General features: G+C 36.3%; 3 protein-coding genes across 4 annotated transcripts; all 3 read left to right on the top strand.

Annotated features, from left to right (window-relative positions):
• The first annotated feature begins 1,289 nt into the window (after positions 1 to 1,289).
• Positions 1,290 to 9,324, top strand: LOC140148507 (proton myo-inositol cotransporter-like). Its single transcript, XM_072170494.1, has 8 exons — positions 1,290 to 1,378; positions 1,719 to 1,836; positions 3,377 to 3,540; positions 3,959 to 4,067; positions 6,534 to 6,799; positions 7,386 to 7,538; positions 7,882 to 8,106; positions 8,872 to 9,324. The coding sequence occupies exons 2-7, from the start codon at positions 1,733 to 1,735 to the stop codon at positions 8,064 to 8,066; spliced, it is 981 nt and encodes a 326-aa protein (XP_072026595.1). The 5' UTR covers positions 1,290 to 1,378; positions 1,719 to 1,732; the 3' UTR covers positions 8,067 to 8,106; positions 8,872 to 9,324.
• Positions 9,325 to 18,352: 9,028 nt separating this feature from the next.
• Positions 18,353 to 32,540, top strand: LOC140148506 (protein FAM185A-like). The gene is made up of 7 exons (XM_072170492.1): positions 18,353 to 19,022; positions 23,425 to 23,534; positions 25,777 to 25,869; positions 26,626 to 26,806; positions 29,864 to 29,959; positions 30,232 to 30,366; positions 32,280 to 32,540. Exons 1-7 carry the CDS (start codon positions 18,437 to 18,439, stop codon positions 32,384 to 32,386), a joined length of 1,308 nt encoding a protein of 435 aa, XP_072026593.1. The 5' UTR covers positions 18,353 to 18,436; the 3' UTR covers positions 32,387 to 32,540.
• A 5,155-nt stretch (positions 32,541 to 37,695) lies between these two features.
• On the top strand, positions 37,696 to 69,312 carry LOC140148505 (sugar phosphate exchanger 3-like). Of its 2 annotated transcripts, none has more exons than XM_072170491.1 (15): positions 37,696 to 37,869; positions 42,644 to 42,764; positions 49,483 to 49,604; positions 51,669 to 51,720; positions 55,570 to 55,715; positions 56,565 to 56,661; positions 57,311 to 57,395; positions 58,114 to 58,176; positions 60,849 to 60,955; positions 63,509 to 63,650; positions 64,347 to 64,448; positions 65,235 to 65,282; positions 66,538 to 66,689; positions 68,017 to 68,082; positions 68,713 to 69,312. In XM_072170491.1, exons 1-15 carry the CDS (start codon positions 37,742 to 37,744, stop codon positions 68,833 to 68,835), a joined length of 1,554 nt encoding a protein of 517 aa, XP_072026592.1. In that variant the 5' UTR covers positions 37,696 to 37,741; the 3' UTR covers positions 68,836 to 69,312. The 2 variants fall into 2 exon arrangements, with proteins under 2 accessions (XP_072026592.1, XP_072026591.1); XM_072170490.1 differs by having other exon boundaries at positions 60,846 to 60,955.
• The last annotated feature ends 2,777 nt before the right edge of the window (positions 69,313 to 72,089 follow it).

Below are 72,089 nucleotides of genomic sequence, written 5' to 3'. Positions count from 1 at the left end.
CGAATTTATAATATGCCTACCAGTTCCATCTATAACCGATTTGCTAGAGAATATTTGTTACCATGTTTAATAAATTCGTATTAATCGTATAATAAAATGTGGCCAAATGTATATTTGTGTACATAGTGTGTGGATCCACTCTTCTGCGGACTTGGCTATACTAAGCATGTCGGGAAGGATATGGCGGTATGCTGACCTGGGTCAATATGTTCTGGGCAGATGAGGTCCGACCAATTGCCTACGACCTTGTGTGCGATCACGTGTAACAGGCAATTCCCGATAATAATAGAGGTTCCCTGCCATCATGGGTTCGAACCCCTTTATTGTATTTTATTGTTAAACCTGAATAGCGTGATTACTTTTGAATGAGCGGCAGCACACATATTTTGTTTGAGGATAGCTGGATCTATCTCCTTTCCTCACATCTTCTCTGTAGTACAAAGCTGTCTTTTATCTAGTGTTTAGACAATGTTTACTCAACCATTGCTATCAATGGATGTTGCCATTTTGACGACTTCTAACTTTTGAAATGCCCAAAATGAATCAATAAAACCGTGTATAAGATATTTGCGGGGATATTTGGGCGCGATTACAAAAAATTAGAAAATAAATGGGCACTTCTGGGTTGGGTATCTATAGAGGCCCTGCATGAAATTATTGATTGGCTCCAAACAAAGAATTTGAACCGGTGTCCTTCACCGTAGTTATGGCGGAGTACAGTCCATTCAATCAAATGTTGTCATCAACCTATTTGATCGTAGTGCAGGGTTATGTGTGTGAGACGAACTGTCACGATAGATTGCAATCATGCTTTTGTTGAATGCATTTGAGTAGTCTGCCATATTTACGGGATGATACGTCACATGCAATGCCTCTATAGATTCTATAGAATTTAAGTATGATATATTTTCGATGGTAATATATTTTCACTTTCAAAGTTTGTAGTTTTCATAATTGCAATTTCTGAATATTATATAAAAGGTGGGAATAAGTCTATAAATGAAAGAGTATCGGATCATTTTGAATGTTAATAAATACGAAACGCCGGCGGTAGACACCAGCAATATCAGGGATTGCCGCGATTCTTGCAGTAGCTTTTATGAATAGAATACAATAGTGGATACAATAGCGGATACAATAGCGGAACAATAGAGCTCTCTTACGGGCAAATAAACCTCGTCGCGTTTTGCTAAATTTCACTTCTTCTTTTACATGAACTAACCGTTATTTCATTAAGTAACCGTTATTTTTAAAACTTGGCAAAACCTCGACGCGAGGTTTTTAATACTTGAGAGAGTTCATGGGTATCAGAGATCTGGAAAAGAATACGATTATATAAAGAGGGCAGAGATTGAAAGAAAAGAGCATCAATCTGAAGGTAGGCATATTTTCATAAGCCTTGAAAATATAATAGGATGATATCTTGTTCAAACTGGGACATGTCTTCTATACTTCTATAACAGATGGCCACAATTTGGTATTCTAACATTTACTGTAATTCTTTGCCACTCCCATTACTTTGCAATCATCTTGCAATAACTCTAGCAAACTATTAAACTTGCGTCATCATCAGCAGACTTTCTTGTTAACAAACAGTAACGTGTTTTAAGGGTGTATCATTTTTCTTTTTGTTGTTCACCAAACACACAATTCGTACTAAATGGAAAATATTTCTTGATACTAACAGGACTACTTTGTTTTTGTTTTATTCATCATAGGTGTTCCTGTGGTCATGATGGTACAAAAAATATTTAAAACCGCTGCTGTCAGGAGGGCACTGCTTCTTGGAAGTGGTCTGCATTTATTACAACAATTTATAGGGGTGAACGCAGTGCAGTAAGACTTTGTTTCTATCATTTAACGGCCATTCATAGTAGAATAACTATACTGGAGTCTCCTGGAGACAAACGAACTACAACGATTTAAAACTTTTACCTTTGTTTATCTATGGTTGGAATCATTATCGTAACCAGTGGGTCCGGAACCAGGGGTGGGGACCGCCCCCTCAATAACTTTGGTGGGCCAAGTACCCTAGCCCTCCCCCAATAATTCATAATTTTAGGGTAAAATTTATAATTTTAGGTTAAAATGCATAATTTCAAGGTAAAATTCATAATTTTAGGGTAAAATTTATAATTTTAGGTTAATAATTTGAAGGTAAAATTCATAATTTGAAGGTGTAATTCATAAATTAAGGAACAATTCATGTAAAATCCATGCATTTCAAAAGCGGGAGGACACCACCTCCCGCACCCACCCTCTCAGCGTTCCGCGCCTCGGAAAAGGCCTCATATTGATACCCCCAATATTAAAAATCTTCCGAAGCCTCCGATGACGTCCTTTTTAAGTCGTCCGATTTTAGGCGGGTAACCCTTTGTGGCATGCAGCATAAGTCGTATGTTTGGCAGCCTGTTTTAAGTTCAGTCAGTGTAGCTCTCAAACAGAATTTAGCTTGCACTTTTATTTGGTTAAATGGTTTCATTTGAATAGTTTAAATGCAATTACAAGCAAACTTGGGTCCTAGCTGCACCAGTAATTGAGTTTGTAGCTTGCTTCAGCTGTGTGTTTAATCTTCTCATAGTGCACTTACGTCCACGGCGAATTCACCGTGACCTTTCCAGCCATAAACCCGCTTATTGAAGATTAAACCGATATATGCAGTACTAAACCATTATATAGTAATCTATTGTCCAATGCAAATTTATTACCGCCTGATAATATTGATCCAATGAGCGACCGAATTGTCCGCTACGGATGACTAATCCAATCGATAATGACTCTATTGACATGTACGAGGGGAGCTCTACTGACCGAGTTTTGGGATATTTTTCACTGGTTTGCAGCTGTTTGCTGTCATTTACTCATCAATGCGGACCACCGTTATTATAAGGACTATGCCAATTATTTAAAGATTGACATGTAGAGAATAAGCCATAATTGATTGACAGAAAGTACTAAATTTGTACCTATGACGGTTTTATGACACCAATCTTCAAAATACGATCAAAAATGGCTGCCCGGTGAAGTAAAATGTGCATTGGAATAACACGGCGAGTTTGGATAGATGGTAGGATTTCTTTTTAATAAAAATGTATGTTCCCCCGTTATTAAAGCTTGTACCGGTTTGAAGATTCAGATATTTGGAAAAGAATAAGTAATTGAAACATAGAGAAAGTACTAAAATCATAGCTTTTATACTTTTTGATATATGATACTAACTAGTTCAACCCGTATAGCTACAACACAGCGCTACCAGTAGGGTTCAATTGCCTATTGTGAGTGCCCCTGTGTTGTGTGCATACATGTAGTTAACAATAACTGCATGATGTCATATAATCGGACGACTTATTCGGGACGGTTGTCCCTATTTTTACAGATACTACAATAGTTCCGTTATTCAGATGTCTGGGGTAAGATCAGACGTAATCACGTTGTGGCTATCTAGTGCCGTCTTATCGTGTTCTGCTGTTGGTCACATCATTAGCTTTTGCTTAGTTGATAAAATTGGAAGAAGAAAACTGATTCTAATTAGTTTGATGGGTAAGTGCAATAGAGACTGTTATAACTACATCCACAAAATCCATTTGAGACTGTGGCCATTTTGAAATGTTCGACTTTCAACAACTAAAAAAGCATATGACCAACTTTGTGACAAAAATGGTTGAAAATGCTCAATTGTCAAAAAAATCAGAAAAAAAGTCCTGATTTTCGCCCAAATTTCAACTATTTTTGGTGCAAATTTCTCAAAGTTGGTCAAAATTCAAAAAATAAAAAACGAGTCCTCGATGTTTTTATCTAGTTTTTAAAAATTAATTTCAAAAAAATTTTACTCAAGAATTTTTTTGTTACGGGGGTCCAAAAATGAGCATTTTTGTCCAAATTTGACATAGGCCTAATTATTATTATCAGCAATCAGTCTTTTAAAGTATCTTACATGGTTTTTATTTTTTCAATTTAGGAATATTGATTGGTTTGGTATTTATTATCACGTCACTGTTTTTAATATCAAAAAGATCTCCTTCTGTGTCATTTGAAGAACCCTACGCTGGAATGTGTAGTGTACACGGGTAAGTTCAGTACCTAAAACAATTGAAAAATTGTGATTTATAACGCCAAACTTAAGGTGGCTATACATAAAATCAATTCAAAATCTCTCTTATGGCGAGGTTCATCAGGATCGTTCAAATGTCAATCAAATAAAAAAAGTCCTGGTAACAGATCCAAGAGAATATAAGCTAATATAGTACTCATTCGATATATTTTAGTGCCTATCAGGAACTTTGTTCATTTGCAATGACGATGTCGGCAGTTCTTGGTGACTGTAATGACGTCGCCACTTTTGACGGTTGCCGCCCGGGGTTGCCGTTTTGATATTATATTCAAAGGCCGGCTGACATCTGGAAACACAACTGTCGTGAACAAGATTCCTGATAGGAAATGAAATATATCGAGGAGTACTATTTTTCTTTTGGATCTGTTATATTAAAATCACTCTATTGGTGTACGCGTAGACGTATTTCAATTTTGGCGTCAGACTCGTAATCTCTCAATATCTTACCAGATGTGTTTGTGTTTGTTTGAGCCCCTTCCCCTCTCCAGGTTGAAGTAGAGTAGTGTTTGCTAGGTTTTGCTTAGCATATTTTATTTGTTACTTCGGAATATATTCCATTGAATAATAATAACAATCGTGAGCGTCTGGTAAACATTTGCCAAGAGTACAATCTTAGACCTGCTTAAATGAGATTTCCCCAACCCAGGAACCGTCTCATGACTTAGGCCCATTCAGCTGGATCAATCCACCAGTTAGATCACTTCCTAATAAACAGCAGGGAGATCAATTCTCTCTGCACCTGTCGAGTATACAGCTTGGTATAAGTGGATTCTGATAATCGTAGGTATCAGTCTGCCAATAAGCAAAGGAAAATCTTGCAAGAGACCGAAATTCAACTGGAAGATGTTGCAAGACCCTGATACAAAGGAGGAGTTTCAGCTTGAGCTATCGAACAAATTCCAAGTCTTGAGCATGGGAGACATTTCATCACGGTTTCACCCATCAGTCCTTTAAAACGGTGGTTCGTGAAGTTGCCAAGAAAGTGATTGGAAAGCTAAGCAAGAGCCATGCGGACTGCCAAGTTGGGTGTCAGATACATCAATTAGACTTATACTTGAAAGGGATGAGGCCAAAAAGTAGTACTCCATATCTGAGTCTCGGTAATCTGGAGAAAGATGTCGGAACTTGATGACCTAAAGCTGGCCGATAAGATGGGGAATTACACCACCACCTGGAACAGCATTCACTCGCTTTCTGCGAAGAAGTCAAAGAAAGATGTGAAAGTCAAAAAGAGGGATTGATTAGCCCCATCCAGTGACCATGATCTGCTCCAGAAATGGAGGGAACATTTTTAAAAGCTCACTCCTTAAAAACGACAGCGGCACAGGCGTTTCTGAACTTACTGCACCAGCTGTTGAAGATCTTCCTATTATCACTGAGCTCCCAACTTGTAGAGAAGTACTTGAAGCAATATCAGCCATGAACACCAACAAGGCAGTAGTATTGTACTGTTCTGTAACTGCTGAAGCATTTCAGGGAGGCGGAGATAGCATGGTTGATATGATTCACAAGTTCTGTATGGAAGTATTCTCAACACTAACACCGCCACGTCAATGGTTACAAAATGTATAATAATAATTTATTCATCTACCAAAATGGCGATCTCTGTCTCTCATGACAAACTACCGTGGTATGTCTATTTTGCTGCAAAAGTGTATCAAGATTCTTCTGAACAGCATTCGACCCCGGCATTCGACCTCAAATTGATCATTTACTGAGAGGCAACCAGGTTGGTTTTAGATCAGGACGCAGCTGTGCTCAGCAAATACACATCTTGAGGAGAATCATGGAAGGCTTTAAGGAGTACCGACTTCCCTTGTTTTCAGTCCGGCGGCATAACGGAATACCAAATGTTGTGTTCAATGCCATGCAGGTACTCTACAATGAATCTACTAGTGCCGTTATGGTTAATGGACGTATCTCCGAGCCTTTCCAAGTAAGAACTGGGGTGCGTCAGGGTGATGTGTTGGCGCCATTCGTGTTCATCGTCCTGGTAGACCAACTTCTAAAGAAATCCACATCCTCAGTCAAGCAGGTATCCTGCTAAGATACTGAATGACCAAGATTTCGGTCATGATATTGACCTGTCGGAACCCGAGCTAGTCACAGCTTACTAGGACTGCAGCTGCAGCAGCAGATCTAGACCTAGTCATCAGTGCACCTAATACAGAATATATGACTGCAAACTGTAATGCTCAGCCAGCACTCAAAGTCAATGGTAGCACCATCAACAATGTCACAGACTTCAAGTATTTGTGTTCCAAGATAAGCTCAAGTGCATGTTGGAGACCGACAAAGAAGAAAAGCACTAGCCTGGACAACCTTCTGAAAACTCCTTTTGATATACCACATCACCATGATCACAAATGCATTATACATTGTATTGTTTATAATTTTCTTCATTTTGTCTTTGTCTTTCCAGTTCGTGCAATAAATGTATTCTAGACGAATGGTGCGGTTTTTGCTACTCGGAAGCTAATGACATGTTTGTTGTCAACAACACTGGGTCCTGTTTACCTGTTGACAAAGTTGATGCTAAATATGCTCTTACAGGAAGGTGTAGCAAATCTTCTAGTCATTCTCAAAATAATTCAACTCCATATACGTGGGCTGTCAACTTTTGTCCGTCCAATTACAGCTATGTGGCACTTGTTGGAATGATGATATATCTTCTTAGTTTTGGACTAGGTAATGTGCCTTAACTCCTTTTTATTACGGCATGTTCTCCATAATTGCATGACTATGAATGAATACCGGCGAAGACAAAAATATACGTTTACAAAATATTAATGTTGCATAAATTATGTTGCGTGTTGATTGAAAAAAAAATTGGTGCTTATAATTTACTACGTTTACGACTTTAACCCATGAAAGATGAAGTTGAGCGCGTTTAATTTTTACTTAGGCTGAACCTGTTTTAAAGGGGGCTATTGGAATGTCATCTTTCCCTGGGTAAGATCAGACAGCAAGCCAGGCCACGGCTAGACGGTAACATGAGTAGGTTTATTTCACCTTGAAGGCATGGATAGTCTTGCAAATATGGGATAACTTTCCCCTAGTCCATCCAATGTGCCTGAATTAGTAGGACTACAACAGCTTACTAATACAACTGGTATCTACTGGTCAGTTTATACTCTTATTTCCACATCTGTTATTTTTATGTGGGCCTTTAAGTTTAGTTTCAATTTGACTTTAAGATGATTTGTGGCACACCCGTACTGTAAATTACATCATGATGAATATATTGCTTTCTTTCCGCGTTTCTTTCTGAAAGGAATGGGTCCAGTGGTGTGGTTAGTCAACGCAGAAATATATCCTCCGTGGGCTTCGAGCTTTTGCAATGGAGCGGCCACCACCGCAAATTGGACTGCTAACTTGATTGTCTCAATGACATTTTTGAGTTTGACAAAGGCTATAACTCGTCATGGTTCGTATTTCGTTAATTAATTAATTAATTAATTAATTAATTAATTAATTAATTTAGTAATTAATCTTTTGTTTATTTTGATACTGTTGTAAACGTTGTGCTTGTGTAAAGTTTACTATAGAAACATTTGAACGAATGTCAGAAAGATAAAATTAAAATAAAATTGAATGCTTGTTTTATTTTACAATGCGATGATTGATCAGAAACAAATTGAAATTTAGAATAACATTAATACAATATTATAATCACGTATTAAACTTAATAATCATGTAGGCCTTTATTTTCAAGAAAATAATTAAATTAGTTTGTTCCAATAATCATTTTAACGTTTCCTATATGATAGGCACGTTTCTTCTGTATTTTAGTATGGCCATATTTGGGTTTGCTCTCGTGCTCATATTTCTACCAGAAACGAAAGACAAACCTTTAGAGGAAGTGACACACCTTTTTAACCAACCCATGTGGAACTACTCAAGGCGTAGATGCTCCAGGAAACCTGACGTATCTTATTCTACCTTCAATGACTGAACCCAAATAATGCACGGGCACATAAATCATGTTTATCAAGGTAGTACATCGGTATAATTTAATGGTACTTCATCGTGTTCATAAAACAAAATTAGTATTATTTCATAAAAAAATATTTTGTAACTTCAGTTTATAGGCCAATCAAATTGTGAAATCATCCACCACTAATTGCAACAGAATCCATTTCACATGCGTCCATCTCCCACAAACTCACACAAAAACATGGTGTTCATATCGTGTAACGACTATTCCATTTAAGGGTAGACGAGGTGTTGTTGGTCGAAGCAACCATAAAAATCGATTTTCAGTCTCTAGATCAATAAATTATTGGCAAATAACACATTGATGTTTTGCAAAAGTTCATTCTACAAACTATATAATTTGAAAACTTGCTTAATTTATTGTTGTTAATGAGTTATGTACATTTTACAAAAGTGTTGTTGTTTCAGCCCTCTTTACAACATAACTCAAGAACCACAGGACCTACAAAATTATTTATGTGATATTTGAATTCTTCTACACGCTCGCAAGGAAATGAGCAATGTAATTTTTGCCAAAGCTCATTACCATTCGCAAGATGTTGTGAACTACCAAATCGCAACACTTTAAAATAGTGTATTACCTTAAAATAAAAAACACCTTCACAATAAGAAAATGCCCTAGCATACAACCGCTACCGGCAGGCTGGAACCATGGACTCTAGAAAATAATCGGGCCATTGATAATCTCATCCATATATCATAAGCATTCTACAATATTAAATCAGAGGCAATTCATATAATTATCTATTTCTTTATTCTTGCAGATGAGGGATAACTGAATGGAGAATTTTGAGCAGTTTGAACTGATTGAATGACCTGACTATCGAAACTTGATAGACTGTTGCCCAAGGGTGTTATTTAGATTGGTTCACTTTTTGTTTGTTTCTTTGTTTGTTTACTTACATTGTACTTTTACAAAATTTTGTACCTTTCGAAGTGCCAATCTTTCATGTATCATATATCTGTTGATAAAATAATTTGCAGTTTGAACTTAATTTTATAGTATTTACAATTTGATCACAGCATACCGATGTTGATTTTGGACACCACTGCAAGATAACGTGGTGTAACAGCTCGTAACGTACCATATCCAAGTAGACCCATTTATGATTGTTACGAATCGTAAATGACTCAAGGCCAAAAACACCTTTTACGTAAACTCACTTCAGAATGCACAAAAACACACTGTTTGATTAAAGTTAACAATATATGAATATGAAAGGTAAAGATGATATAACAATGATTTTTGCAAATGAACATAAATACATTAAATCATTTGGATGGAGTCAATAAAATACACTGTTTAGGACCTACTTATCTTGTAGCCTTCTTCTTGTTGTTGATTACAAAGCTCTGTTGCAGCTGATATTCTAGACGACATGATGTAATATCCTGATTCACTTGTCCTGCGAAGATCACTTTTTAGCGAAGTCCACTATTGGCTTGAATTTGTATATCCTTTGCGTATAAAATCCTTGCACAGCTGACAATTTCAACAATTTTGCTGCTTTCACCAATCACTCAATTTCTCCTTATTTCTGCACTGATCCACTTTATTGACAGATGTGTTGTTTCATAAACCAGACATGACAGAAGAAGAATATTCCCCTTTTGGGAAGACAGTAGGCTACTTTGTTGCACTCGAAATCTCCTTCTTATATATGTTGCTGGAATTATAGCAAATTATTGGCTAAGCAAATTGACTGGCTCACAGGTACCTTGTTTTAAGACACATACCATAACACATTAGAAAGCCTACATTCACTTTCTAACTCAGCTCTGCCAAGAGAAACTATCCCTTCTCTCTTATATACCAAAGTGGTAAAACTTGAAATTCCCAGCTATGATTTTCCCTACAATACAATGGTGACATTGAACAACATGAGGATTTCCAAGATCCAATAATAGATATGATACAAGTCATCAGTGGAATTACGACTTTTGAATTACGATTAATTATGACTGTACCTGTTTACACTTATGATACGAATTAAGTCGATTACGACTTTAGTGAATTCGATTACGACTTTCGCCCAATGTAAACGGGGTATTACACTGTAAAAACAGTGTTTAGCAGTTAAACACTTTTCTAGACACAATTTTGCCACAACTTTCTAAACATGTTTAAAAGCTAAACATCATGTGTCAAATTTCTCAACATTGGTCAGTGATGGTGTTTAATTTCTAAACATCTGACATCCATATTCTAAACATAATGTTTCTAAACACATTCTTGCCACCACTTTCTAAACACTATTTTTACAGTGTAGATGCGTTAAATATATAATCCTTGTCATGTGTGGCAGGATTAGATTAAGGCATACAAACGAGGGTATACTGATGAGATATTAGGAATTATTTCCTAGTCTCTTATTAAAGGCCCGGTCACACTATGACGGACGATAACCAACGAAAGGTGACGAACGTGAAAAACACAAAATGTTGACGGCAAAGCGACGGCAAAAAGAGGAAAAACAAGATTCGCCGACGAGTGGGAACGAGCTTCAGCGACAACACGACGGCAAGGGACGAAAGGCTGCGACAGGAAACGGAGACTAGCGACCAAAACCGGACGTTGTCTGGGCGGCGAGTGACGATGTATCGACGGAGCCCGACAACAAGCAACGAGGTCAGACGGCTGGCAGCGGATTTGCTTGTGGCAAGGAACGGCAGCTGACAGCGGCCGACATCAAAGCATGTGTGTGTGCGGGTCGTATAGTCCACTTTAGCGTTTCCACTCTTCACAACCAGAGGATGTTTAAAGACATTCCCATGACCCAATGGGGTTTCTGACCTTGGTATGTCTGGTTTTTGTACACATGTGGCAAGTTGACCATACTTTGCATTGGGATTGTGTGCAAATATCTGATGTTTTCATCCTATTATTTAACATTGAAAACATCGAGACTTAGGAATAAAATTAATGCAGTGGGACAATATGAATGTTTCCTGTAAGAAAATCAAATATCAGTCCTAAGTCTCAACTATTAGCTCGTTGGCTGCAGTTTTAAAATGACCATTTTGTGTGTGTGTCAATGGGGACTTTGCCTCTAAAATTAGGTTATATTGGTCAAATTTCCCAATCATAGTGCATTGTAGGAATGCCTTTAAGCCTCCTCTGCTTCACAACGTTCTGGTTATCCACTCAAAAATATCAATATCAATAATAATCAAAAATATTAACCTCAATATCAATAATAACCAAAAATATTAGCATCAATATCAACAATAATCAAAAATATTAAAATCAATATCAATAATAATCCAAACTATTAATATCTATATAATAATCAAAAAAATTAACATCAATATCAATAATAATCAAAAATATTACACATATCAATAATAACAAGAAAAAATAATAAAAATATCAATAATAATCAAAAATAGTAAAATCAATATCAATAATAATCTAAACTATTAATATATATATATCAATAATAATCAAAAATATTAACATCAATATCAATTATCATAATCAAAGATATTTTAAAATAATCAAAAATATTACACATATCAATAATAATCAAAAAAATTAATATAAATATCAATAATAATCAAAATATTAAAATCAATATCATTAAAAATCCAAACTGTTATATCAATATCAATAATAATCAAAAATATTAACATCAATATATCAATAATAATCAACAATATTATCATCAATATCAATAATAATAAAATATCAATATCAATAATAATCAAAAATATTAACATCAATATCAATAACAATAAAAAATATTTTAATATTTTTTATTGTTATTGATATTGATGTTAAAATATTAAAATATTTTTTATTATTATTGTTATTTCTTTATATATGAAATTCAAAATTGCATCGTGCCGGACAGTCTATTGAAATCGAACTGACGTCAAAAATGTAAAAAATGGCACAAAAGTTTTAAATCGTGGACCATCGTTTAAAAATCGTAACCCATCGCATTTCAATGCCGCAGGTACTCACAAACGACCCGTCACTTGCCGTTCACCCCTATTCGTCATAGTGTGACCGGGCCTTAAACCACATGGTTGGTGGGTACAAGAGCTATTCAAAACACCGGGTATGTAAGGGGTAACCTATGCATATGAGATGTGGGTTCAAGTGAAATCATAGTTCACTCCGTGAGCAAAAAAATTATAACCTGTTCAGGGATCTGGAATAAGCGTTTTGAGCGTTTCGACAGTATTTTTTGTGGGACATGAGAGCACATCAGACATATTGAATTGCATCATTCTGAATACGAAGAATGTCTTTTTGATACCAAATAATTTTCATTTTTTGAAATTCACGATATAATACAAATTTGATGACGAATTATTAAAATTTGATATTTTTCACATTCTTGATATATAACAGTCCTCGAAGTAAATTTTATAAATCTGCTGATATATTCTTAAAGTGTATGTAGCTGTGAGGAAAAGCCGATGACCAATTGAACATTTTGACCTTTCATATTGAAGATATGGATTTTTTTCCCATAAAGACCTAATTTTGTTGGTGTTTTGGGGAAAAATTCTCAATTGATCGTCGGCTTTTCATCCCACCTGCATACACTTTAAGTATAAATCATCAGATCTATAAAGTTTACTTCGAGTAGGCCTACTGTTAAATATCAAAAATATCAATTTTTAATCATTTGCCATAAAAGGTGTATTACATTGCGAATTTCAAAAAATCAAAATTATTTGATATCAGAAGGACATTCTTCGTATTCAGAATGCAATTCGATATGTCGGATGTGCTCTAATGTCCCACAATAAGTAGGCTACTGTCCAAACGTTCATACCCCATCCCTTAAGTAATCCCCACAAATTTAGGTTCTGTGGTAATAAAGTACATTGAAAATTTAACTTACCGCGAAACCGACTATCAAAATAATTACGAAATACACGATCAGCACAACAATGTCTACAACATTCAAATTTTGCGGGTATCCAGGGTCGTCAGGAAACTCTTCTCTGTAGCGATCTGCACAAGTATCCATCATGTTTGTAGGCCTACTGGTTTCCATTATTTTTGTCGTCACAGGGAACGGCTCTCTTTGCTGATTGTAAATATTATAATAATGTAAACATTGACCATGTTTCTTGAGCTACACAAAGGCTATCTCTGATCAATATCACGACGTCACCGATCAAAAGTCATGCATGTTACCAAAGTCCGAATCTTGCAGTTCTAATATAATCAGGATAATGGGACATGTAACTTGTGCTGGGGACAGAGTCTTAAGCAGGGCATACACGAGGCAATTTCAATTGCAAGGCCCATTACTTAGTGGGTGAGTTATGTGCTCACTGACCATGAAGCTGAGCAATTGATCAAAATACACGAAGCAATGTGGGGCCTTGCAATTCCTTGAGTGTGGTCTTAGGTTTGGGGATATACTCAAAACATAAGTAGTGGTTAATGATTTTCGTAATCATATCAAAATGGCTCATGTGTTGTCCTGAAAGCAAAAGATTGCCATCCTCTCCTGTATATCTATACAATTTTCCATAAAGAAAAGGCTAAGGAAAACTAAGATCAAAAGGGCTAAACGCCACCACCACCAACAACAACATAGGCCTACAAGTGTATTATAATGTAGCATGTGCACACATTATCATGTTGTGGATGGTGAATCAAGCTGGTCCCTACACATTTCCAAATGAATGCAGTGACCAGCCGGTGTTCCTCAGCTGATTGGCTGGAGGAGGAGGTTAGATTGCATGCAACAACCTTGAAAGTAGAACATGTCTCTACTTTTTTGCATGTTGCTCGGGGGATTAATTTGCCTGATGCTTGGGGATTAATTCCTTGCAAATCCAAAATATACGGAGCAATCTTTTTGCAAGGTGTGTGCAACAGGCAATTGCTTGGAAAATTGCCTCGTGTATGTCGGCCTTTAGTGGATGCAGTGTGCAACAACTTTCCAATCCATATTCGCAATGCTCCCAATGTAGAAAGTTCCAATTCTCTTCGCAAGACATTTGTTTAAATGAGTTGTGAGTTGCAGCTGTTTGTTCTTTTTCTTGCTTTATGTTTTTAAATTAAATTCAAATCAATTTGCTGAAGTGAAATAACATTTGGCCTAAAAAAATTGTTTGATTGGCGTAACATTTTAAGCTGTTAATTGAAAATTGCGTATGATAAAGGCTTTGGTACTTTTTTTTTGGGGGGATAAGAAAAAAGTCTAGGGTCGGACCTTTTTTAGGGTCAGTCGGGTTACACCAATCAAACAATTTTTAGGCCTAATAATAAATAGGGGAGAATGGCGTAACTGGTCTGTGGGTATATACCGATCGACTTTTTCATAATTTATTATTGCCTCAAATAAGTAGAACGTGATCTCGTGAGGGCAGCACCGGTACATTATGGCTGCTCTTGCTAATACACTACATTATGTACTGCCACACACCTTGCCTGATATTTCATGTAGCGCCTTGGATCAATTGTATTGGAGTTACAGTGCCTAAATTGTGATGCTATAGGCCTACATACATACACCCCTATACATAAAGGTGATTTAAGGCGCTTGTGCAAAAACTTGATCTAAACGCGCACCTATAATACCAACAACAAACAATAACCAGCCAGTGGAAAACAAGAAAAGTCAATGCAAAGACAAAATGAAAAATACTAAAAATTGTACCAAGTGAGTTTTCAGCAGCTTTTTGAATTGTGTGAGAGAAGAAGCTTCCCGTATGTTCCGCGGCAGGCTGTTCCAGATGGACGGTCCAGCAGCTGTAAGTGACTTATCACCACAGGTTAACTTGCACGTGGGAATGTTGAGGTGTTGGCTTAAGACTAATTGAATCGATGAGGTATCGTGGAGCAGAGTCAGCCCAGGGGGGGGCCACTGGTCATTGACCAGGGGGTATCATGCGTGGCCAAAGATTCAAGTAAAAAGGGTCTTTTTTTATGATCAGGCACTGTACTTACGTATCGTGAATAGGGTATCTAAAGCAAGGAAATTTGAGAAAAAAGGGTGTACCTTGTACAATAAATCATTGTTTAGGGTCCTTTGAAACAAATGTAGTAAATAAAGGTTAAAAATTATAAACTTTTGAATTTGTGTTTTCCCAGTAATCATGAAGGGTTTTAGAGTCAAAATATGACTGACTTACTTGCTTCTAATGGGGGCAAAAAATGATGTCAATACTTATTTAGGGTATGAAATTGAACTTGTCATACTTGTTTAGGGGTGCATTTTCAGACCTTGTAAATACTTGTTTAGGGTGCTATTTGAAACTTTATGGCCACGCATGATACCCCCGTCAATGCCCAGTGCCCCCCCCCCCCGGAGAGTCAGTCAGGCACTTATAAATCAGAAGACAGAGATTGAATCGAATGCGGTTGCTAATCGGAAGCCAATGAAGATTGTTCATGAGAGGTTTTGGATCAGAGCTGATCAGTACGTCTAGGAACGGAGAAAATTAGCTTGGATGCTTTGTGTTGAAGGGATTGAAGGCGGCGAAGATCTTGAGACTTGAGTCCATAGAGAAGGCTGTTACAATAATCCAAACGCGAAAGTATAAGGGCCCGGACAACATGATGTTTAGTGTCCGTATGATACTGTATTCTTCTGATGTTGCGAAGCTGGAGATTGACAGAGGAAACGATTGAGTTCACTTGATTTGTCATATATGACTGTCAAAAATCACCCCGAGGTTACGAACATTTGGAGATGGTTTTATCAAAGATTGAGTATCTTTGGTTTTATAATGCTTTGGCCAACTTTGAGTTCAAGATTCGGAAGCTTTAGAAGGCGATAATGGGATCCAGCAATGAAAAATTCCGTTTTGTCACTGTTCATTGAGTTTATTTATATTCATCCAGTTTTGCAGTTCGTGGATACAGGCTTCAAGTTTTTGCAACGCCTTCTCAGCAGCACCCGGGATGTTAGGACAAAAGGAAACATACAATTGTGTATCATCTGCATATATATGAAATGAGACATTGTGTTTATATTACGAATTATGTCCCCCACTAGCAGGGTATAACTTCATTGGCCCAATCACAGAACCCTGTGGAACACCAAATACAAAAGGGCTTGAATTAGAAACACAACCATCAATAAATACACGATTACTTCTACAATTAAGATATGTATGAACCCATTGCAATACATTACCAAACCAATTCTATCCTGTAAACGTTTGAGCATGATACCGTGGTATCGAATGCCGCAGACAGATCTAAAAGTGCACGAAGGACAACTTCCCCTCTGTCTACGGAATCACATCACATATTGAGCATGACGGCCCAATTTGAACACCGTTAGTAGCTAAGGACCCCAATAATAACTAACACTTCCCCCTAAAAACGCTCTATTACATTAGGTCATGAGCGTTTTTAGGGGGAAGTGTTAGTTTTCGTTCGATATAAAAAAAAATCTGATTGGATGAACGTAACTTTTGATGTTTTTGCAAAAACCAATCACAGATGTCTATTTTCCACTAGATCTCACACAGATCTTATATAATGATGCTATGCACTCAACCATGTGCTGGAAATATATGTGTACTCCGGTGTATCTATATATAGGTGGAAACTGTGCGTAGATGCATTTATCATTGTTTTTGTAGTCAAACCGTTTCATGTGAGAAAATGGGCTAGTCAAAAAATAAATAATGTGAAAAAATATCTTTCAGGCTAATTGGTCAAATGCATATGTGTTTAGTCATCTGGACCACTTAATTACCCGGGTTTTTTTTTTTTTTGGGGGAGTGGTCTAAACCTATCTTGTCTACAATTATTGAACTTTTTTTGTTAATTTCTGCACTACAAAAGAGCGTTATATCACATCAAGTTATTTATCTCCATCAATAACTTTGGAATAGAGCCTACGTAATATTTGATGTGGTTGTTATTTGGAGAAAAAAATGACAAATTTACATTGGATTCCTATGCGCGGACCACTTACCATGATTTGTAGAATGAACTTTTGCAAAGTGGTGCCCCCGCGCCATCACCCATGCAAACGCAGCTCCCAGTACGACCCCCACCCCGCAACGCACCCACACACCTAGCTACACCTAGCACTTTTGTCATATAGGCCTAGGCCTATTTTAGGCCTACCTATCAGCAAGAAAAATAAAAAGATCAATGTAGGCCTATCGGTTGTTTCTCCAGCTACTTTAGGGACGTTCCTTAGTTTTTAGGCCGTCCAGAGGATTTCAATAATTGATGAGGTAGTTTCATGTAAAATTAGCATGACATTGCTCGAGGAAAGGAGGAGGCCCTTTAAAAAAATTAATTAATTAATTAATTAATGTGAATAGGCCTACCACAAAAAGTCTTGGTCTTGGAAGTGATCCATGTCCTCTAATAAACTTGTGTTAGTAGGCCTATAGGCCTAAACGTTTTCCTGAAGTATTCCAAAGTCTAAAAAAAAGAAAAATCTAGGGGCCTATAGAAAAATCAAATAAAATCTGACAAATTGAGGAGGGAGAGGACGAGAACCATTAATTTTAAACGGCCTTAAGGGGGTACTGCACCCCTCGATCAATTTTTGCCTATTTTTGCATTTTTCTCAAAAACTAATAAAACAGTGGTAACAAAAGTTATGTAGGCCTATATTATAGCCTAGGGGCAAGGAATCTAATTACTACACTGGAATTTCAGTGACCCAAGACAAGTGGTTCGTTATTTATGATAAGAAAAGAGGTACCGCTAGAATGTAGGCCTACCTCATTTCTTACCATACATACTGAACCGCTTGTCTTGAGTCACTGAAATTTCAGTGTAGTAGGAGCCTAATTGAATTCCTTGCCCCAATAATATACATAAATGTTGTTACCAGTGTGTTATTATTTTTTGAGAAAAATGCAAAAATAGTCACAAATTTACCACAGGGGTGTAGTACCCCCTTAACATCACATGCATTGTAATATCTGCAAAAAACGCACCAAGGTAGACTTTCCTGTGTGCGGTAGCTCTCACAAAACTAATTTAATAATAATTCCATATGAATAATTCATTATCGTGACCCTTGACACTGTTCAAAAGTTTTGGACCATATCACACGATTAACGATTGCTACGCATATTTTCATTCCAGTTTTAATGTACAAAGTACAATAACTACAATTGTATACTGTAGACAGCCAAATTTTATTTGAAATATGAAATTATGTTAATTTAAATAGATATTTACTAAAATTATCAATCATTTTAAATTCTTGTTAAAAAGCACACCGACCTACTTTGTGCAGGTAAATGTGTACCGTAATCTCTTTGGGTTGTTGCTCGGCACTTCCGGTTATGAAAGTTGGCTATGTGAATGTTTTTGTGCAACATTGATCGCAGAAATACGAGAACCTAGATTGAGTCAGGATTTCGACAATGTCCGTATGTAGAAATATGCATTCACTGTTGTCATCTTGTGGAAGAGCTACTTCCTTGTCGACACGGATAGCCAATTGCCAGGGTAGTAAATTCCTGCAGCAGACGACGAGATGGTCAGCCCTACGAATTCTGCAGACTTGCACTTCAAAACGAAGTGTGTTTAATACCACTATAAGCTTCTGCCAAAAGCAAGAGGACTCGTCCTCTAAACATGGTCATAGTGTCAGTGAAGAACAACCGCAACAATCTGAGAAGCATCAAGCGTGTCACAAACTGAGATCATGGTCTTTTAATGTTGATTCATTTGGCAAAATTGTAATCCAAACACAATTCAATGCAATAGTGAAACCAGTCAGCCCACTAGAATACCCTGCTGCTGATAAAGCATTTATCACTTTAACTATGAAATCCAAGGAAAAAGATGATTCTCTCTTTGAAACAGTAACTAATTCGCTTCAAGCTAATGCAGGTTACGAAGATGAACAACTTTTTGTTGCCGTGCATTTTTTAGAAAACATTGTTGACGAACTCAAAAAACGAGATGCGTCCGTGACATGGCTAGCTGAGGTGCCCATATCATTTAGTAAGTCACATAAATCGTGTACCATGTTCAACCTAATAGTGCCCCTGAGACTTTTCTAATTTATTTAGCCATTAAATTAATTTGTCCCGCAAATGCCCATATGTGTACATCCATATCAAAAACGATGACTCATCTCAAGTGGAGATCACTTCAAATAATCCCCCAATCACATGGTTAAGGAATGTTTTCTGTATTCCTAAACCATGTGACTTGGGGATGATTGAACCGGGGATTTGAAGTGGCCTCCACTTGAGATGAGTCTGGTATTTATTCCTAGCTATTAAGGCTGGCATTTTTGGGCGGGCTTGTGGGTACCCGCCCAAGATTACATTACCCGGGCAGGAAATACCCTGTGTGGGTGCCCGAAATTTTAACAAAAAAATTACCCAAAAATGACAGGCCTACTAGCTATCATGTGAAATGAGACATGTGTAGCAGCCGACAAGTGCATCACTTTGATATGGACATACACATATGCTTTTAAATATAAATATAGGTCAACTTACAAACCGAGTTATCGTTACCGTAGTGAGAAACATCCCACCGTCACATTCTTTATCATAATTATGGGTGTCTATCTCACTATGGTGTACATTATTCTGTACATGTATAGCAAGTGCCATCTACACAAATTCAAAGGACTGCAGGGAAAAAAATGCACGCAGTGCGCTGTGTCATGTTGGCTCCCAATCTCGTAACATTCTGTGCGAATAAACTTAATGGGGACCATCACAATCTGCTACTTGTTTCAGGGCTATTTATGGCGATCTTTTCTTTTAGACCACCCGAGTTATATAAGGTTAAAATTACGAATTTACCAAATTAAACTTTCGCTATGAGGTTAAACATGTTCTTAGCTATACAAACATACCTTTTATTTCGCCGAACAAGCTTTATTTTGTTCCAAAATCCACGTTTTTATCGCAATTTTTGACGTAAAAGAGCTGAATACAAAACCGGTGATGCAAACTCCAAAACTTTCAGCGTAGCACGAAGCGCTTGATGTACGCATTTCGTTTTGACGGTGATTTACGCTCGCGTATCAAGCATTTCAAGTGCGTTTGACAGTATTTTACTGCATGACGCAATTTTGCTTTTATTCAAGATGGCGAATTTCTCGAAAAACACGATGTATTTTTCTTTAAAAAAATCCCTCATTTCGCACATTCTTTGCCACTTTTCACTCATCTGATCATCTTTTTATGTGATGGAAGTGATGCTGATTGTATGAAGGTATGTTTTTTGTTTTTCCGATAATTTTTAAATTGTTTTTCGAGACAAAAACTTCTTTGCAGAATAGCTGTTTTCACTTGTTTTCAAAAAGTTGTTTTAACCTTGTTTTTTACCCCATAATTTCCCTCATTAATCGAAGCCCTGCCCTCCTTCCAATACATTAAACCTTGACTTCAAAGTGTTTGGCAACTGTTTAAGCTTGATGCAAAAGTTAAACCTTGATGCAAAAGTAATAATTTAGTCCCTATATAGCGAGGGTGGTCTAAAGGAAAAGATCGCCCTATTTATTGTCCAACTTAGTGGAGAGTCAGTTTCGATTAAGAAAATGTATAGTAGGCCTATGATATAACAGTCGATGTCTGTGCTGACGAAACTAAGTTGGATGTGGACAACTATTTATGGTATCGTACTGTTTCTAGTGGGCATGTTACCACATATTGCCCACTAAAACCAATTGAAAGGTAGTTGACGGTAAGGTTAACCCGCATCGCCCTGCATTGCCCTTCACTCGATCTATGCCTACTCGATCTACATGCCTACTGGGCCGCCATTATGCGTCTAGAATAGGGAGACATGAAGTCCATGTACAAAGACCAGAAATTACATTTCAAATGTACACCAAGGTATTCTTCCCTGACTATTTCATGTGACTTACCATGTCACTGTTGCCCTAAACATCTTTGAAGTACGGTAAGCTTCCTTGGTTGTATTAGTGATAGGCTGTACAGCCCAAAAAAAGGGGTGATGTTGGAAAAAGCTTAGGGTACTAGCTGAATTGAAGCAGCTAATCCTTCTGAGCATTTTGACACCTTTTAAAAAAAAATCGGTTGAAAAATGAGACAGTGCGGGCCAAAAAACTACGCACAAGGGGGATTTCTTGGGACCCCCCCTGTTTTTCACTATTTTGACAATTATGGGCATTTTCTTTGCTGTTTATTGGATTCTAATGACTATTTACATGATTTTGGGTCCCCTGGATATATTTATGCAATTTTTACACAAATCGTATGTTTTGATGCAAGTTTAAGAGCTAATTTAGGATGTGAGGGCGCTGTTCAACATAATAGCCAAGTTACGTATCCCCCTACTAAAATTTTATAATTTTTATTATCAAATCAAAGTTACTGATAAATAACAGCATCTGTCCAAATTTGAACTCTCAACCTTATTTCACTTATGCGTGGTAACCATTTGAAAATGTGTAGAGACGCTTCCATTGACTTACATGTGATACAAAGTTCGTTGACCCCTGTATATTGCTATGGGCAGGTTACCCCTGTATAAAAAATTAGCAAATGACTGAAAATTTCAGAATATGGATGATTAATGATTATCTCTAGTATGATTAACTTAAAAATAAAAAATGGCTGCGAAAGGGGTCACTAAAGGGTAAAGCGCCCTCACAGCCTAATTTTGCCCAAAACCGTTAATTTTAAGGACACGTAAAAGTTTCATTTGACACAAAGTGCATAAATGACCTTCCTGGACCTAAAACTATGTAAGTAAATACCAAAAATGCATTACATAATCCTTAATGTGATAAAATTCCTTAAAACTAGAAAATAAAGGTCAAATCCGCCCCCCCCCCTTGTGGGTCGTTATTTGGCCGGCCCTGTCCCCATTTATGGCCGATTTCAATAAAATTGGTGTCAAATTACTCAGACCAACAAGCTGCATCAAATAAGCTGGTACCCTAAGCTGTTTGCAACTACACCCTTATACAGCCTATGACTAGTTGTATTTTGTCTCTGGAAATTTATTGGTCCAAATTTGTAGTCAATATCTTGAAATTAAGTGTCCTGGAACCTCGTAAGCTACACCATGCTTCAAATGGTGTTGATCAAATCTGGCTCTCAAAATGCCTGACAAAACAATCCATTCTTTTGACCTTTCATAGAGACATGTGTTATTCTACCAATACCCAACAGAACAGAGACTGTGACTATGAGGTCATATCATGACATCACTAAAATGCCACATCATCATGTCAGCCATTTGCAGGTCAATGAACATGTGGACTCCCAACCATGCTTGTTCAGCATGCAATTGGGCTATTGACTGCACATGTCACTGCTATCAAGGCCTTGAGCATGTGTCTAAGGTCTGAAAGGTTATGTTTATGGGCCATGTACAATGGACATGTACAGCTGAATTTGTCATGTGGATATTTAGACTTTTATTAACAAAGTGAGTACAAATTGGGGATCATATTTTTCAGATATGTGTACGTCCATATCAAAACGATGCACTTGTCGGCTGCTACATGTGTCTCATTTCACATTATAGCTAGGAATAAATACCAGACTCATCTCCCAAGTGGAGGTCACTTCAAATCATCCCCAAGTAACATGGTTAAGGAATGTTCTCTGTATTCCTAAACCATGTGACTTGGGATGATTTGAAGTGACCTCCACTTCAGATATGAGTATGGTATTTATTCTTAGCTATTATGTGAAATGAGACACATGTAGCAGCCAACAAGTACATCGTTTTGATATGGATGTACACATATGGATTAAGGGTTTTTAGTGCATTTTGAAGGTGGTAGGTGTGTAGGAATTCTCATAACTGGTGCAGATATCATGTTTTGGAATGTAAACAACTTTGACAGCTTGTCCACCTTATATTTTACTTTGGTGATATGCTGGGCAAGTCCGTATGACTTGCCCACACTGGGTATAGGGCGCCATTACCTTACTGTGTATTACTTCAAATCGCCCGCATCAGTAAATCAGTAATGTTAAGGTTTAATGTAATGTTAATGTTTTTAAATCAGTAATGTTTAGGCAACAGAACAATTGCAGTACGAAGTACTGTATTGATGTCCTGTACACTGAAAAACACAGTGATTAGCACCATAAGAACAAAAAAGAAAGAAGGTAAAATCAAGATTATCCTTAAATTCTAATATTACTTTAATATTAGCAAGGGCTTCTAGGCAGCCAGCCGTATCTATAGGGAGTGTTTTACACACCCAAAGTTGTATACACACCCAGGTTTTTCCCACATGGCCTATACTTTGTACACAAATCTTAACTTTACACACCCAGGTTTTTGAATTTACACACCCAAACCTTCAAATCCTGCCTAAGACCCTGATTACAAGTTTAGAACTTCGCAATAATTAAATTGCATAGCTGATTATATGTTTTTGCGGTTATTTGAATAGATGCTGATATCCAAACATCAGACCATGGAACAATTCTGTTGGAGAATCTAGAAAATCAAAGATGTGTGATCAAATCTGAGCATGGCAACTGTCACATCAATAAAATTAAGGTAAGGTGTAGTCCTCCCAATAATCATACCCAGAACAAAATATTCATTTCTGACATGATTGTGTTCTGGGCTCTGAACTGTTTTCATTCAAAATCTTGATGCCAAATTGGACAAAAGAAGCACATGATCCTACTTCATAGTTTTTTAACCCCCTATTCATGTTGCGTGAATCACTCTATTGTGGACCATCCTTTTGATACGGTACTTGATTATTTGGCCAGTGGAACAGTTTTGACAGGCCCTTTGTCTACCTCTCTGTTTGTAAACAAACGAGGAGGTCGAACCTCTGCGAATACGAAAGGCAACGTAATAGTACGGCACTAGGTAAGGTGATGAACAAAACCCTGTTCTACATAGTAGGTTCAGTCGATCAAGATTTTTTTATTATTATTTTTATTAGATTCCCAAACCATAAAATTTGGGTCAGGTAAAGAGAACAGGCTTATTGTTGTTGCCCCATGTTAAAAGTTATAAATAGATGCTTGCATTTGTGATAAATCATATGTCAACATAATTTTTGGCATATTTGCAGTGCGTAGGTCATGTTCCAAATTCAAGGTTTGTGACCCAATTGACAGCCCTATTAAAATTTATATTAAATTGGCAAGTAAAATTGCCAGTGAAATTTTAGGTGATTAGGTCTGAACTGATAGATGTTTCCTGAAGAGGTTTACAACAAAAATGCAGATAAATGGGTGAACCACCATTGTATGGAAGTTTATTGTTTTATGTGCCATACATAAGTTTGCTTCTAATACAAACTATTGGGAAGCCTGGAAATAAGCAGACACCCAGGAGTCATTACCCAATGGTCAGCATTTTGGCTCCTGGTTCACACCAAAATCCTGTGAACCACAATCCCGAAAAAAATGTGTTCGAACACCTACTCTAATTTCCATGTTCTTCTTAATCTTACTATAGTGCGCACACTATATGAGTTACTGGAAACTAAGAATTATAATAGTGTTGTGGCAATGTTCATCTTAAGCGTACCCCCTCCCCTTTCCCCACCAAACAATGTTGGGAGAAGATATCCATGGTGAAGATGAGCATATTGGGCATGCAAACATTGTACGGGTAAAAGATTGCAGGCTCTACATTTGAAAAAAATAGCTTGGTAGCTAAAACAAATTACTCCTAGCTCTTCAAAAATGACTCATGGTTCACTAGATATCACAGGACCAGGAGCTGCTTTTTCAAAACATGTGGCTCCTGGTCAAGACCTGCTTATTTCCAGGTGTGACCACTGCACCAATTGACCTCAAACGTTATGGTGTTATGCCTCAATGTAAGATACAAAACACCATAATTTATGAAAATAATCAGAGCATCACCTTGAATGAAACCAGACAGTTTTGACAGATTTGCAAGAGAATGGAGCAATTTTTAATCATCATGAATTGTCATCTTATAATTATTCACTGGGCTAGCAAATGAGTATGGAAGATAGTGGAACAAAACAGTGTCTTTGCTTTTCTCCACATTGTTTGGATCCTGGACCCAACTGAGCAGATGATCTTTTGCCTAGTGTGCTTGCATCATGAGCACTACAAATTAGGCAGTTTTTTCATGATTGAAGAGCTATAATGCAGTACAGCTTTCTTTCTTCAATTTAAAGTCATTATTTTGGCAAAAATGCAAAAGTTAATTTCATAACAGTCTGCGCTATTATTGCTTTCATCAAAAATTAAAAAAATTGTCAAAACTCAGAAATAGTGACCTGATTGACAATCTCATCCCCCACTTTACCACATCAAAATACTGATTTTGGTATCAGATGAAAGCTCATATTTTTCTCATAAACATGTTGAAATTTGGCGTTCCAAATCGGTATATTTCCGAAGAAATCATCAAAAAACTGTCGAATTAGTCTCAAATATGGTATACCATATATTTGAGACTAATAGGCAGTTTTTTGATGATATCTTCGGAAATACATTGAGTTGGAACTTCTAATTTCAATATGTTTATTGAGAAAAATAGGGCCTTTCACTTGAAATCAATATATTACACGATCATGATGATTATCATTAGTAAAAACACTGTAAACTACCAATATCACGCTGTATAAATGTCTGTAATTCCATTAGGAATTAGTCACATTTACAAAAACATTTACATGTTCTTTTTGCATGAGTGCTTGAAAGGGATGACATTTTATGTTATACGTAAGTTTTAAAGAATTTGATTTTCCAAATATAGCAGGTCACCTTCCTTTAAGGTTTTTTTTTTCTCATTACAGTCAGGTGATGTCAAGATAACATCTTTATCAGGAAACATAATCTGCAAGAAGGTCCTACAGGGTAATGCAGAGATTACTACTCATGGAGCAGGGGTAAGAAAATTAATGATGTTTGGGTTTTTATTACTGGATGTGATCACAGATGCCCTCGCAATTGTGGCTAGTGACTGTTCGTATTTATTTTTGGGTGGAAAACATATTATTAAGGCCACATAATTATAATGACAATAAGCATGATAAACATACCCTGAAATAGCACCCTTTTTACCTAACTGCACCTACCATTCTGTTACTATATGTGTTGGTGGCATAATTCTCAGATAGTATGTCGCATTCCAAGTGTGCTCGTGTGAATATTGCATCACTATTTGTGATAAAATTGCTCCCTTCTTTTCCAATGATCGGCTATCTTCAAAATGTTCAATGAGATACGACACATGTAGGGATGGCCCAAGGTTACAACTCATATGCATGTTTGCATGTGTGGACAGCGTAAATACATAATAACACAGGGCTAGCCAACGTATTTGAAGCTGAAAATGTCATTTGAAGCAGGCCTGATTTGAAGCAGCAAATGACGCTGCTACACAGGAGGCTACATCCCGGGCTCCCTAAAATTCAGTGTACTTCTATTAAGACTTACTTTAATATGATGTCTTATAAAACATGGTCATTTTTCATTATCTTTTTAATAGATCAGTTTATATCATTTTTATAAATATTCTGGCTTCATAACTATTTTGAGTCTAATTCACCACTGACATGAAACAGTCTAAAAGCAACAACTTGATGCATGTAAATGAAAATTAATTATGATACTATTTACTATTGTTTTCTTTAAATTTACAGTCCATCACTACAGGTAGACTCCAAGGCCAGACATTTCTACTCTCATCAGAAGCAGGAGACATCAATTGCAATGATGTATATACAGTCAAGGCTGGGATAAAGACTACATCAGGTCATATAGAATTTGCCAATGTGCATGGTGAATGTGACATTGAAACTGATGAAGGCAATGTAGATGTAGGTAAGCACATGTTGACCTACTTAACACTTGGCATTGAGCAAGTAATAGAAACCATGGTTCATCTACAAAAATACCTAAAGTTAAAGTTCTTTATGTCACTTAAAGATGGTGGTATTTTAAAACACTTGGCATTGAGCAAGTAATAGAAACCATATAGTTCATCTACAAAAATACCTAAAGTTAAAGTTCTTTAAGGGATCTAAAATGAGCGTTTATTGCGTTTCGACAGTATTTTTTGTGGGACATGAGAGCACCTCGGACCTGTCGAATTGCATTCTGAATCTGAAGCATGTCTTTCTGATATCAAATAATTTTCATTTTGGAAAATCACAATATAATACAAATTTTATGACAAATTATAAAAATTTGATATTTTTCAAATTTTGATATAGAACAGTCCTCAAAAGTAAATTATATAAATCTAATGATATATTCTTAAAGTGTATGTAGCAGGGAGGAAAAGCCGACGGTCAATTGAAAATTTTGACCTTTCATATTGAAGATATGGATTTTTTTCCCAAAAGACCTAATTTTTTTGATGTTTTGGGAAAAAAAATCCATATCTTCAATACGAAAGGTCAGAATTTTCAATTGATCGTCAACTTTTCATCCCACCTACATACACTTTAAGTATAAATCATCAGATTTATAAAGTTTACTTCAAGTACTGTTAAATATCAAAAATATCAATTTTAATAATTTGCCATAAAATGTGTATTAAATTGAAAAAAAAAAAAAATCAAAATTATTTGGTATCAGAATGACATTCTTCGTATTCAGAATGCAATTCGATATGTCTGATGTGCTCTAATGTCCCAAAATAAATACTGTCCAAACGTTCATACCCCAGCCCTTAATGTCACTTAAAGATGGTGGTATTTTAAATTCCATGATTTTAAAACAAGGAGTCTGTCATCAGGAGACGGGAGAACATGACTTGGTATGTTAAACTGTTAGGGAGTGCCAAGAACGAAATATTGGAAGAGTAATATCTATTACCTGGCCAGTGTAGTAATAAGGTAAGACTGAGACCAGGGTAGTATGGTTGGTGGTGGTGGGTGATGGAACCCTCCACTCACTTCTGGAACACGGCAGCAAAAGATTAATTTCAATGATGGAGCCCTCCACTCAAACTACTAAAACTCAGTGTGTTTTACTGTATTTATCCATAAAAGTGTCACATATTGGTAAAATAGTGTTAAAAATGTCAGGATTCTATAAATTGTTACTCAACACTCAAAATCTGCTAGCTAATAAACACCATAATCTGGCAATTTATGGACTGAAAAAAATGTCTTGAGTTGTCTCAATAAAGGTGGTACTGGTTGAGTTGTTGATGAATTTCACCTGTTTTGGTATAATTGTGATTGCTGCTGTTGAACAATTTCCTCAGAATTTTCATATGGCACCCTATCTTTCACAAGGTCCAGGTTCTGAGGTTGAGACTTTTTTTATTACATTTAACTTCATTTGCTCTCGAAGCATCATGCAGTGCTTTAGCCAAATATGACTACCATACCATAGGTAGGCTTGTAATTTAAGTTGTCCAGCCCAACGGTGTAGCGTGGGTCATCTGATTGGGGGGGCACCGACCATGATTCGGGGCACCAGGTGTGATTGGGGGGAACAAGCCATTTTTTGGCAATTTTCTTACGGGATTTTCTAAAAATTGGGGGGGCACTTGCCCTTATGATGCTACGCCACTGGTCCAACCCAAAATGTCTTTCCTTGGCAGTGTAAAATTCATATTTAGGGAAAACAGGGTTCTGTTTGAAGAGGCATTTATTGGATTCTAGAAAACCAAGTTGTATCCAAGTTTGGACAATTTTTTTGTCATAGACAAGATGTTATGTATATTAATTCCAGGCTTCTAATAGATGAAGTGTCTCTTTCTCTATATACATGACTAGCTTTCAGAGAAGAATAGCACTCTCTTGTCTGTGGTTAGACTATGCCATAGTCAATTTTTGATAAATAAAAGCACGTTATTAATGTTAATCATGATGAAAGCATTCAGTTGAACTTGAAATTATACTGATATTTATTACATCAAAATACTAGTATAAAATTGTTATGAAAAAGTTTCTATAATTATATTAGTGACAGTAAATGTAAAGTGTACGTAGGCTTATATTATTGAATGCAACATATCATAATGTCATAATTGTATTGGCACTTCAATACTGAACAATTCTGATTTTAGAATCTGCCAGTTTATTAATCACGAAATTCCAGGTTAAGAATCGACTATGGACTTTCAATTTTAAACAGGATTTTGAACGGGCAAAGTCCCTAACACTCACACTGTCAATCATACTTGTTTATCAGTCAAATTTAACCGCAAGCAAATACAAGACGCGCTCATGCACTTACTGATGCGTTCATGCAATTACACAACACAAAATCCGCATAATTGTGTACCATGTAGTTATTAATGGTAATGACAGGTACCCGGAGGATTTAAACCATAACGAGATCTGGGCGACCAATCACAAGCCAGATCCATTTAAAGATGCATTACATCATGGCCAATTTTAGTAGGCCAGATTTCCGACAATCTCATGCATAGAAGCTCATAGACAGCCGTGTTAAGCATGTAAACCGCAATCCAAAGTCAGTAGTCCACTTGGGAAGCTAACAAACAAGGGAGTAGGGTGACTGAAAAGATCAGATGTGAAAATCTATCAATTGTGCACACATTAATTAAATCAGAGTTTTAAGCTTAAATACAATATCCAGAGTATGCACAATGAGCAAGTGGACTACGGGGTAGTCTAGTCTGTGGTGAGAGTACACATCATAAACATGGAACTGGAGTTCTGATTGGGTGGTTCAATCATAACAACATACTGGTATTTTGATACGGGAATCTGATTGGCTGATTACTCATCAAAGCTGCTTTCTGGGCAGAGCAGTGCTCATGAAAGGAATACAAAGCCTGGCATATGTCACTCTTTACCAGGGTGCATGCGCCAATGTAAACAAGAGAGTGCCATTCTTTGCTGAAAGCTAGCGTAAGTGTTCTTTCAACTATACACATAATATTATGTTTTATAGGTAGCCTTGATGGATCCTTGAATGCAGTGACAAATACAGGCAACATTTCTACATATTTAGTACGGCACAAAGAAGTGAACATCTCATCACAAAATGGTAAGTATACAATACCACTAGTATTCCTACAGTAACAGTACAGAACAGTACAGTAACAAAATATTATGGGAAAAAAAAAAAAGGTGTGGATGATATGGGGGTCTAGCCTTCATGTGGTAGGGATTGGGTCCCTTGTTTTGTTTTGTTATATTTCATACGTGGAACAATGTTGAAACCCAGTGAGAGTCACACCCACGTAAACCCCTTTTAGGAACTGGAAAGTTTAGGTATAACATAATCAGAGAACATTGTATCTTCTGTTGTATTTTCAGGTGATATATCACTCAAAGTTCCCAGTGATGTGAAGACTGGTGTTTATCTGGAGGCATCTACAGTATCAGTGTCCAAAGAGTTACACACACAGTCAGTAGAGGAGAATCACTCATCTGACAGAGTTGTATATAGTGGTAAGTCAGTTGTTTGTAATATGGGCATTACCAGGGGCCCATTTCACGAAGACTTACTATAATCAAAGACAGAATTAAAAAGACTAGTTTGCATCTGATATCATCTGTCAATCAAACTCGGGTGCGATCTGTTTATGAGTGTCAGGATGATTGAGTCTCAGAACCTTATGGTAAATTTTGCACCATCTAATACAAACCATCTTAAAATTTAGGTTTTAGTTCAATAGGAAACTTTCTTTGATACACCATGTTAACAATGAGTAGAAAAGTTGTGTTTGGCCTTGTAAAAGTACCATCATTTTTCCAGCGTTTTCTGGGATTCCTTTTTTCCTATTGTGATGTGCCCTGAGTAATTTAATGTAATTATTTATCTTTGTTTACAATATAAAGCTACTTCCATGAGAGATGGGAAACCTCCTCCTTTGCAAGAGTTGGTGTATAATAATATTTGGAAACCCATTTGTGATGTAAATCATGGTAAACAAAGTCAGGACTAGTTATGGATTGGGTATTCCCCTAAAAAGTGAAATGGATATGACATCATGGAACAGATGAAGATGGAATGAAGATGTAGATAGTAATTCAAGTGACAAATCCTGGTTTTATTCATCGGCTGATAAATTGAGGAAAATGTTGCAAGATTCTGAAAATGTAATGTTAGATTTTATCCTGTATTCCTGTACAGAAAATCAGGAGGTACTCTATTTTATCCCAGAGCATGACTACCTGATAGTATTGCATTTCCAACAGTGTTGCAGCCAAGTGGGAACCTTTTCTTTCATTTAAACTCCAGAAGGCACCTGTTAAAAGCAGGAGGCACCTATTATGAGTCAGCCCTCATGCAATAGCATAATATTATTTTGCATGATAACTTTGGTATCTCCAGGTGGTATGCGCCGTGCATTCTCCATTTTTCCATTGTCAACTGTGTAATTTTGAAATTGTAAAACGCTTGAAATATCACAAACAAATAGGCATATGTTGATAAATAACATAAATACAAGCTAAAACCGGTGGGGTTCGATAATGAAACCCACAAAACTAACCGAGTATATAGAAAATGCCATACAGCCGAGGGGTTTTGCCAGCTCTCTCCAACCATCATGCCACTTGCTGCCTGGGTATCTCAGTATTACAGTAGTGAGCCCTCTATCTAAATAAAACTAAAGGTTGTGTTTTGTCTGGAATGCAAATAAAGTTTTCAAAACATTAATGTTTGGTAATTAAAAACTTCCTTCACCTTTATGAATTTGGGAGCTGCACAGATAATTGGTGGATGTTACAATCTAAGTGGGGATAGGTTTCACCAGTAGCAGTGATGATTCACCAGTAGCGGTGAAATTACAGCACTTTGAATCCTCTGGAAAATGCACTATATAAATCCAAAATTTATTTATTTTATAATGTTTGAAAAGTTCTATTTCAAGTTAATTTGAAGTTATACACTATATTAGGCAATATATAGGCAAGTGTTGACCACTACACCAACACTAAAGTTTGTTCGGTTTATATAAGGCGGAAATTAGTCAGCTTTTGTTACTGCGCGTGTCAATAAAGTCCCAACTCACGCTCGCGTAAATTCACATAAGCGTACGATAGTCACGCATTACGCAACGCACACCTAGCGTAAGCACTGCGCCCAACAGCGTGCACACCATTCTATATCAATACACAGTGTTATGAGTCTTATTTTTTCCGCCTTATATAAGTCGAACAAACTTTACTGCATGTAGGGGTTAACACATGCTGGAACTGACGTACATGTTGGGGTTTTTTCCTTCCAAAAACCTAACCTGTAGGTGTAATATTGTATAAAACTCAGTATGCCATGATTTTCAAAGATCATTACTTCATGTAACTAGAAATATAAAAGCACTAATTTTAAGTTTTATCTTTATTTCAATTAATTACAGGTGCGTGGGGCAATGAAGCCAACAACCAACTAAAGGCTGTGACTAAACAAGGGGGTATTACAGTAGCAGTTCAATCATGGTTTGATTCTCTCAAATTAACCAAATGAAGCAATATCAAGTTTCAATCATTTTCATGCTTATGTAATGATTGTTACCATGTGTGTGAGTTTTGTACATGATATTTTTAGCGGATTTCCCTGGATTGGTGAGACAGGTTTTTCACCAAGATGTGAAGTGTGTTTTATGCTCATGATAGTGGTAAGAATTCTAGTGATAAGAATTGCACCTATAACATCAGTAGATGCATAGGTACCAGTAATAACAGTAACATGTTTAGATTCAGACCAGAGATGATAGAACACAAACAAGGATTTAAAAAAAAAATTATGCCAATTTGCCAGGAAAATCTCAGGTTTAAAAAAACATAGAAAAGATAATTAAAAGAACCCACATGTAATTCATTTTTTTTTACCAGTTTGTTATGATTTAAAATAATGAACTGGAAAAATCTATGAAAGAAATACGCTGCTTTGGGTTTCAAATGTGCTACCTTCTTGCTTACTGTAGAAGAAGATGTTATGAAGTGCATACCAGATTGGCAGCAAACTAAATAGGTACAAGAGCAGCATCATGACATTTCAAGGTCACTGATAATTTGAATCTACAAATCGCTCATTTTTCCTATTTCCTCGAACGGAAAAGAATCATGAACACTGCGAAAATAAAATCATCAAATACTTGAGGTATTTGAAATGAAGTTCCTCCATGATATAAGACCAAGGCTCAACATAAGGACTGTCACTGAAGAAGTATCCCAAAGGAGAATCAATTGGTTTGTGCATGTCATCATAATACTTGTGCAACACCTCCCACTCTAAGCCCACAATAGTCAATTTGGGTTCCTCAAGAGAGAGAGAGATGTACTGCTTAAAATGGCAGGGCTTTTCAGTCAATCTGCGTGTTTCTACTGGGGAACGGTTGGCGGGTAATGCGGTTTAGTTTAGTGTGTTACCGGTTAATGTGCCCAGTGGAAACAGATCGGTTCAGAGTGATGCGGTGTGGACACCCGGCAACTGTGATCCACCTCATGAGGTAGACCATGTGGTGTGACACCTGGTATTTCTGCCAGTGGAAACACAACGGTTAACAGTTACTGGGTGTTGAACTTCTTTTATGTTTATTTTATGTATCACATTGTGACCTGAAAAGCAGCTTGGGAGTCAGGAAAATACTTTTAGTACTTCTGGTACACACCACAACCCTCATTTTAAGCACCTGTAGAAACGTGGTGGTTGTTGCCTGAATCGGATTGTGGGTTACCAGGTAATACCAGGTAATACCGGGTAAAAATACAGAGTGTTCAGTGTAAAGCAATTTAGTATTACATGTACTGGACACATTATCATCACTCCCTCGAGGAAGCCAATTGGACTATGATTTTGATGTCTCGAGACAACCAGGATGACCAGGCACAACGTGTTGCTGACCACTAACAGCCCCACATCATCGCATAAACCATTTAACAACAACACAGGGACTTTGCAGCTTCAAGAGTGCATACCCTAGACATTCCACAAATGACCATCGCAACCAGGATCAGCTCCCGATTCTCATTCGGGTTACAAGCTAATTCATTTTTTCCATGAGAGTGAACTAAACCACTGCCAGGGTTCAAGCCTGCAACTTCTGGCGCCTTAATCGAATGCCTTATCGATTGAGCCAACGCGACTGCTTGTCAAACCGGTCTGTGCAGCTAAGTCATAGTAAGTAAATAAGTAGGTCTTTATCAATTCCACAATATTGTGTTCATGGCCAGAAACAGAAATCTGTCTCAATTATTATGTCTGGGAAAATATTAGCATAATACCGTAACCACTCGGGTATAAGCCCACCCCACTAGATGGCAGATTTCACTTCAAAAATGGGGGGTGGGCTTATAACCGGGGAAGGGCTAGTGCTTGAATTTAAAAATAAGAACAATCACCCCCATTTGTATATGCCCAATGTACCAGTAATTTCTATCTTTTATGTCAATTTCTTAAAATTATAAGTGTGGAATGTTAATTATCAACTGATATTTTTTATATCTGTTCTTAAATATGAGAGCAAAGCATTGATTTGATTTAAGAACTTGGCCAAAATTTAGTACTGGGTTTATACCTGAGTGCACCCTTGTTCCCAGAATGTTTTGAAAAATAGGGGGTGGGTTTATAGCCGAAGGTGGGCTTATACCCGGGTGGTTACGGTAATGACAAAATTCAGTATCAAAATTAAAAGGGCACTTAAGTAGATTTTCTTTCAAAAACTAATTTTTGAAAAAAAAAAAGTTTTCATATTACCTTGCATTGGGATTAATTTTCAAACACTAACGTATATCATACAGGCTTTTTTCTCTGTAAGTGTTGTTTGAGGCAGTACAATTTGTAAATTGAAACATTTTTTTCAAGAATACTAAAAAACATAAAGGTGCCAAAATATAAGACAAGTAAGGTAACATGAGTAACAGCTATTTTGGTAAATTTCCTGAAGAACTCAATCACTTATATACCCCATGGTAAGGTATATCAAACATAAAACTTGTTTCAAGCAGGGCATAATTTAGTGTCAGAATTTTGCATAGCAAAATTGTGACAAAGTTTTATTTGTATAGAAATAATTATGTATAGCAATGACGTATGTTTGTATGATTGAATAGGAATTTGACTGTGTAGAAAAATGCGATGCTATACCGGTTATATTATGTCCTGGTTTCAAGAGATGCCATGTCTAAGGACCCTTTTTGAATTTGTAGCTTTTACCCAAAATAGGGAACCATATCTAAAGATTTTGGTTAATGTAAGTCCATGCGTTGGCGTTTACTGATTTTACATTTGTATCGCTTAAATTTAGAAAAGAAACCAGGATTTGAGGTTAAAAATTCAATTCAAACTTTTGGAAAAAAGTTGACCCATGTCTAAGGATTTTTTTCTTCAAAACAAACCATATCTAAGGATTTCTGGTGGAAAAACTACCCATTTGAATGGTACATCCCTGTATGCCATTGTCTTATGTATGTGGTTACCCCCGGATATTTCTATTCTATTGCAATATGCATGTGTATAGTTGTTTCAACCACCATATGTTGTCGGATGAATCAAATGCAACAGCAGATCCAGCCAACACATACTTGATAGCAAGGTCATCCTGCATTGATTGATTGATTAATCTGGGATTTAATCAAGTTCAGATTTATTTTTGTTTATTATTAATATTATAGTTTTACCAGTTTATAATACACAAAAAAGTGTCACACAAAAGGCATAAAACAAGGGTCAATACCATTTGAAAATAAGATACACTTTCTCATTGTTAACATACATCTAGAAGGCAAAACCATGATATGGTCAACTGCTTTGTGCCCTGAATATTTTTCGAATAAATAAAACAAAAATAGAGAATGAAATCAAATCTGTTGCATATTTTAGTCCTTTTCAATGAAAACAAATTATGTGATATTGTGTAAGAAATCAAATCAATTGAGGGTTGTATATTGAATGAGGCAATAATGTAACTCTAAATAGTGATGATGAATATGAAGATATGATAGAGTTGGAAGGTATTGATTTATTTTCAGTTTGTGTTTGAGGGCTGTTTTTGTTTTGTTTTGGGTTTTTTTTTGGGGGGGGGGTGGTTTTGTTTACGTTAATACCAAAGCAGTACATTTTGTATGCATTTATATGACAAAACTGTTGTAATAAAAAAAGTGGTATATTATTATTATTAGTATACAATTCATAAACCATACTTCTGATGTTGAATTTGTTTTTGTTGGAATTGAAAAGGGTAATATAAAATAATCCAAAACTTTTGTATCATACCCATTAAAGAAATGTTTGTGTAGACCAGGGGTTCCCGAGTGGCGCGCGACACCGATTAGATTTTTAAAAAAATAATTAAATAAAAAAATCAAATCAAATCAAACCCTTTGATCAAACTTCATCCATCAGGAATATCTCCAACATTCTACATTTCAACATTAAACAATGCGATTCCCTTGTTATCCTTGTAAAGACTGGCTAAAATAGTACAAAATGTTGCACCAAATGACATCATTTGCACCTCAAATTTCAAAAAATCAATAGCTTCAGACTCCCCCGGCGGTGCTAAAGCACCGTGATGGCTGCTTCGCAGCCATTGAGTGGCGCTTTACAGTTTTCTTTTATTTCGTGTGGCACTTCAACAAATCTATTTGAGGAAGCCTGGTGTAGACTCCCAGCAAACACAACGTTTCGACATTGTTCGTATAAGGTTAGAAAAGGTTGCCCGAAAACATTTCAATGTTGGGTTATATAAATTTTGGGTTTTTTGCCTCAAGAGTGGGGGGGCAAACTGGGGGTCAAGAAAATATTTACCCCCCTTACGCCGCCACTGGTCCTAGACATTTTGGTTCTGATGACCCTGTACAGATAAACCAACTGCTAAATGAACTTAAATGTCCCGACCTGTATTTTATTAATTAATGATTCCTCATTATTACAATATGTTATGGCCAGCTGTTAGATACATACATTTATAAAAACAAAACTGGCATAAGCATGTTACAAATTGGCATAAGTAACTTTAGCTCTGAACCGAGCCAGTGTCAATCACACCACTTTACCTAAGCATAGGAAAAAATTTGTCTTTTGCTTTTAGCTTTGAAAGGTATATGAAGAGTCCATGCAGGGGCTGTTGGGTGACACTGACAGTGTATGTAAATAAACATACATACATACACTAGATATCCCACAATAAATAGGCCTATGCTTATTTTTTTTTCATTGCATGTGGCAGAGGAGGTCACAAACCATCCAGGTATCTTGATGGTCAAACACGGTTGTGTAATGTGTAATCAAACAGAGGACCCCTCACTCCTTGATTAAAAATTTCTTAATCGATCAGCATAATTAGAAATTATCATTATTCTACCCTGCCCCCCCAAAAAAAAAAAATCATGTGACTCATGTCAAGTGTGATTTAGTATTATTGGAAATAATACAATGTAATGAAATTACCATATTTTACACAGGCATGCATGATACATTATCTGTGCACAGATTGCGACTAAAAACCATACCAAATAAAGGGTTACAATGAAGTTTACTGTAATATTAGTATTTGATTTTTTTTCAATTTGTCTTTCCTTCTCAGAATTGTTTTTCACAGGTATTCATAATCCACATAGCCCTATGCCTAGCTTTTTATGCCTAAACAAAAAAAAAAGTTTTTACATCAGCATTTATTTTCATGAATGATATTTTTTACTTGTCATTTTTTATATCAATATAGTGATCTCATCACAATTGTCTGTTTGAATTGAATGTCATTGTATTTTCACATGTATACCCGGGATGTATACACACATCCATTGTGTGAAAATGTAGACCCTACAAACAATTTGGAGTTGGTATTGTCCACCTGTTACCATTGAGTGTGATGATCCAATGTACACTGCCTGGTCTGGTATCAGTGTATTCAGTGATAGTTGCTGGGTAGTTAGGTTGTGTACTATGGCTAATTGTGGAGGATGGAGTTTGTATCACATCAGTGTGTTCATCATCACATTCTTTGCGTAAGTACAACATTTGTTACTGTTGTTTTATTTGCTATAATTAAATCTGTACATTTGAGATTAATATTGTTTTATTACAATTAATGCCGTTCAAAACAAATCCTCAGCACTCAGATCAGATCTGTGTCTGCCTGGTATAGGAAACCATAGGTTATATTTTATACCGATTTGATCAAGGTAGGCCTATGCCCTTCTGCATGCAATGTTCATGATAAGCCAAAATCTTCCAAGGTTCATGATAAGCCAAAAGCTTCCAAGGGCTATTCAAGCCCTTGTGATGAAAGCTACAGGCCCTCGAGTCTGAATAATCAGACCCAGAACAAAATATTAATTTCTGACATGATTGTGTTCTGGGTCTGAACTGTTTCCATTTGAAATCTTGATGCCAAATTGGACAAAAGAAGCACATGGTCCTACTTCACAGTTTTTTAATCCTCTATTCATGTTGCATGAATCACTCTATTGTGGACCATACTTTTGATACTTGAGTATTTGGACAAGCGGAACAGTTTTGACAGGCTTTTTGTCTACCTCTTTGTTTGTAAACAAACGAGGAGGTCGAAATTGTCCTCCTCGGCGAATACGAAAGGCAGCGTAATAGTACGGCACTACAGGCCCTCATTAGTTGTCATGGGCCCAAACTCAAAAAGGAAATTTTAATGTTAAACTGGTCCACATTTGTGACACTTTAATGGATTGATGTTGAGGTCAGCATGGAGTTCGTCCTGCTGACTTTGGTGACAAAATGTCATGGACCTGTAGGGTAGAGTATGGAGGGTCCGTACTCCGTAGTGATTTTCATGGGCTGTTGCATGGTTTGTGGTAGAACAGGAACCTATAGACGAATCCAACGAGCCAAGTCATGGTCAGGATTTGGTCGGCCATTATCGGGTCCCCACATGCACCAAACAGGCATTGTGAGTGCCCAATAGGGTGGATTAAACCCGCTTAAAATTTGATGTTAGATTCTTTTGTGTTGTAAACTTTCATCATTCTTTTGCCTACGTGTAACATGGGTGATAGAATGCAGTTTAAAATACCCTTCAAGGCCGCATCATTTCACATTTTAGATGAGATAGCTGGGTCCCCATCGCGGCTATGGCTGCCATTGAGGTGTAGGAATGCGTGAAATTGGATTCGTCTATACAGGAGCCCACCTTATTTCAAACACTGCCTTTCCCCTAGTAAAAAAATAAGGAAAACATGACAGACAAACATTCTTCTCAGTATTTACATGCCAATTTTTAGTGGGACTCCTCTCTGAATGGAACATAAGGTGGAGATTTAATACAAGCCTAGCACATCAAGTATCAAACCTGGGATTAAGGAAAGGGCTGTATGATATATCTGCCAGTATGAAAAAACATACATACTTTATACTGCAGGTCACAGAGTTTCATTTGAAAAAAACAAAAACACAACACTTTGTGCTTTGTTATTTTTCAATCAGTTGGCTCCTCAAGCGTATTTTGTTGCATTTCCCCATGCTTATGTGTTGGTTTTGTTGTTGTTGTTATTGGGTGTTTTTGTTCCTTTGTTTTGTTCCCCCCTTACAACTAAAAGGATAAACCCCACTCCTATTGTCCCCCTTAGCCTAATTGAATTTAAGGTTTACATTGGGAGTAAGAATGGTTTTGATGTCTCGAGACAACCAGGATGACCAGGCACAACGTGTTGCTGACCACTAACAGCCCCACATCATCGCATAAACCATTTAACAACAACACAGGGACTTTGCAGCTTCAAGAGTTCAATAGCTGTTTTTAGGGCATTGACAATGTGAAAAATATGAACATTTGAGGTCCAAGCAAAATGATTAAATTTTTCACAATACCCAAAAAATAACTGATTACCTTATTCATTACCATCAGTTTGTTTGATTCCCTCTGTATGATGATTATAACAAGGATGTAAGTTTTCCGGGGTATTTTTTATGGATTTCAGGGTTTTTTTATGGATCCGGATTTTTCTGGGAAAAAATTATTAAAAAACACACTATTTTTTACATTTCGAATTGAGCGATGATATTTCATTATAAAAAGAGCGACAATTTTTTTAGGGGGTGATACCCTCATAGCCTATTCACCGACCCCTATCGTTCTCTTATTAGATAGAGCGTTCGACTTTCTTGCTTTGCTCGTACCCTGTTATAATTTTTTTTAAACAAAATACAAGTTTTAACTTTATCTTTTATTTTCCCTTTTAAATATCAAATAGCAGACCTGCTAGCAACCAATTACAACACGCTTTGTTTGTTAGCGATAGCATAGGATACGCTCTGAGACTAGTATACCTGGTATTCAGTAGTACTAGTCTCAGGATACGCTTACGTATAAGTCATTATTGTACATAGTTCCATACCACATCACAAAATGATTATTAAATGATTGTGTACACATTTTTCCAAATATGTAAGTTTAATTGGGTCTCATCAGGGACCGGTCTCATGCATTGCATTATGTTCATGAGGCTATCAAAATTGGAATTATACATTGAGACTAAAGCTCAATCTGCTAAAGATATCAAAGTGTAATTTGAAGATTCCAAATTTATTAATTAATCCTATTTTAATATTTTGTTACTGATTGGTTTTTAATACTCAGAAATTCTGCATTTAATAAACGACCATTGTATTGTTCCAGATTGGTTCTTATAGTAGGAACTGCATTATTCAGGAATAGGATGGACAGAAAACTGTTCTGACCCAAAAGTGATTACACTTTTAAACTAATTTATACTAATTGGCATATATAAGGCACTTCAGTCATTTTAAGGGGACTCGATCTTTTGTGCATAATTATAGAGGGCCAGGGGATTCACTCTATCATTTAAAAAATTATTTGAAGTTAAAGAGCCCTAAGAATAAAAAACTGTAGTGTAATTCACGCCAGACACAATTTCTTTATATGACAAAAATTAATTTTTGTTTACAATCAATTTTAAATTTAGCCTGAATCGGTAAATATGGTACCTCTCGCCCTTTTTTAGGTCAAGGCTGTTTTTACCATTATGCAGCGAACCATTGTTGAAGCTATTTCACATACATGTACAAAACATTCTAGAGAAAGAATGAGGCCATATACTGTTTAAATATCTTTTGTTGATTTCGAATGATAATGTCATGAAGTCGTAAATTTTAAGGTCACATTCCTAAAACCAAAACAAAACATTGCGACGCTTGAGATATTTCCCGACTTACATAATTTCATCATCACATCAGTGTCTTTATTATTTGTTTGAAACCTTTCCCACACGTTCGTGCTCTTTATGTATAAAACGGCTAATCTATCTTTACAAAACGCGTCTTTTTTTCGTAAACAAAAGGCTAAAGATGGCATTATGAGATTTATCATTTATCATTACACTCCTCCACTCAACTGCCACCGTGGACGAGCAGTAAAGCGCTAGACGCGTAATCAAAGGAAGTTCCGAATCGCTGGTTCGAATCCCAACGAAGCCTGTGGAAACTTTATTTTTCTTCAAAATTCATGATCGCATTCCAAAATGAGTCACTTGTCGGTAAATCATGTATCATATCCTTAAGGGGCACATATAGCTGCTTATTGTTTACTGAAGCAAATTTCCTCATTTTTCGGCATTGTCTGCTGTTGCTTCAAGCGTGAATGAACGCAAAACTGATAAACAATCACTCTGATTGGCTGATCATGACAAGACGGTTGACCCATTGGTCATTTAGCATGTAGCAGGCGGAGAGTGCACTTGTCTCTTCTACAAAGGCTTTCAAGCATATTTTTTAAAATGTGCTTAATGTGAAAAGAACATTTAAAAAAATGTTCTTACATTTAAAAAAAATGTTCTTTTCTGTCACAAAATCATGCTTCACAATTCAGGTTAATGTACATTGCTGTTTACAAAGAGCAATCAAAATTATAATCTTTCAAAAATATGCACAATTTTGCATCCCTTTTTGAAAAGTTAAATAAGTTAAAATTGTAAATTTTGGAGTGCTGCATGCTGATTACCTTGTGATATAATGGTTAAATTCAAAGTCTAATTGTTACAGACTAACATTGGATTTTAATCTTTTACATAACACTACAATAACCTCATATATTTCATTTTAAATGGTTGAGGATACTAGACTGGAATGCTTCTATTTTTATTATCTGATTCTGATTGTGTATACATGTCAGAAATGAAATTGATTACAGACCAGTCAAACATTACCATAAATATGACTGCTAATTTCTAGGCTAATGTAATTAATTGTGAATAAATAACAACTAATTAATTGCTTTTTTTTTCAGATTTGTGTTCAGTTTTATTTGTAATAATATTTCTGCGTTAATGACTAATGATTGGCAGTCTGATAATGATTGTCTCCATGCATGCATGATGTGTGATATCAGATATCTTGGTAGAACCAAATTACAGTGAAATTTAATTTATATGATAAGCTTCATTGCAACTTGTCAGTTAGACATGTTTTATAGGTCAATCTGTTCATATATTCGGAACTTCAATTATGAAGTGAATTTAACATGGAAATAACCTGTAAAATATTTTTTGTACCAGTTAAGTTGCCTAGATTTCTAGAAGATGATTTTTCATCCCCATTCCCCCACCCTGTGCTGTAAAGAGGATTTTTATGATTTTCATACCCGAAATGCAATTAATGTGATAGTAAAAAAGTAAAATATTTTATATAAGTTTTTGTTGTTTTTGTGGGATTTTTTGTTTTGTTTTATTTTTGTTTTTATTACTTTACTTGTTTTGTATTAAAAAAGTATGAAATTATATTTTTTTATCACAGATATGCCTGCTACAATGCAGCCAGAAAAACTTTCAGCAATGTGAAATCCTCTATACAAGAAGAATGGGCACCATTAGATGACAATACAACAAATATATCTACTATTACTGTTCCTACCCAGGTAAGACTTAAAGCCATATTATAACATTTTCAAACAAAATAGATTAGCATTTCTTTGCCATAAAATGTTAGCTTTTACTGTCAGATATATCCCCTTTTATTTTTGAGCCGAATAACTACGGAAATTGGAATTTACTACCAGCGCACATGTCGCCAATACGTACCACTCCTTCGGTCATGTTATGGTACGACCCTTTGTTGTGTATATCACCATCCCGCACGCCGTGTACGTACTGTGTGTTATGAACATCGTGTATGCGTGGCGTTTTATTCAAAATCTCGGATTTTGACAAAACTACAGCACCCAGAGTCTTGATTTTTGCAAGGTATATGGGATGCGATTAAGCTAAATGAGTCTGATGTCGATCAAAATCATAATTCAGTTTTCAATTTCATTACATGAGCCATTCTCAGAGCTTTATTTTACTAAAATCCCCATCATAATTAGACTTATGGTTCCAGAGATCATGGTCATTTTAGTGTTGCTCAGTACAATAAAATACAAAGGAAGTTGAATACTATTGTTGCCTATATCTCAAAATCAATATTTCCGACGTCCGACTCATTTTGCTTAATCGCATCACATATTGGTTTTAATAAAGTACAATATAATTGTGTGAAAAAAGAATTTGAAAAATTCAGTGAGGGCGTCCTTCCTCAGCAAATGTTATAATATAGCTTAAAGACAGTGCTACATGCACATTTTTTAAAATTGTATGTTATTTTTGCAAGTAAGGATTAAAGCAACTTGACTAAAATTGAATAATGTCAAATTATTATTTAAATGGAAGCACTCTTGTTAGAACTGACTTGGATGTGCAGCCAGCAATAGTGTTAGAAAAGAAATCGGGTTCTTTCAATGAAAGATCGATGATCATTGAACAAAAAAGGCATTGGGTGAGAAGTTCCAAAAATGAAGTCTGGGCAGTCACTGAGACATTTTTTTGTGTGTGTATAAAAAAGTGAAAAGTTTGGTCCTATTTCTGGTATGAAAAGCCCTGAACTTTCCTTTGAAAAATGCTACCTTTGGTGCAAAGATTACTTTTGAGGAAGGAATTGCCCCCATTTACCCTTCCCCCCCCCTTATTTGTCGAAAATATATAAGGCACAATGTTGTGATTGCCGGAGACTTCCTTTAAAGTGACATTTTTCCTTGTATCGAAGTGAACTACACAGTGCAAACCGAAAGGTTTCCGTTATGGTGTTCAAATCTTGCTGTTATTGATCATGCATGATCGGTGCCCCCTCACCTTTATGCGCACGCTACTGTTACACTGGTCCACATTTTGTGACACTTTCTTGGACTTCATTCACATATCAACAGGTAAAACAAAATAGCAGGGAAGATTTATAAATATTGAATTCAGCATTGAGTCCATTATTCAACAACATTTCTGACTTTAGGTTTCTATTTTTCTACTGGCCTTCAGGGCAGTGAGATTATAAAGCTACTGACCCAACAATAAGTTTACTTGCCCAGCTTTTGCAATATTTTCTATTGCAAAATCAAACAACTGACAAGCAAGTAAATTCCATCTCCTGTTTAGGGAGATTTCTCTATGATCAAGCATCTCAATCACATTGTTCTTCACTGGTCTTCTTTTTAGCCAATTGGATTGGGGGCCTGCATAATTAACAAGAAAACACTCCATTTTGAATATTAGGGCCTATTTGTGTTCAGTCGCTTGATGTAATCAACACTTGTGTACACTAATTTACCATTCCCAAGGAGCAGCCATGAAATGTTCAGCATGGCATGTTCACAAATCCCATCTTTATTAATCGAGAAATACACACGGTTACACAAGCAGTGCACTATACAATTTGCCACTTGCAAAATCAGGGAAAATGTTTTTACTGTACAAAAGAATACCAACATTCATGTTTTGAAATTCCCGAGAATTTTTTTTCTTTTAGAATTTTGATTCGAGCCAGGTACACAAAGTTTTTTTAACAAGTTTCTTCATGTTTGTAATCTGTTTAAAAACATACCTGAAATAATGCAGTCATGAAATACCTACACTGGTTTTTTATCAAGCCAATTATACATGTTTTGCATGGGGGGGGGGAGATAATCTGACCAACCAATCCTACCTTCTGGAGAGTTTTTGTGGACAAGCAAATATACATTTTCTGGCCTTATTGCATAAAGTTTTACTTATTAATTTAGGAAAATTCACATTGGATGATACTCTAACAATGTCCAATTTATGTTTGATGAATTGATTGTACATGAAGGATAGATGCTACCCAGAGGTTGATTCAATGTAATCCCAGCATGCAGTATGTTATTATGTGCAATGTAATAAAGGAGCCATTTCAACACCATTTCATATTCAAATTTATGTACAAAATAAGAACCAGTAGTTTTGATGGAATATTCATCGCGACTTTTATGTTTTGAATTGATAATTGGGTACGGGTAATGTTTGTGGATACATTGCTATCAAGAAAGTTAAAAAGTCGTGTGTTTTTAAAACAATTTTAGATATTTTAAATGCTTGGGAAAAGAAGGTGGAACCAGCAAAGTTTTCTTGCACATGCATGCATGCAGACGCATAGCTTATCTTGTTGTATAACAACCTTGACCATGCACAGCAGGAGCCCAGCATGATGTTTTCTGAAAATAACCATGTGTTTTTCAAACATGCTGTCAGTGGCTGCAATGTATTCTGGGCTTACATTTAATCAACCTCTGGATGCTACCTCTTATTTGCTTAACTTATCAATATTTGATTTACTGTTTGCTGTAGTTGGTTAAAAAACTGATGTCTTGTGATGTTATGATTGTAGTGCTAACTGTAGTAACAGTTAACTGCGATTCAGTTAAAAGCTGGTTGTCAAGAGGCTTAGATGTTTGACAGAAAGATAGTATGTTGATAATATGGGTGTGCAAGAAGTAAAGTAATGAGGATTTAAAATGGAGTTTTCTTCCTGTGGAAGAATGTTTTTAGATCGTCGAAAGGAAAAGATGTTGGGGTGTGTATCCGTCAGTCATTGTGTCAAAGTGTGTCAGTCAGTGTGTGTCTGTCAGCAAGTATTAATGTACATGTAAGGCTTTTGGTTAAAATTTGGTGTCATAAGATTAAGAACAGTCCAAATAATTGGGTCATATACAGAGGTCAAAGGTCATTTGAGGTAAACTTGTAAAATAGCATTATGTACGACTTTTGGTTAAAAAGCTTTAAAATGAACAGTTTAAATCCTATTTCAACCATTATTATCAAACTTTTTTTTTTTTCTATTTGTGTATGATTTAAATTACCAGTACAATATATAAGGAAGAAAAAGACAATGCTTATTATAATTCAATTAAAACTGTCAAACTTTTTCAGAAAAATACAAATTTTGTTTATGAAACATTTGGCTTGTCCAGTGAACATAAACTTTTTTTAGTTGGGATAAAAATTAATTAACCTTCAAGCAGAGTGAACAGTATTGGCTTGGTCAGTCTTAAATTTATATTCAATTTTTGCCTAATTTTTGGTATCATCTGTCTCAGGTGTATCCGTTGGCGTAATTTGCATTATCATTACCTGATGAGGCATGGTGCACAACAGCTGGTGCTAGACTTTGCCAAGTCTCTGGGATTTACTGTATCATGCTTGGTTAAACTTATATCAGCTATTGCTCACTGTAGACTGGCCCAGACCTGACAGTATCCCTATTAGTAATTGAAATAGTGTAATTCATGTTATTAGCTATGTCATAAAATCTAATGATTACAGTTATATTAATTGTGATAATTTACTTCTGCACTTTTGATTTTGTCAGAAAAAAAAAACAGACATGAAAAGTTCGATAGAACTGTATCAACAATTCATCATGCATTTCAGAATACTGTTACAATTAGTGAGTGAAAAATGATTTTACTCTGTTAGAGTCTAAGTTAAATTTTTATACATTGAGTTAATTTTATCAATTTACTAGAGAACCTGCAGCTGCGAGGGCACCCCAGCTGTACGTGAGAGCACCACCAGCATGGTAGCGATACAGTTTGACTCCCAATGACCCCATATAACATCTGACCCTAGATGTCCTTCGCTTGATGACCTTTGATGACCTCAGCCTGATTGAACAAAGTTTGAAATTTGTCCCCCTCCATAATGACCTTTGACCTCGGTTGACCTCAATTTTATTTCGTGCATATATTGACCTTGTATCAAGTATTCCACCACCAAGTTTGAGCCCGATCGGACAAAGTTTGAAATTTGACCCCCTCCGTAATGACCTTTGACCTCCGTTGACCTTAATGATATTTCGTGCATATATTCCCCTTGTGGCAACGATTGCACCCACCAAGTTTGAGCCCGATCGGACAAAATTTGAAATTTGACCCCTCGGTAATGACCTTTGACCTCGGTTGACCTCAATTTTATTTCAGGCATATATTCCCTTTGTATCAAGGATTCCACCCACCAAATTTGAGCCCGATCGGACAAAGTTTGAAATTTGACCCCTCCGTAATGACCTTTGACCTCGGTTGACCTCAATTTTATTTTGGGCATATATTCCCTACGTATCAAGGATCCCACCCACCAAGTTTGGGCCCGATCGGACAAAGTTTGAAATCCATGACCTTTGACCTTGACCTCCGATGACCTTTAAAACTACCCGATAAACAGCGCACGCCCGGTACCCATCTATGTCTGAAATATCGGAACGATGCGTCGAAGCGCGGCGAAACGCCTAGCCGGACAGACAGACACACAGAGCTCATTATTTTATTAGTATAGATAATTGGGTGTCTATATTATAATTATAGACAGCAAAGTGAAAAACAAAACAAATCAAGATCAAAAATATATACACACATGCACACAGAAAAAACTACTTGCAGTCATGTAGTGTGTAGATCCATGTGTGATTTAAATTGATTCTACAAAGGTACCGTCTTTTATTTCAAAATCTATATACCTGATACCAAACTCATACATGAAAAGATGCAGAATTAAAAAGAAAAAGGTTACTGAGAAAGAGCTTCAAGTAGCTTCAAATAATGATGTATTTAGTATAATTTTGCATACAGAAATCATCTCACCATTTATTGTACTTATGCACTTAATGTAGAGTCCGAAGTTTTACGGAAAACGGAAGAAAATCACGGAATCGGAGGTACAACACATTAAATTACATTTTTGTATGATGTGACAAAAATTGTTAAAAGATAAGGGAGAAATAAATGTTACTTAGCATGAGTGAGTTGTGTATGTCAATTTTTATGATAAAAATACTGTTTAATAATACCGCAATAAAGGTATATTACCAAGGCATGAACCCCTTATATCCCTCCAAACACCGTAACAGTCGGCCTATTATCGTGAGAATATTCCAATCAGAGCATTTTGATTGTGATATTGAACACTTTATTGTGGCATTAATATCATTGTTTAAACATTTTAAGCTTTATTCATGACACGGATTTACAAATTTTACAACACGGATTACAACACGGAAAATGGATTTTAGAAAACGGTAAACTTCGGACTCTAACTTAATGTTATTTAACATGTGCTGAATGTAGCAAAATCAGAAGCAATTGAAATGCTTATTTAAGGTTTCATATTTCAGTTTTTGGCCGAACTGAAGAGTTTGAATTTCTGTTAAGCTATCATGTTTAACCCAAGTTGAATCATCAATGAGGCATGCTATATTAAATTCAAAATATCATTGTGTGTGCATAGGCCGTATACAAATGAAAGATCGCCACTGTCATGTATAGAGCAGGTGAAGATATGGTTAATATTACTAACACCAATAACACTTAAATTTGGCTATTACAGTTGAAATCCGTACACTTCCTATGGAAGACAAGACCTTAATCTTCCACCAGAGGATGCTTTTAAGTACTACCCAACACCCCATTGGGTCAACTATTATAGCAGTGTGAGTAAACATGACGCCACTGCTCTACTGCATAGAAGTGCATGGTTAACTTTCAATTTGGACAGAATATGTACAATAAAAACACTGTCAATATGCTGGTTGTTATCCACAGAAGGAGTAAGTTATCCTTTATACAGACATCACTTTTGTTCAAATAACGACCAATAGCTGTGACACACACACAATTTTAAAACAACATCTTTTGCACAGAATTTAATGGAATTTGAAAAGTTAAGTGGCAGTTGAAACTCAGGTGATAACACTTTTACAGTGCATAATGGAAATACTTAAGTATTTAAAAATCATCCTCTGATCTTCCACACAGGGAGTGTGAATTTCAAATGGGGTTACCTGAATGGGTGACTCCGTTAAATTCCCAGTTCAAATTTAACTTAAGAAATAATTTCAGTTGGAAACGTAAAATTATTTTTACCATGCTCTTTTTTTTTGTATATTTGGGGAGGGCGGGTTAGTGTAGTGGTCTTCTCAGACACTTCTCACCACTGTGGCCCTTGTTCAATTCCCTGCGGTGCCACATGTGAGTTTGGTTGCCGACCCATGCTCGCCCTCACAGGTTTTTCTCTGGGTGCTCCGGTTTTCCTCCTGTATCTAAAATCGGACCTCTTTCCATATCCCTGTCCCGTCATATCCGGATGGCATCCCTTTAATTTAGTAGCCTCCGAGCACTACTGGACGTGGCCTGGCTTCGGCCGAATGTTATAAATAAATAAATATATATGTATATTTGATAATTCTCTCACATGCAATTCTCAATCTTTTTACATGTTTCAAAATAATGTACCTACTTTTTGTTTGTTTTCTTTTACTTGCAGAGCACAGAAGAACATTTCTTGGATAGTAAACAAGAAGCAGAGGTGTTCTTTGGGGTTTTGGACACAGTATTTCTAATTTCCTATGCAGTGGGTCTTTATGTTTGTGGGGCTATAGGGGATAGGTAAGTTTTCTTTGCTATCATATGATGTGGAGCCAATCAATAGACTAGAAAGAGCAGCCTCTGTCATGTTAAAGGGAGCAGTCACGCACCTTGCACAGGTCCTGCGAGCACATCAGCCACACCAAATTGCATTCTAAATCCGAGGAATATCCTGATGATATCAAATAATTAAAAATTTTTGACATTTGTGATTTAATACAAATTTTATGGCAAATAATTAAAATTTGGCATTTTTAACATTTAACAGTCCTCGAAGTAACCTTAAAAAATGCAATGATATGTATTTAAAGTGTATGTAGCTGGGATGAAAAGCCAACCATCAACTGAAAATGTTGACCTTTTGTATTGAAGATATACATTTTACCCCAAAAGACCTTAAATTTGTTGGTGTTTTGGGAAAAAAAGATTTGCCATAAAACTTTTATTATATAATAAAATTATTTGAAAGCAGACGGACATTCTTCGTATTTAAAATGCAATTTGGTGTGTCTGATGCACTCTCGGGTCTTGCAAAAATATGTGAAAATGTCGCTATCCAAACCCTTAGGGCAAAAAAGTTTTAAGCCTCAAAACTTGCAAAGATGTTAAAGTCAATGCAGAATGCAATCCCTTTCAAACCAGGCTTTGCCATTTGAGGAGAGCTAGAGCGATTGCTCCCCATCACTCCCTGAAATAAAGCTGAGGAGAGCTTTTTATTGCTCGCCTACCTTTGGTGTAACAATAATAAACTCATATACAGTAACAGTACAGTAAAAATGCTCTTCTAGTGCTCTCCTGTAGCACTCAAGGAGAGTGATTAAAAGCTCCCCTGCAAATTTCAAACGGCAAAGCTTCCAAACTCAGTCAAAATAAGCTAGAGGCGATTGAAACTTCCAACAGTTACGTTCTTAATTCTTGTACACATAATGAAATGTTTAATTGCAAGTGTAAATCACATTATTCTTCCAACAAATAGGAAAATGACATGCACAACAGCTTTGTGATAAAGAATTGTTTTGCTTCATATATGGGACTTCTGAAGATGGATCTTTATCTAGCCCTGCGGTTCATGTTGCATAAAATATATTGTATATATGAAGCTAATGAATCTATATTTTTTACATTTTTAAATTACATGTAGAGAAAAAATGCAAAAACAAAACAACTAAATGTATTGTAAGGAGTCATATCAATGTGAACTATATAAATGCCTCAAATGAAGTACAGGTGAAATTGTTCAAGGAAAATATGGCATGTACTAAGCCACTACCTAAAAACCTGAGACGAATATACCTACAGGGTAGGAAGCGAGCCTATTTGTGTGTACTTTAGATGCTGCTACATGTATGTGTGTTCCATCTCTATTATGGCATCTATTTGGAATCACCAATCCACTTTATTGGCCTGTAAACAAATAGATCATTGTCATCATCATCATCATCAGTCGGCTGCGGAGCAGGCGACTACAAGCTTTCTCCAACTAATGCGATCTTGGGCAAGCGAAACAATTTTGTTTGGCTGCAGCATCCCTTCAGTATCTCCCAGGAGGTGCTGGACATACTGTAAGTACAGTGTGCTTGCGGCCGTCCCGGTTTCCTCTTCCCATGTGGTGGAATATAAAGCGCATATAAAGATCATTGTAGGTTGATTAAACTACATCACCAAATCATTTAACATGGCCAAAAAATAAAACATTGTGAAAAATTGACAATTTTCATGCAAAAAAGTGGAAATTTTGTTAAAATCTGCTAAAATCGCCCAAAAATGCTCATTTTGTGTCTCAATTCAGAAAAGTATGGTGAACTTTTGAGATTTTAAAATGCATACACGACCTTGTTTAAATGTGTCGACTCCAGGTTTGTATCAATTTAAAAATCTCTAAAGTATACCACATTTTTCTGAATTGAGACAAAAGGCTAATTTTTGCCATAACATACATGGCTCACACAAAAGTCTTGCTTCCGATCCCTGTAGGTATATTCGTCTCAGCTAAAAACAACAACAGAAAAAACACCTAGTATGTATCTATGAATTCAAAGAGTGTTCATTCTGGTTTCTCTATATCTGTTTTTTTTTATATTTCAGGTTCAATCTAAGAAATGTGCTTGCTCTTGGAATGTGTCTTTCAGCATTATCAGTAAGTATCACAAAAGTCACTCAATAATTGTGACACAATATTAACCTACTTCCATTGATGTAGATGAAGAAAGTAAATTAAAAATTTTGGTCAGTGCATTTCATGTGACAAGCGACATTTGCAAGGGAATTGAAAGTTTTTTCAACTCACAACAAAAGGGACCCGTTTTGCAAAAGCAATGGGAATCGATCTAGCTTGACGCTTTGGAAATGGTAATAACACAATGCATGTGTGCTGTTCACTTTTTTGCTGAGTATAAATTCTGCTTTATTGACTGGTTGCTATGTAATCATGTAAAAATAAGTATAAAGTAAAGTATAAAGGACAACATTCTGTTGCATTTTCATAGAGCATGATTATCCTGGGATGACATTATAAAATTGTACAATCCATTATGACTTTTTTGTACTAATGTAATATTATTTTAAAGTATAAGTAGGAGAAGCTACAGCCAATATCATGTGATAATGATGGCAAAGCTTAATATTATTAGTATCATTAAAGCATACATTTATAGCTGATATTGGTTTTAATGAAACTGTCATCTACTGCTGATATTGGTACTAATTATATATGGATAGAAATAGATACCTGCTGCTGATATATTTAGTGATGATGTAGATATCTTATGATGATATTATTATCAATGAAGGAGTCATCTACTTCTGATATTGGTGTTGATGAAGTATGCATCTACTATTAATATTGTCATCAATGAAGTAGGCATCTACTGCTGATACTGGTGTGGATGATGCACACATCTACTGCTGCCGTTACTGGCGGTGATGAAGGTTTTTTTGCATCTACTGCGAATATTGTTATCATCGAAGGAGTCATCTACTGCTGATATTGGGGTTGACGAAGTAGACTTCTACTGCTGGTATTGGTGTTGATGAAGTAGGCATACTGCTGATGTTATTATCAATGAAGGAGTCATCTACTGCTGATATTGGTGTTGATGAAGTATATTGTTACCAATAAGGTAAGCATCTACTGCTTATACTGGTGTTGATGACGTATGCATCTACTGCTGATATTGATACTAGGGTTGATGAAGTTGGCATTTACTGCTGATATTGGTGTTAACAAAATAGCTACTGCTGAAACTGGTGTTGATGAAATATGGCATCGATGAAGTAGGCATCTACTGCTGATATTGGGGTTGATAAGTAGGCACCTACTTCTGATATTGTTTATCAATGAAGGTGTCATCTACTGATGATATTGGTGTTGATGACATAGGCATCTACTGCTGATATTGGTGTTGATGAAGTTGGCATCTACTGCTGATATTGTTATCAGTGAAGGAGTAATTTACTGCTGATATCGCTGTTGATAAAGTAGGCACCTACTTCTGATATTGTTTATCAATGAAGGTGTCATCTACTGATGATATTGGTGTTGATGACATAGGCATCTACTGCTGATACTAGTGTTGATGAAGTTGGCATCTACTGCTGATATTGTTATCAGTGAAGGAGTAATTTACTGCTGATATCGCTGTTGATAAAAGTAGCGATCTACTGTTGATACTGCATCTACTGCTGATACTGGTGTTGATGAAGTAGGCATCTACTGCTGATATTGATATAAAATTGGACGGATTGAGTGTGATACCTGAATTTATCGGTCGAGCTAGAGTTTTCAAATATCATACGAGACGAAGTCGAGCGTGATATTTGAAAACTCTAGCGAGACTGATAAATTCAGGTATCATACGAAATTATCCGTCCAAATTTATCATTATTATGTCTTCAGGATCTTTTTTTGGTCAAAAACATGATTTTTGGTCAAAAGTGTGTTTTTTGGTCAAAAATGTGATTTTTGGTCATAGCTTGTCACATTTTCAAACAAAAAAATCACACCAAAAGAGACTTTTACACATAAAGTATAAGAACTATGCACTCTATTTTTGGTCAAAAATGTATTTCTTGGTCAAAAATGTGATTTTTGGTCAAAAATGTGTTTTTTTGGTCAAAAGTGTGTTTTTTGGTCAAAAATGTGATTTTTGGTCATAGCTTGTCACATTTTTTAATGTATAAGAACTATGCACTCTATGAAGTGGCTACAGATATGAAAAAACCCTGTAGCTCCAGGTGACCGATACACAAATTTATCGGACAGCCAGGTTATGTACAAAGGTATATGATGCAAGATTCTGAAGACATAATAATGATGTTGATGAGGTAGGCATCTACTGCTGGTACTGGTGGAAGAAGTAGCATCTACTGCTGATACCGGATGATGATGAAGTAGGCATCTGCTTATATTGGTGTTAAGGAAGTAGGCATCTACTGCTGATATTGCTATTGATGAAGTAGCTATTGCTGGTACTGGTGTTGATGAAGTAGGCATCTACTGCTGTTACTGATGTCAATGAGGTTGGTTGGCATCTGCTGCTGATATTTGCATTGATGAAGAATAGACATCTACTGCTGATGTTGATGATGTAACTACTGCTGAAACTGGTGTTGATGAAGTAGGTGTCTACTGCTGATATTGATACTAGGGTTGATGAAGTTGGCATTTACTGCTGATATTGGTGTTGACAAAATAGCTACTGCTGAAACTGGTGTTGATGAAGTATGGCATCGATGAAGTAGGCATCTACTGCTGATATTGGTGTTGATGAAGTAGGCACCTACTTCTGATATTGTTTATCAATGAAGGTGTCATCTACTGATGATATTGGTGTTGATGACATAGGCATCTACTGCTGATACTAGTGTTGATGAAGTTGGCATCTACTGCTGATATTGTTATCAGTGAAGGAGTAATTTACTGCTGATATCGCTGTTGATAAAGTAGGCATCTACTGCTGATACTGCACCTACTGCTGATACTGGTGTTGATGAAGTAGGCATCTACTGCTGATATTGATGTTGATGAGGTAGGCATCTACTGCTGGTACTGGTGGAAGAAGTAGCATCTACTGCTGATACCGGATGATGATGAAGTAGGCATCTGCTTATATTGGTGTTAACGAAGTAGGCATCTACTGCTGATATTGCTATTGATGAAGTAGCTACTGCTGGTGCTGGTGTTGATGAAGTAGGCATCTACTGCTGATACTGATGTCAATGAGGTTGGTTGGCATCTGCTGCTGATATTTGTGTTGATGAAGAATAGGCATCTACTGCTGATGTTGATGATGTAGCTACTGCTGATACTGGTATTGATGAAGTAGGTGTCTACTGCTGATATTGATGTTGATGAGGCAGGCATCTACTGCTGGTACTGATGGATGAAGTAGCATCTACTGCTGATACCGGATGGTGATGAAGCAGTCATCTGCTTATATTGGTGTTAACAAAGTAGGCATCTACTGCTGATATTGCTATTGATGAAGTAGCTATTGCTGGTACTGGTGTTGATGAAGTAGGCATCTACTGCTGATATTGCTATTGATGAAATAGCTACTGCTGGTACTGGTGTTGATGAAGTAGGCATCTACTGCTGATACTGATGTCAATGAGGTTGGTTGGCATCTGCTGCTGATATTTGTGTTGATGAAGAATAGACATCTACTGCTGATGTTGATGATGTAGCTACTGCTGATACTGGTGTTGATGAAGTAGGCATCTACTGCTGATATTGATGTTGATAAAGTTGCTACTGCAAGTACTTAAATACTCATCTTATGTTACAGCCGGTCATGACAGCAGGAAATGTTGTCTTCTTCAAGACTGAAATCATCAAGAGGTGGCTGTTTTTTCAAAGGACTAAAAACAATTATGCAAATGATATTAGATGCTTTGTCAGGCGTACACTAGCTTTTTATTTGAAATATATGTGATGTCTAAGCTTCATGCATCATGTTTTGACCATTGATATTGCTTTGTTTTACAGATTTTCATGTTTGGAACCCTGAGTGCATGGGTCAATGTATACAGTAGAACCTATTACATATTATTCTGGATATTAAATGGATTATTACAAGGTACTGGTTTACCAGCTGTCGTTGCCATATTGGGTAATTGGTTTGGGCCCAATAGGTAAGTCCAATAATCTCTGTACTATTCTCAATCAAGACTGGCTCTTAACATGTGTCAAAATTGTAGGGATGAGTACCTTTGCCTCTGGACAGAATAAAACCAAATGATTTTATTTGACTTGCAGAGAAGTCACATGAAAGCAGGTCCAGGTATTCACATAAAAATACTAACCTTTATTACTTTTGTTCTCTTGATTTTGAATAATAGGCAACATTACTTATAGTCCAAGTTTGACAATGTATTTTAAGTAAAATACTTAAACATGCAAAAGATTTATATTTTGCCAATTTGTAGCATATGTGCAGACTACCCATGTAAATTCACTAGCAAACAAAAATCTTACATATGAAATTAGGGCTGTCAACTTTTTGGGAGTATTTGAGCCAGGGTGCTCGAGAATCAAAGTGGGGGCAGGGGGGTAGAGACGACTGTTTATTTTGACGATGCGTGACATTGTGTGCGATTTTACAACCTTAGCGTGACATTTAATACCTTGGTATGAGATTTTACTACCTTGGCATGAGAGCGTGAGAAAGTGCCCCAATGCATGACTTTTGCACTCAATGTGCGACAGCTGATAGCCCTGATGAAATAAATAAATAAATGAGATAAAAATACAAAATAAAAGCGATAAACATAAAGTAAAAGTGTTGGGTAATTTATTCAAGCCCTGTATTGCTTACCTGGACTGAGTTATACTGAATTGTTTAAAAGACTTACCAAGAAGCGCACTCCAGTATTGCACTTTGCTCACGAGGTGCTTTCAAATGATGTAAGTTGCTGTTTTTTTAATAATTATTTTGATAATTTTGATATCCTTTTGCTTTTTTTTATGTTTTCCTTCACTAGTCGAGGGTTAGTGTTTGGTTTATGGAGTGCTTGCCAGTCTGTAGGCAACATAATGGGAGCTTGCTTGGCTGCTTTAGTAGTTGAGCAAGGATATGAGGTATGTAGTAAATGTAAATGTATAATAGTGAAATGAAAAATTATAGATAATGGTTGTATTTGCTCTCTTCCATAGCTAGTCAGTTTGTGTTATGTGTAATCGGTTGTGTTAATTAATAATTTTTTTTCAGTGCCCCCAGTGTCAATTGCTAACTTTACCAGAGGTTATTACACTATTATACTTCACATGTTTGATAAATCAACCCTTTTCCCAATCGCTTGTTACATTTCTTATTTAATTGTTTACTTTTCTCACTCCTTCAAAACTTGTTCTTACATTTAAACATCAAAATTTGTTCCTTGCCATTTCCCATTTTTCTTTAACTCTCTCCACACGGGTGTCAACTGCAGATGACAAATTCAAAAAAAAATTCAAAAATTTCAGAATTGTAATTTTTCATTACCATATTTGGAATCAGCATGAAAAATGCATTAAATGAGTACAAACAAGCCTAGTATTGGTTCAGTGGTTCTTTAGATAGCTCTTGATATTTGGAGAAAATATCTCCAACTTGGACTTTTTATGTTGAAGCCTATAGCTAGCATGCAGAGCATTAAACAGTCTTCATCATGGCACTTTTCCTTTCTGTATGACATTCTTTGTCAACCATAAAATGACAGCACTGCATATACATATTATTTCTTTTCAGTATGCATTTTTAGTTACCTCATCTCTGCTTTTCATTGGAGGAGTAGTGGTTATTTTATTTCTTGTGCCAACACCAGAAGATGTTGGTAAGTGTATGTGTAACTAACTCCATTTCTCAAAAAATGTATGTTTTGCTCTTTTGTCATGGTGGGGCAGGACTTGTATTCAATTCTTTTATTCAAAAATTGGATAGACAAATATTTCACGACAAATTTGTTCAATATTATTGGTTCTTTTCTACATGGGGGCAAGCCCTCGCTGTCAAATCCTTGCTGATATGGGAAAAGTAATGTAGTACATGACACACACTAATGAGGGATAAACTCTATTTTAACAGCAACCTAACAGATTAGTCATCCAGTAAATAACATATAAGGTAAAGTTAAATCGAATTCTGGAAATAAAATAAATTTGCAACTTACATGTGACAGTTGTGTCCGGTAACTCCGAACTTCATCAGGCATCACAACGGAACACTTCATTAAGCCAGAGGAGGTTGTGATCCTCGATAAAGAAGAAAAAGGGTTCGAGCGTGGTGTCAGGGAAGCCATTTGGGAGAGAGTGGAGCAGCCAGCCATTAACAAAAAAGGGGGACTCTGCTCTCAACTGCCGCACGCCTGGGACCAAGCTTTGCAAAATCTTCCCTGTCGTTTGTCACGTGACCAATCAGATGCCTGATGAAGTTCGGAGTTACCGGACGCAACTGTCGCATGTAAATTGCAAATATTATTTCCCGAATTCGATTTAACTTTACCTTATATATTTGTCTTGCATAACTGATGCACCAATAATTTACTATTACAGATGTACCTTTGAGTATTGATGGTGGTAGTATTATTGAACAAGAAGAATTAAAAGAAAGAACAGGTAAGCGTTGAATATCTTGAATTTTCAAGTGACATTTTTCTGAATGGGATCTCTACATATTAAAGACACAGGTAATGATATCTGGTAGCTATAGATAGTAGCCCCCACTTCACCCAATATGCAGATTTAGGCATCAGGTGACCCGGAAGTTGTGTGCTTTTTTATTAGCCACTTGGATATACATTTTTGCTTTTAGAATCCAAATCACTGGAGCAATTTAACTCAAAACTTGGAATAATAATGTTTGTGTATTATGGGCCTCTAGGTGAGGTAGAAAACACAATGTGTTATCAATCAGACCACAATCCGGTCATGCACCTTTAATCATTTTAATGCTATATAGCTTCAAAACAGAAAAATAATTCCATATAATGTTATGTTATCAAAGCTCAGAGGAAATGGGAGATAAAATCCAGAAGCCACAACCCTGGCGAAAAGTTTTGCCACACCAGAGCGTTAATTGGCCAACATCTTTCCCCGCTCCCCTATTGCAATGTTGATTTGGACAAAATCGTCATCATTTCTACATTACAAGTCTCCCAACATTGAAAAATGGGGGGTGGGGAAGGGGCGAGTGAAAGCTGAATGTGTATTTGCAACTATTATAGAAAATATTGCGGAACTATCACATATTCAGCTCCAATTGCATGGTGTGGCAACACATTTCCGCCAAGATTGCAGTTTCATGTCAAATAAGTATTGACTGTAATATAATATATGCTTCAAGTATTATATGTATTAAGATGTACAACCTGTATGTAACCATCATTGTTAAATGTTCATTAGACTGCTTCTAACACATGCAACATTTTCATTTGGTTTTATAATTTAAATGTCTTCTAAGACAAATTGTCTAAACTACCCATTGGATCATTAAAAGTGGATCTGCTGTTGATTTTGGCTGTGTCAGTCATGTCCACCATAATCACTGCAAATGGGTAGCAATCATGTATGGCACCCCATACACGATGGGTACCAATCATTGTGATACTGTCTGCATGTCTTTAGCCACATGCATTTTACTTTATGACAGTGTATGTACTTTGTGGGTGCACACCAGTAAATAGTCCCCATTGACTTTCTGTGCAAACAGGGTCCGGGAAAAAGTAATTTTCTGGACCTGAGAGCAACTCAGTTCTTCATAACTTACACTTTCTTCAAGTTGAAGGTCAGATAAAGACAGACAGTTCAGTGAAAATATACAGTCCAGTGACTTTTCGCAGAAAATTGCCAAGTAGATCACACTGTAGCCAATACCACTTACGACAGCTCACAAATAGCTTGATATTTCTGAAATGTAACACATTTTGAAAGTTTAGCCAAATCATAAGTCGGATCCTGCTCATTTTTCATGGCCAATCTATTACCCAGGCCTAGATGAGGAACCACAATCAGGCCTGATCAGGGCCTAATAGTTGGGATTTTATACCCTTTCTAATGTATTACTTTAAGTTAATATAAGGCACTTTCTCGCTTTTCGAAAAGAAAAGAAATCCAAGAGTGTAGGAGATTTGTATTCACTGGTGTGCACTCTTGTGCGATTGTTTGCAATCAATATGTACATTACGTTTCACTACCTGAAGAGAATTGATCAAAAATTGAATTCCCTCCTGAGGTTAGTATCTGTCAATGAATTAACCAGATCACCAGGCTGTCATTGTAGCTAGAGGCAGTATATGACACACTTGGGTCAATGAGTTGCATAAAATGACCTTGTGTGGTATTGAATTCCCAGGAAGTGAGTTTTGCCTAAGGCAATTTGTGGTTAAATGTTGATCCCTCACTATAAGAGTTATTACCATCGATTTGGTTGAAAAAGGAGGTGAGACATGATCAATTCTGTTCAGGCAGTGAAACCTAATGTATGCAGTTATGTTACAGAAATGGATGCTTCAGTTGTTTTTGATATTGAGTATTGTCAAGTAAACTTGTACTTGTAAACTTGTAAGTTTAATGTATTATCTTGTCTTTGTTTGCTTCCTTTGTCTTTTGCTATTTGGTGAGTATGTTTGTGTATGTATTCTTAATCTAAACCTTTATGACTTGGTCCATCATATCTCTGACTGGATTTTTAGCAAGCATTTACAAATAATGCACAATTCATTGTAATATAAAAACTTCTGGTCATAATATGGAGTACTGCTTAATAATGATAATAACGTAGTATACGTGGATGCACCAAATATGACTTGTGGAAGTATTATATTATGTGTTTCTTGTTTCGTTCTTGGGTTAGACCAATAATATGGCACAGTACAAACTTTACTTAATCATTTAACTTACACTTTGAACATCAGACATATTTTATTGTGATATGACTTCACCATGTACCACCTATGTGTCTCGTTTTGTGGAGTAACAGTGAATTTGATAGCCATGTCATTCTAACTCTAGCAGTGAAACTAAAACCTTGACAACTTATAATTAAGTAACAGCTTTCATGCCATAAACATCATACTTTGATAATTAAGTAACAGCTTTTCATGCCATAAACATCATACTTTGATACTTTATGCTTGGAGAATCCAAAAGTCAAACTTGTTACATGAAATCGGAGTGAAATATGCTGAAAAACACATTCACATTACTAATATTTATGATAATAAAAATACATAAAGCATTGTACTTATATGCATGGGCTATAAAGTATTTTGATTTCATCATTGCAGCAGGTTCCACATCAGAAGGTACAGATTTGATTGATGCAGACAGTGATGCATCTGATGAACCTCAAGCCATAGGGTTTGTTCAGGCTGTTCTGTTACCAGGTGTAGCTTGTGTAAGTATATTAAGGTTATGATTGGGCTGTTTCAATTGAAATCCATACTCCCCCTTTGGAAGTCATGACTTTGATCTTCCACACAGAGGTGTAGATTTCAAATGGAGTCACCCATTCAGTAATCCCATTTGAAATTCAAACTCCACGCGTGGACGATTACGATCATGTTGTCCGTAGGGGGTGTATGGATTTCAAGTGGATCAGCCAAATGCATGGATGTTTTGCTACATGCTCATTTAGAAAGTGGAACCTGTACTCAGCATCTCTTGTATGTCACCTATAAAGGAGAATTAAAAGATCTGCATTGTTTTACTATGCTGTTGTCAAGTTTAGTCCTACAAGGCATCCTTTGCTGAACCCATATGAAAATTAGTTTTGGCAATTTATTACACACAAAATACTAAACAGAGTGTATGTGTGTGATGAATACTTTCTTAGATACCAAATGTCACCAGATTTTGATTTCTGTATGCATAGTCACAATCCCTATATGGCTATCACTATATAATACTTTAGTATTACACATAGTATGTTGTATGAAGCCATTATTTCCCTACTATTAAATTCTTTGTAAAGTAATAAAGAAGTAAGTTGTAGATTATATTTTGTTAGATAACAAGCATATTGAGGGTTAATTTTAATGATACAAAACAAGGTGATGTAACCAACAAAATGAACAAGTGCATACACAAATCCCAGATCAAGTCAAGTCAAGTCAAGTTAAACTTTATTAATCCATTTCTGGAAATTACATGCACATATGAGATCATAAAACTACATTATATTAGAGAACAAGCATTATACAAAAACAGTTATTATAAGCAAAATGAAATTCAAGGGTACTCCCTAGAAATGGAATGAAAACATAAATTAACGACGGTACTTCAAGTTATGATAAAAAATAGCTTGAGGAACAAATGAGTTCAGGTACCTGTCTGTATTTGCACGGGCAGTTGCATACGACCAGATTTTGAGTTATGGTGATATGACAAGCGATGGTGGAGTGGATGTTGGGGATCCTCCATCACATCGGTGAGCTTTTTCAACAAAAGATCAGTATACACTGTCTCGAAAGCCTGTCGTGGTGAGCCTATGATTCTACTAGCTTCTTTAATTACCCTTTCCACCCTCTGTCTGTCCCCTATGGTAATGTTCCTCCCCAACAAAGTAAACAATATCGCCAAACACTTGCTACAACTGAATCATAAAACAATGCGAGAATACGAGAATTGACATGAAAGAAATTTAGTTTCCTGAAACAATACATGCGAGAGTTCAGTTTTTTAACCATGTGATCAACATGTATATGCCAGTTCAGCTTGTCATCTATCATGATGCCAAGGTACTTGTATGATGACACACGCTCTATGTTACCTCCTTTTAAGACAACGGGACCTGGAGAACGACTTTTAGAGGTTCTAAAGTCAACAACCATTTCCTTTGTTTTAGAGACATTTAGCTCTAAGTAGTTGGCATCACAGTAGTTGACAAACCGAACAAGCTGTTGTTGGTAAACAGTATCATCATCATCAGCAATTAGCCCAATCATGGCACTATCGTCCGCAAATTTAATAACAGGACATGCAGGGTCATTCGATCTGAAATCGGACGTGTAAATAGTGAATAAGAATGGTGCTAAAACTGTACCCTGGGGGCACCAGTATTAGATGTAAGCATATGAGACAATGTACCGTTGGACGTAAGTCTGACATATTGAGAACGATTGGTTAAGTAATTTAAAATCCAGGCCATGAAAGAACTAGGCACGCTACTACTGTCCATTAATTTTTGAATCAGCAAGTGCGGTTGAATGGTATTGAAAGCGGACGAAAAAACAAAAAACATTGTCCTGACTGTGTTGCCAAACCTAGCAGTACCTTCGCAATGATGATACATTTTCTCCAACAAGAACAAAATAGCATCAGAACAACTACGATTACTTCTGTAGGCAAACTGCAGAGGATCAATGTGGTCTTGAACATAGTCGAACAATGCTTTCTTGAATAATCTTTCACACACTTTCATCGGAATTGATGTTAACGCGACAGGCCTAAGATCATTCATACAAGAGATGACAGATTTCTTTGGAATGGGGATTATGCAAGAACGCTTCCAGATATCATCAACTAACTGCAATCTGAAAGACCAATTGAACATGATTGCAAAAATGTCCGCTAACTGTTCAGCGCACAATTTGAGCAATTTGGGTGTTATATTGTCTGGACCAGCTGATTTAGTGTTTAATTTTTGGAATTCATGACATACGTTATCAAAAGACATGAATCAAACATGTGATCTACTGCATGGCAGACACACACCCAGACCAATTGACCATCAGTTCTCATGATACACAGTGCTGAAACCAAGGCTGATAAGGATTGTAGCATCATTTGATCTTAACTGTGGCACGTTAGATTTTCTTTTGTGTGGGATTAAGGTCAACACCTGTTTTAGCTGGAACTGTGATATTTTAGATTTTAAACTTTACAATGATTTACTTTCAAATCAAGAAGTGTATTTCTAATATTGATCCTGTAATATTTTTGTTCACAGTATTCTCTGAGTTATGCCTTCCTCAAACTAGTCAACTTTTCATTTTTCTTCTGGTTGCCATATTATCTGACATCCCAGTATGGGTGGGAGGAGAAATCAGCGGATGAAGTCTCAATTTTCTATGATGTTGGTGGTATTTTAGGTGAGAGTTCTCAATTCAGAAAATGAATGAAGAAAATAATGATGCATTGTGTAATTATTGAATGACTTTCCTAATAATGTACCGTGTTTGAAGTATATGCTGAACAAAAAATGTGTTGGTCAATTTGTGTATTTAATTCCTGAAGTACAATGGTACAGCATTTTATTATTAGCATAACTTCAGATAAATACAATACCATAAAACTCGATAGTTAGCATATGTGCTTACTATTGAACGCTTTTAAAATAGGCAAACATGAAGAGCCCCATCGATATCCACAAAAGTGTAAAGGGTTTTGAGCAAATCATCAATACACATAGTAATATACGAACAAGTAAACCTGCAAATTTGTGTCTGAACCCCATTAGCTCAGTTGGTAAAGCGCCTGACTTTAGTACAATTTCATGTTTTCAATAGCGCTTGATAGTAACCACATATGCTAACTATCGAGTTTTTATGGTATGTTAATTAAGAACAAAAAGACAAAAGCTTCCCCATTATCTTATACAAATTGAGATGAAGTGCATTCTCCACAGTTACAAGCTTCCTGTAACATATGTATACTATTATTATATTCCCATCTCATCTATTGAACTAAAACTTGTTAAAAGTTCAGACAAGTTATCTTTCAGTGCTTAGTTCATTTTTCTGTTTGTTGTTTTGTCTAATTTTGAAGTTTCATGTTTTTTTCTTTAGGTGGTACTATTGGTGGTTTTCTTTCAGACCGTATGGGAGTACGGTCTCCTGTTGTTATCATTATGTTGGTTTTCTCTTATGGAATTCTTTTCTGGTATAGTGGTAAGTAGCAAGAACTTTTAATGCTCATTATTTTAAGTACAACTTATAAATGCAATCAAACATTTGACTGATGTAATGAGTTGGCTTTAATTCCTTTTTGCCAATTTTGAAATTTGAGTGTTTACAAGTCAGTGCTAAATACAGTTTGTCCACATTGAAGCTACAAAGTAAGGTACACACATTTTGCGTAAGTGTATCGTGTGTCACATATTAAGACGCTCATGCATTTGCGTGCGCCTAGCAGTGTGTTGATTCCTTTTGACATTATGGCACACAGAAACTGCGTAATTTACTGCATACTTTACTTCGTACTTCAAAGTGGACAATCTGTAGCAGATAATTGTAAACAATGTTTATATTTTCATGCTTTTTTGTGGTTAAGCCTGTGATTTTTGACCCACCATAGAATTCATTGTATGTTATCATGGTTATGGAGTGCTCAGAATTGCAAAATTTAAAAAGGTACACAAGAATTCAAAGGCATGTTCAGAGCCCACTGTGACCCCACCATACTACTATAAAGTACCTTAGTCTGAAAAAATCCTTGCCATCAGGTGGGAAAGCCAAAACATCCACAATGTAGTCAATTTTAGTATCACGGTTTTGATGCATTTTAGTATTATCTCCAGCATAAATGCCATAATCAATTATTGGAATCCCCATAGCCACAGGGTATGGCCTCTAGTCTACCACTCCACTCATTTTCTATGTATGTTAGATAGTGTATGATTGAAAGTCTCCAATGTTGACTAACATGAAATTCTTTGTTTATCTTCTTATTTACAGTCAGTCCAGGTTTTTGGTTGATCAATGCTGGCATCATGGTTCTTTTAGGTAAGATCCAAAGAAAGACACTGTAATAGACTATGCAGTTTTTACTTTCTGCTGAAAACTTTATGGGGCATGATTGGTATGTTTGTGATTATGGCTCAGATTATTATTTGTAATTGTGGGGTTTTAATGGCTTGTTCATTTCATCCAGCTTTTGAGTGAACTCTTCAGTGCATATTAATTGGGTATCTGAAACTTGTGATCTAATAATTGCTTCATTTGTGCAGATTTGAATGACTTAATTATGATTGCTTTCGCACAAAATGTACAACTTAATAATTTTGACATTTTGGACTAAACTTAACTTGATTTCATCAGAAAGGCTTTTTAATTGGGTCTGTTCTGTGACTTACACAAGCCTCCGGACATTGCCATCAGAAGGAACGGTCACAATGAAACAGACACATAACTAATACCCTAGTCATTTCAAGTGGGACAGGCCTGGTAAGAGAGAGATTTGTACAGGCAAAGTTTAAGTACAACAATATCAGAAAATGGCTGATTTATGATAATTGGATATCTGGCTATATCCCTGCAAGGAAAAAAAAGTGTGTTTCATCATGAAATAAAAGGGCAGCCAGGCAAACCCCCGATTTTTAAATGACACCAAGGCAAAATGTGTACATATATATTCCAGTTCAAACCCATACATCCTTATGAAAGATATGACCTTAATCTCCCACAATGGGTGTTTAGATTTCAAATGGAGTCACCCATTCAGGTAACCCCACTTGAAATTCACACTCCATGTGTGGAAGATTAAGCCATGTCTTCCATAAAGGGTGTATGGAATTCAACTTAACTGGAATAGACCAATACGATAGGAGCTGGACTGTAATGACAAGGTGAGTAGAAAGGGTACCAATGACAATGCCTATGATGCCTTCAGTTATTTTGAGCCCTGCTCTATCATATACAAACACCATCAACTGAAGATCTTTCTAACCTGTGGCATACGGGTTGTACACAATTTCCAAGGGGCGAAGTTGTCCTGTTGCTCCACTCCCAGAATGAATTTACTGGGACAAATGAGTACAAAGCATGCAAAATCTTTTCAATTATATAGTAGCTAAAATGCGAAAAGACACATTACACATTTTGTTTCAATTTTGTATCAATATTTTGAGCTTGGGGAACGTTCTCCCCTTTTCCCCTGGTTGGTGCCAAATACCTCTATATTCCGTGGGCTATGAGATGCTCTGATTTTTATGCAGTTGTTAATTCATGTGATAATAGAATTTGATGTATTTTTGTTCAGGTTTCTTCATCTGTGGTGTATCACATCTTATAAGCGCTGCAGTAGCAGCTGATCTGGGCCAACAAGAAGCTGTGCGTGGTAATGGTAAAGCCTTGGCTACAGTTACCGGTATTGTTGATGGCACTGGTACTATTGGAGCTGCTATAGGACAGGTGAGACCTTTGAATAGGCTATACCAGGCTTCCTCAAATAGATTTGTTGAAGCGCCACATGAAATTAAAAAAAACCTGCAAAGCGCCAGTCAATGGCTGCGAATTCGCGGGTGGAGTCAGAGGGGGGTTTCCCCCCTCTGAAGCTATCGATTTTTTTTAAATTTGAGTGCAAATGATGTCATTTGGTGCAACATTTTGTACTATTTTAGCATGTCTTTACAAGGATAACATGGGAATCGCATTGTTTATTTATTTTCTTAAGTCTAAACGGCGCGCGCGCCACTCGGGAGGCCACGGCGCGCCACATGTGGAGCGCGCTCCGCTATTTGCGGAGCCCTGGGCTATACTATAGGAGTCAAACGTTATTAATCAGTGATGAATCCACACTTTTACAGTACTTAGCGTATATGTGAATGCAATTCAACGGAAGCACAAATACAGGCCTTCATTTTTGAAAATTGCAGGAGCTCTGTTAATCACTCTTCTGAGTTTACTAAGGTGCTCAACAAGGAGCTCAATCTTTTAATATCTGTATTAAAACATAGGGATTCAAGCTCAGTAAATCATACTCCTGAAATGTTAAGGAGAGCTGTAGGAGCTCTGGTGCAATCGAGCTCCTCAAAAATGAAGGTCTGCGCATAAGGGGTTGTGCATAAGTGCATAAAATGTGTCATGCCTGGAACTCCCATGTTGAATTAATTCATTATGTTGGAGGAAGCGCTAAATATTACTGATTTTGTTTCTGTAGTTTACTGTTGATATCAACAGAGAAATCTTTGATCTTCTTGTAATGTTGAGTGGCAATGACTAAATGACATTCCTCATAAAATAATTGTGTGAATTAGATGATTAGCTTGTTTTTGTTGTTGAAAGAGATTCAATCATGTTTCATTGTTGTTCACCACCATTTAACAACTTCTTTCAGGCAAGTCTGCATGGTTTGCTTCACTCAGGCAGCTTAAACTGACCCAGCGTAGTCAACAGGCGACACAGACACATCATTGTTAATCTGTGATGAACAATGGTGAAACATGATTGAATCCCTAATTATAATCTTTATCATGTAAGCTAAGTTGTTCAGATTTTTACATGCAGATGTGTAAAGTTGCAGTTTCATCACATACTTGCCCACAAATGTGTGACATGTGTGCTGCATCTGTATGGAAAACAAAAGTTATAAAAGTTATACTTACGGATACTAGTGCTGAGTAAAGTAAGTTGTTTAACATGTTATTCCCTGTTCTGCAAAAGCTATCAAGTATAGATTTAGCTTAAGAGATTGTTGATCAATGATTTTGTAAATTACAAATTTGTCTTTTCTTTGCAGATACTGGTACCACTCTTAGAGCTGAATTATGGCTGGTCAACTGTGTTCTATTTCTTCATAGGAATGGTAAGAATTCAAAATAGTAAACTTTCAAATTTTGTTATTATACATGTTCTATTTTTGTCCCATGTTGGAATATAGCTATAGGTTTATGTTGAAAGCAGCTGTAACATTACTGCAATACAGAACTCACTGTAACACAAGTGCATTGATACTGCTGCACTTGTTGGCATAGTGAATATGGGAAAGCTAAAGTTATAACATGAGAGGAGATGAGGCTTGAAAGCAACTCTGCATATAAGGCCTGGTTCATACCTTTAATTTATTTGATGTCAAATATTTAATGCAAGAAGTATTTGCTATTTAATCTATTTACAGTCATGTCTAATGAAGATAAACAAAAACAGATTGAGTAATGTAATCTTGTTGCATTAATATTCAACATTGAGTATGGAGTATGAATCATCCCTAATACCTCTGCATCTCTTCTAGCTACAGAAAACATTTCTTTTAGGAAGCTTGTGTAATAAGTTCTTGCATTGTTTCTAAAATTGTTAACACTATAGAAACATACCTACTATAGTAATTCAGAACAATGTTTTATGGTTAAGTTTATGGTAAGTTGTAGATCATCAAGTTTTGTTTGATTTATCTTTGACTATGAAGGCATCTTTCTATTTCATTGTGTTATTTCAGAATATCATGTCTACATTAATTCTCATGCCAGTGTTCATCAATGATTTGTCTGTATTATCAAAGAGATTGAATGCATCTGAAGACAAAGAATCAACCAGTTTACTTCATAGCAAAGCAAACTGAGCTGCCAGCACCATCCTCATTACAAATATCTAGTTTGCTGATTGTAATGGACAACCGCTGCTATGGAAAGGTGTAGGCCTGTGAATTATAACCATTCATCATGTGAATGCAAGGAAGTCATACCGTATTTCGTCAAATAGTCGCCCCCCTGAAATAAACGCCCCCACCACTTTTTTCAACCAAGATGTTTTAAAAATGCCGATATTTCCATGCTATCTTGTGTAGTAAGCTTACCAAGTTGCCCACATGGTTGATAATAGCTTCAATAATTGGCGAAAATCTGGATTGGAAACCCGGAAGTGAACCAGAAGTCAGTGTTTCTAGTTCATAGTTCATCATTTTAGCGTGAGTTTTAAAATTACCTAATGATTTTAACGGAAATTATCATTCTAAAATTGACCTTGAATAAACACCCCCCCCTTGGGAAAATGTAACGCCCCCGGGGGCGTTTATTTGACGAAATACGGTATGTGCAATAACTGCCTTTGTTCATTTGTAATAGTAATACATAGCACTGTTAAAGTTAATCATATAGGGTAGTGGGACTTGAGATGCTTCAAGGAGCAATTTTATAGTCACCTGATGAACAATCTCATCTCCCAATGCCTTATAAGATAAATGTCTGTCTGCAAATGCAATTTCAAAATCTTACTTGAGGCAGCCATTGATCATACAACTTTTTTGCAGTCATACGACAATTAACACTTATGTATGCTACAACCTGTACACTCTTGTATAAAATAGTCTTGTGTTTATATTTATATTTCGTCATAGCTGAATTCCAAACCTTGGATTAAAAAAAAGACAATTATTCCTACAGCAGAATTTGGACCTTATCCCTTTTTTAGTGACAGCTAAAGACAAATCTGTAATTCTCTGTGGTACCAAGTGTGGCAAAACACAGATTTTGCAGCATGCTGTGTTGATCTGAAGTAATGGTAGCTGGATTACAGAATTATCCATGTCCGACATGGCAAACATTTTTTCAGAAGAAAGCATGCTAAATAGCAGTCAAGATAGCTCAATCTGTAAGGCACTATAGACTGGTGCATGCAGTGGCATAGCGAGGACTTTTTCAGAATATGGATGGGGCAGTGACAAAGGGAAGCAAGAGGGCAAGGCAACTTTCAAGGGGGACAAAATTTTATGAAAATTTGAGGGGGGAAGAGGATGGGAAAACTTCTCACAGAGGAAAGCTCCCCCCTGGCTATGCCACTGGGTACATGAAGGTACAAGTTTTAGCCGGGCAGGGCTGTTTAGTTTGCTGTCGTGAACTACAGGCCCTTTGGGTTTGGCGTAGAGCACACCATAAATCACTTGGTGACACATGTGCTTCGTAGCTGCAAGTCAAGTTGGTTTATAGAATGATTTTAGCCACAGTGGTCAGCATCAAACTGTAGACTACACAGGCCCTTTGGGTTTGGCATAGCACACTATAAGTCACTAGGCCTTGTATATCTAGGATGTGTGCTTCTTAGCTGCAAGTCCCCAAGTTGTTGTTAAATGATATATAGAATGAATGTGGCCACAGTGGTCAGCGACTTCAGGTTTGGCCTAACACACCATAAGTCACTAAGATAAGATTTTGTTGGTCATAACAATTACCCTTTAAAATGACCGGGCACTTACTTGGTCAAGTATGGTATGTACAAAATTTACCCCGTGTTACAATTAAAATTTTGACAACATGTTATCTTTTGTTTACAAATTAGACTGTGTGTGTGTACATATAATATATTATATTATTTCAATATATATGTCCAGAAAAGAAAAATCTATTGTGCAATATAATATAGTCTCTCTCCACTACCTTTATATTTGACTTAAGGTATTGGTGTAAGTAGATTGTAACATTCATACATCTACATATTATTCACTATTTAGATCACAATGAGAAGTAAATTTCTCTAATACGGGTCTTAAAGCTTGTGTAGAAGAAACATTGAATAACTGACAAATTATTGTTTCAAGTACTCAAACTTGATGGCTCAGAGGCACAAAGATGTATGTCCATAGCTGCTGTGTTGTATATGCTGTGATATGCATGGGTTCACTCGGGCAACATTCCATGTCCTGTAAAATAAGTGAGTGTAATGTGAATGAGAGAACTCAAACAAATATATTGGTGGTATTGTCACATAATGCAGCTAATGGACATACGTCTTTGTGCCGCTAAACTGGATTTGTGACCTAATCAAGCAAAATGAGGACAATGTTTTAGAGTCATATGAGCTGATTTATCATTCATTATTTATGTTCATAACTTGCCTTTCATATTTTCGAAGGTGACTTAATTAGAACTTAATAATAAGAGTTCTTTGTCATGATGCAAGAATCTGGATATGGATTTCCTTATTTTGTTTGATTGGGTTACATTTGTGGCATGATTTGATCTAATCAGACCAAAATTTTGACAAACTTGCTCAGTACCTAGGCTTACAGATGATGAAATCATTACATACTATACCGTACTTGGTTGAAAAGTTGAGTATTTTTGCTCCTTGTTTTGTCTATATCCAAGTTTTATTATTGCCGACTTTGGTCTGATTGGATCCAATCATGTTATGCAGTTTTTTGCCATTATGATTCAAGGTCATTCAGGAATTATTTTGCTCCTATTTCCGAAAGTAGGCATATAATACAAAACTGAGCTAAGAGATATTTCCGAAATTAAAAGATTGCTTCATTCTTACTGCAATTGGCATGAATATGATCAAGTTAAGTTTCTAATTGGGCCATCTTAATTTAATAGTTTGGCCACCTCCCAAGGAGCTTTCACTGTAGTCAAGATGAAGAATTTTATTGAGATTTACATTTTAGACTATTTTCACATCTGACCAAGTCCAGACGTGAGATTGTTGTGTGGTGGATTTGGAAAAAAAAAAAAAAACTGTGGAAAAAAATGAAATTTACTCAACTCCAGCATGAATAACGCACAAAAAGTGTGCAAATCTATTAATGCTTGCGGGGGCTTTAAGACAAACTATTAAACTAAGATGGCCTTATTAACAAAGAAATTTTCACCACTCAACTAATTGGGACAATAATTTTAGAATGGAAAGCATGAAACATGTCAAATTTAATGAGTACTTGAGTTCTAGACATGTTATCTCTCTCCACACAGGGGTGTCAACTACAGACAACAAGTTTAGGTTTTTTTTCAAAAATTCCAAAATTTCTGAAATATACATTTTCATAACCATATTTGGATTCAGCATGAAAATGCATTAAAATAAGTACAACAAGCCTAGTAT

Source organism: Amphiura filiformis, chromosome 3 (genome assembly GCF_039555335.1).
Source record: "Amphiura filiformis chromosome 3, Afil_fr2py, whole genome shotgun sequence".
Taxonomy (NCBI): Eukaryota; Metazoa; Echinodermata; class Ophiuroidea; order Amphilepidida; family Amphiuridae; genus Amphiura; species Amphiura filiformis.
Note: the sequence above shows the minus strand (reverse complement) of the source record. Positions and strands in the feature narration are given on the sequence as shown.

Excerpts from the sequence above, each read along its gene's own strand:
- LOC140148507 (XM_072170494.1), top strand. The coding sequence starts at position 1,733 with ATGATGGTACAAAAAATATTTAAAACCGCTGCTGTCAGGAGGGCACTG. Across the intron at positions 1,837-3,376 it reads ATAGGGGTGAACGCAGTGCA|ATACTACAATAGTTCCGTTA; the intron begins GTAAGACTTTGT and ends CTATTTTTACAG. Across the intron at positions 4,068-6,533 it reads GGAATGTGTAGTGTACACGG|TTCGTGCAATAAATGTATTC; the intron begins GTAAGTTCAGTA and ends TTGTCTTTCCAG.
- LOC140148506 (XM_072170492.1), top strand. The coding sequence starts at position 18,437 with ATGTCCGTATGTAGAAATATGCATTCACTGTTGTCATCTTGTGGAAGA. Across the intron at positions 26,807-29,863 it reads TGAAGGCAATGTAGATGTAG|GTAGCCTTGATGGATCCTTG; the intron begins GTAAGCACATGT and ends TATGTTTTATAG. Across the intron at positions 29,960-30,231 it reads GAACATCTCATCACAAAATG|GTGATATATCACTCAAAGTT; the intron begins GTAAGTATACAA and ends TTGTATTTTCAG.
- LOC140148505 (XM_072170490.1), top strand. The coding sequence starts at position 37,742 with ATGTACACTGCCTGGTCTGGTATCAGTGTATTCAGTGATAGTTGCTGG. Across the intron at positions 37,870-42,643 it reads TTCATCATCACATTCTTTGC|ATATGCCTGCTACAATGCAG; the intron begins GTAAGTACAACA and ends TTTTTATCACAG. Across the intron at positions 60,956-63,508 it reads TGTTACCAGGTGTAGCTTGT|TATTCTCTGAGTTATGCCTT; the intron begins GTAAGTATATTA and ends TTTTGTTCACAG.